The 72,089-nt window shown below is 38.0% G+C and overlaps 2 protein-coding genes and 1 long non-coding RNA gene across 4 annotated transcripts; 1 reads left to right on the top strand and 2 right to left on the bottom strand.

Annotated features, from left to right (window-relative positions):
• The first annotated feature begins 3,235 nt into the window (after positions 1 to 3,235).
• On the top strand, positions 3,236 to 6,211 carry LOC128235768 (putative uncharacterized protein DDB_G0291608). Its single transcript, XM_052950566.1, has one exon. It carries the CDS (start codon positions 3,236 to 3,238, stop codon positions 6,209 to 6,211), a length of 2,976 nt encoding a protein of 991 aa, XP_052806526.1.
• A 29,537-nt stretch (positions 6,212 to 35,748) lies between these two features.
• Positions 35,749 to 69,400, bottom strand: LOC128234537 (uncharacterized protein NKAPD1-like). Of its 2 annotated transcripts, XM_052948803.1 has the most exons (5): positions 69,262 to 69,372; positions 63,248 to 63,348; positions 62,779 to 62,886; positions 38,140 to 38,244; positions 35,749 to 36,571 (listed from the first exon to the last, which is right to left on the bottom strand). In XM_052948803.1, the coding sequence occupies exons 1-5, from the start codon at positions 69,340 to 69,342 to the stop codon at positions 36,490 to 36,492; spliced, it is 477 nt and encodes a 158-aa protein (XP_052804763.1). In that variant the 5' UTR covers positions 69,343 to 69,372; the 3' UTR covers positions 35,749 to 36,489. The 2 variants fall into 2 exon arrangements, with proteins under 2 accessions (XP_052804763.1, XP_052804762.1); XM_052948802.1 differs by lacking the exons at positions 35,749 to 36,571; positions 38,140 to 38,244 and adding an exon at positions 54,766 to 55,084 and having other exon boundaries at positions 69,262 to 69,400.
• Positions 49,402 to 51,435, bottom strand: LOC128234538 (uncharacterized). Its single transcript, XR_008260963.1, has 3 exons — positions 51,210 to 51,435; positions 51,021 to 51,062; positions 49,402 to 49,650 (listed from the first exon to the last, which is right to left on the bottom strand). It is a non-coding gene; the product is annotated as an uncharacterized LOC128234538 (long non-coding RNA).
• Positions 69,401 to 72,089: the final 2,689 nt, after the last annotated feature.

Here is a 72,089-nt window from a genome sequence, read left to right as displayed (position 1 = left end):
ACTCCTTTCCGGCTGATGATATAATTAATATGGAAACAGCTTGGATCCATATAAGATGACAAGCTACTCGGCGTCTGATATGATTCAAAGCTGTTTGACACTCCCGCCATATCAATCTTTCGAACAGATTTGTTTAGCATAAGACAGTCGCTTATAGTAATAAACTTTAAAATACTTCCAAAGTCATAGAAATGTGAAGACAAATAAAAAAAAATGTTTGCACAGAACGTAGTCTGCTGGGTGCTATTCTGTACATTGTATTTAGTCATTATGACGAACGATCCGAAAAGTGAAACAGACGAGCAAACGTCTGTTTCACTGACTTCTCAGGGTTAATACATTCAACACAATGTCGAATAAAACCAGAACATATTTTATTAAAATAACTGTTGTGTCCGATATTCCCCGCATGTATTTCAGCCGTCCGATATTCACTACAAAAATACGCATGTGTCCGATTGAACGGCGTTTTACTTCCTGCGTATAGCCGTAAAAACGGAGGATAGCCAAACGCTAACACATTCTACTGAATACGTCATCATAGATAAATTAATCGATAAGAGCGTTCCACAACGTCTCGGACCAATTATGTTTCATAAGAGTCCAATGTGGCCAAATAGATGTTCGATACAACCACGGTAAATCGAGATCTATTTTTTTGTGTGGAGCAAATCATAACCTTAAAAGCTATCTACAATGATTGAACGATATTAATAATTTATACATATACTTGGAAAATTTTAGGGGGGGGGGCGCCGGGTCCGCCCCCCCCCCCCCCTGGATCCGCCTATGAGACTGAGTAAGTAAATAATACGTCGTGTTAGGTTTGATCCTTTTACTCAAGTATCATATAAACAAAATAACGGAAGTGACGTCGACGTTAAGTCATAACGCCGTGACGTCACGTTACGTAAGTTCGCGCGTAATACTATATAAATACTATTCATGACAGTGTTCAAACTTCCAATGTGTTATGCAGTAAAAAGTGAAAGTATAAAAAGTAAAAGTATAAAGGCCATGCAAAACATGGAATATGATTATATATATATTTATAGTTTATTTGAATACAGGGTCAATAAATCATATGACCCGTGAGAAAAACAAAATACACGAACAAAAATATCAACCTTCAATACATACAAAGCAATGAATAAATTTTCCAAAACATAAAATGTAAATGTGTATGTGCACAACTTTCTCAGTTTAGAATTATTAGTTCTTTCGAAGAGTTGTTTCAGTTTATACATACTAGGATTGGACCAGTAGTACTTAGAAATGTATCTTTTACGGAGTTCAGTATATAAATTACATTCGTGTGACTATAATAATCTACAATGCAATCATATAATATATAAAATAAATTGTTATTGCATCCACTACATCCATAACTTTGAAGGGTTTTAATTTTTACGTTACGAGGGCGAAGTTTTAAATAATTTCACTCAAGGGATATTGACTCATATCATAAAACATGATTTCGTCTCCTACAGAGGGACAATGGGTATTGGGGACGTATCCCCATGGCGGACTACCTAGAACATACATTTAACATTTTAAAATCGATCAAATGGATGGTTATAAATACATGTCATGAACGAATTTTGAATAATAGATAAATGTTAAATGCATTATTGTCACAGTTGAGGGAGTATTTCAAACTATTAAGTTAAATAAAAAAAAACATGGAATTATTAATTTGTAAAGCCTACAGATTAAATATAAATTGCTTTATGTTGGTGAGAAGAATTCACGTTATCAGCAACCTATATAAAATTCACGTTAACAACAGCAATTCTTGAAATATGGATATCATTAAAGGAACTAAAAGACATTTCACAAACAATTCGTCTAATGAAAAAAATGAACAAAAATAACTTTGAACTTTGACTTCTTAAATATTACTAATCATTAAGAAATGCATACAAAACAAAGACCCACGGCGCACACAGCGTTGCATCGTTCTACAAAATTCCGTCAAATTGAAATTTTGGCCAAGGATTGCATCGTTAAAATACAAGCAAATCCAAAATATTTCGCACTTGTAAACAAGAAAGTGATATTAATTCCAACATAACGTTTTTGAGAGAAAAAAAAATGGAAATATTTCTTAGCCTAACAAATACTATAATATTTTCTGCTTCTACGTTTACATCGGTTATGACCCGTGATGACCCATGTGAGACCCCGTTGAAGTCACGTGATTCCTCAGCCTGAATAAGGTATGGCCTCCATGCAAAAGTGGCTTTGAAAGGCCAAAACACAAACTAGACAAACACAACAAACAAACAACACAACAGCTCATGAACATGTTTCAATCTTTAGCAAAGGAAAACTTACTATTTTATGTCTGAAATGGCGCATTTTGGTCTTTTATTATTTTTATTTCCAATATTGACATAGAAAAGTCCAACTGGGTCAAAAGTCGCCTTCTACAAGTAGTTAAGTTAAGATGGAGGTGTACCTTTGAATTAATAAAAGATGCACCTTTAAATTTCGAAGAGCACTTCCATTTCTGTTCTACTGTCGGCTTAAATCTACTTTTGATCAAACTGGTACGTCATAATTATAAGCTTATTTATGTATGCGGGAAGTCCGTTGAAGTGAGAATTAATCACCAATAGCCTCCATGGCGTACCTTTTTGCCGAGATAAATTGAATGCTATGACATCGTGCCGAAATTTGAGTTTAATAACGTGTTTTACTACCAGAAAAGTCATTACCAAAACTCGGTAGCGTTATAATCGTTCACGTGGTTCAAGGGTCATGCAATAGATAGAGTTGAATAGCCTTAACATCAATTTTTTATCACCGCCACCAACGATGAAGGTAACTTCGCCGGTTGTTAATAACGTTTATAATCATAACAATCACGCAATATGTTGGTTGTATTCTTCAGGTGGTGCAGTGATGGGTCCCCACGGAAGTGACGTCTTCACCCCAAAATATTCTGGTTTTAAACTTCGCGGTATGTAAACACATGGAGCTCACTACACGGCTGGTGATAAACAGCATAATCCACAATGTGAACACTTGTTTGTTCCCATTTCTCAGTAAGCCTACTTTAAGTTTGTAAACTCAATAAATATACCAAGTGCATTGTATCTGGATCGAAACTTACATGTTTTGTTTTATTTTTATTTTTTCAGTACATACAACTAAAATATAAGTTCAAAAGAAACACTTATGGTGTATACCATTTTACAGGATTAATCGGTGTATCTTGACGAGGTGTGAGATGGACGGGCAGGGCCAAGGGGACGGCGAGGGCGGCCCGAAAATTGACGTGGACGCGTCACTTGAGCTGCTGGAACGTCAAGAAGTGTCTAACGGAGAACTCACGTACGATAACAGGGTTATAAATGAGAACAGCCGAACTGTCCCTACCATGAAAACTTTCGAAAATATCTACGAAGAATTGGACGAAAACGACATAACTGAAATCCATCTAGGTAATGATGAGACTGAGAGCGCTGTGGCAGGCCTTGAAAAATGTACTGCGGAGGAAGACGCTGCCCGAGATAGGGTTCTGTCAGAAGAGGCAGAAGTGTGCGACAGTGTGCACGTAACCATGTTAGGTCAGGGTAAACAGCCGTGGGCAGAGGTATTGGTGACTAAGGCTGGTGTGACAGACAGTCGCTCCAGGAAGCGGAACGCCTCTCGAGAACTGGACGGAGCGAACGGAGCTCTCAATAAGAAATTAAAAATAGAACACACTAATGAAAACATATATCTGGGTACAGAAAGTGAAAAGGCAGCTCACGAACGTCGAGTGAATGACAATCTGGAAGAACAAAGACCTGCTAAAATTAATGTTATCGATATATGTCCACCGGTTGCCATTGTCACGCCTCTAAGTTTTAAAAATAATAGTTTTGCCGAAACTGATTCGTTAAAGGATGAGAGCGGTCATAAAGGCGATAATGAAATAAAAAGTGACATTAATTTAATCCTTGACTCATTAGAAAGAGTAGATGTAAAAGGCATAGGCGAGCTTCCTAAAAACAAAACCGATTTACCCTCGGATAGTCTGTATTTGAGTGATTCCGAGTTTGAAAAGTTTAAAAATGATATTCTATCAGAACAGTCATTCCAGACAGTAGATGGAAACAACTGGACTTTTAAAAGGACTGACTGGGTTTCATATCACAATGCAGACAATTCAGTGAACTTTACCAAAAAAACATTAACTATAAAAACAGAGATAGAAGATTTTGAAAATGTTTTGAAAAATTTCAAAGAGTCTGATTCTAGTTCGACGAAAAGTGAAATGAACGAACTTAATGCCATCACGATGAAAAGCAGCCCGGACGGTACCAGATCTGTCTCCAAATCAAACGAGGTAAACCCTAACGTTACAGTGTCAAAGGATGAAATACTGCGGAACTCGCAACTCCTTCGTGAATTGCTTGAGCATGATACAGACATTGGCAATAAACCTTTGCCAAAAACTCTAAAACGTTCTGCTAGTGTTGATTTGTCATTTTTAAATTCTGACACAATTGGTACAAACAAATATAACTCGCCTGCTTCCATGTTTTTAAAAACAAAAACTATCGAGCCAGTTCCGGTGTCAAACGATGTAAACGGTATCCGAACGGGAAGCGCTAATGCAGAGTCGGGGCCAGATGAAGTAAAATCTGAAGAGCACGGGCCCTTGCCTTTAGCGGAGCAGCGCCGGGCTAGCGTAACATTGCACCATAAAACACCCAGTCTCACTGATCTCGTCACAGCTTCCGCTTCACTAAATAATATGGACGGTGATGAAACTGAAGCAATTTTGAATGAAATTATTGGAGCAAATAACGGGATAGTATTCAATGCATACAACAACGATAAAATGTCACATCCTACCAATATGGTTAACGGGTTTGCGCAGAACGGATTGGAAAATCACAGCACTGCGCTGTACTCGATTTTTCAAGCCAATTCTCGGCGTTTTTCTGATGGAGATAGCACGCCAAACCCTGCTGGCGGATTATCACCTCTTGTCCGGACGCGGATGGATAACCCCGCGGGTGTGGCAGCAAGACAGGGGATGGCTGGCCGCGGTATCGCCTCCCTCACGCAACACGATTTGGATGCCATGCCGCTAGAGCGGCGTCAGCTGCTTGCATCGCGTTATGCGCACATGATGCGTTCTGGTAGAGGTTTCGCGCCGTTTCAGAATATGCGGTACCCCTCGCCAGCATCAAGCCCGGACATGAGTGACGTGTCGAGGTTGGGGGACAATGGAAACCAATTAGGTGCGGTACAGTATCCAGTCAAGGAACCAAGTTTGGGACATACGAAAGACCCAACTACTTATCAGATGACAGGAAATATGAAAGACAGAATGCGGCTTCTGATGATGCAGCAGCTCCATCGACGAAAGTTGGAAGAGCAGACGGGGTTACGGCAGGAAAGGAGCCAGTTTGGAAGTGGTGACGGACATGACCACAGTCACCCACATTTGTATCACCGCATGCATGACACATCACGCTGTAAGGCATACAGTCATGTTCCAGGACATTGTGATACATACTCGCAAGGAGTCGGTGACCATAATCGTGATTTCCATCAAGGGATCCCGAATCGGCATGGTCAGGTGAGTGCTAGCTACCCTGGCCAAGATCATATAGCTGTTAGAATGGCTCTGTCGCACAATCCGCGAGTTTTTCAACGACAACCATCTAACACAATGCCACAAAACCAGCCACAGACATATCGGTATAACCAATCTCAAATGCAGCAATATAGATTGCATGAACAGCACATGCAGCAGCAGCAGCAACAGCAGCAGCAACAACAACAATTACAACAAGTTCATCATCAGGTGCAGCTCCCAGAACATTTTCAACCATGCCTATCACAACCTTACAGCTTTTATCACGGACCAAATATCAACAGTACTGCCATGACTAACATTCAAAGTAACACTGCTTCTAGTAATCTAGGACAAACTCATACCAATGTATATAATGGTAATATGCCGGAGATGCAGGGTCCGTTCCACCAATCACAGAGCCGACACGCCCATATGCACCACTACCACTTAAATACTTCGCCCATTGCCAAGCAATTGAACGCAACCCAGGACACGGACGGGGGGTCGGGGAACCCGTCATTGCCGGCGCACATCGCTGGCGGTGTCAACGACCCTGCGGCGGAGAACGGACTGGGCAACACTGACTCACAGGGATTTGATCCACAATTCTCCGATTTGTTCTTTTGATTTCTGAAATGTATTTTAGGACTTTATGTCTATTGTCCGAATCTCATATTTTAAACAAGGATTTAGAATACCTAAAACAGCTTGAGTATCTACTGTTGTGTATAGATAAAAATATTTTAATGTGTCATTTGTATCGTATGGTGGCATGTTACTGCCATAAGATAACCTGATTGCGTTCGCGAATTGTTGTGTGTTAACCACTAAATTTTCGGGATAACTATCTAGCTATCTAGTTAGTACTCGCGATACCCGTTTTGTAAGATAAATATCATAAGACTAAAAACAGAATTAAAGACTGGTGTTACCAGTTACCTATAAATGCATTCAAGATTCAGGCGCTTACAGGGTATATATTTATTGCTTGCGAATTCCACTTTGTAAGTAACATACTGACTGGTTAACTAGACAAGATTCGTGCTACCACTTACTTAGTGAAATTCGCAAATCATTAGTAGATAACCAGTTGTATAAATATATTTATAAATAACTTGTAACACGAATTTTATCTAGTTAACCAGTTATGATGTTACTTATTAAGTGGAATTCGCAAACCATAACTAGATAACCAGTTACAGCTAGAAGCCAAAAGTGCATTTTTGATAAGTGGTAACACGAATCTTATCTAGTTAACCAGCTATTATGTCACTTATTAAGTGGAATTCGCAAACCATTACTGGTTAACATGTTAGTGTTGTACAGTTAAAAATGGTAACAGGTGGCAGTTCTGGGCACTTTCAAGCCAATTTTTAATTTATGATATTCATCTTACCGAAAAAGTTTCGCGAATAGCAACTAGATAGCTAGATAATTATCGCGAAAATTAAGTGGTAAACACGAAACAATTCGCGAACGTTAACAGGCTATATTACGGCAGTTATATGCCACCATAGTATCGCATTTTTAGCTCGACTATTCGAAGAATAGGTTGGCTATACTACTCGCCCCGGCGTCGGCGTCTGGTTAAAGTTTTAGGGCAAGTTGGGATTTTCACGTATAAGTCTAATACCATACAATCAATTGATTTAATACACACAGTTGTTCCGGGCCATCACATGATGAGGTTAGATAACTCCATATTATTCTTTACACAGATTATGGCCCCTGATTGACTATGGAACTTAGGTTAAAGTTTTAGGGCAAGTTGGAATTTTTATTTATAACTTCAATATCCTTTGTTCAATTGACTTAATACTTCACACAGTTGTTCAGGACCATCCCACAATGAGGTTACATAACTCCATATTATCCTAAACACAAGTTATGGCCTCTGATTGACTTAGGTTAAAGTTTTAGGGCAGGTTAAAGTTTTAGGGCAAGTTGGGATTTTCACTTAAAACTCCAATACCATTCATTCAATTGACTTAATACTTCGCATAGATGTTCAGAGCCATCACATAATGAGGTTAGATAACTCCATATTATCTGTTATACAAATTATGGCCCCTGATTGACTATGGAACTTAGGTTCAAGTTTTAGGGCAGGTTGGGATAATAACTTCTATACCCTTCATTCAAATGACTTAATACTTCACACAATTGTTCAGGACCATCACCCAATGAGGTTACATAACTCCATATCCTTAATACAAGTTATGGCCCCTGATTCACTTAGGTTAAAGTTTTAGGCAAGTAAAAGTTAAGGGCAAGTTGGGAGTTTAATAAAAAAAACTTCTATACCGTTCATTAAATGCACTTAATAAAATTCAAAATTATTTACGACCATCTTACAACAAGAAGCATAACTTCGTTTTAAGCCTAAATACAAATTATGGCCCTTGATTTTTTTTATTCTTTTTTAATTTCCTTTGACAGGCATATTTGTATATTCTTAACCACATTTTCATAATGGGAAATCAAGTTATTTGAATGACTTGCGTCATTGTTTGGGCGGGCTGGTGGGAGGGCAGCATCAAAGTCACCTTATGTATCGAATAATTTTAGTTAGGTTTGACATAAAGAGACCAAACTTGGTATTATTACATCGTTATTGTATTCTAAGTCAAAGCGGCGTAGTCGAGCGCGCTGTCTTACGACGGCTCTTGTTCTGTTTATTACTAATAGTGTAAGTATTACTTTTAGATGGTTAATATCGAAAGAAAGAAAAACAGTGAGAATCTTGGAAATATACGTTAAAATTAAGGGCATTCCAGAGTGCAAAAGCAAAAGCTTTATTTTAGCACAAATCTGATAAACTAGTTCATATAATTAGTTCAAATCATCTGTACACTTACGCTGTATGCATTATACTTGCTTAACATTTAACATTTAAACTGAATAAAACGTGTCATTTTGAATATGGAAGGCCCTTAATATTTCTTATTCTTTTTACATTCCTTCTGCCTTAGAATAGTCATATGTTTAACATTTGTATATACATATACTGTTATAATGTTATGCTCATTCTCAAACGGAAAATATGCAATAAAACACTAACGGTGATACTTGTATATAAGGTGGATTGTTTTAAAATTTGTATTTATTTTAATAAATTTAAATTGAGTTTACACGACTCCGTTTTTATTGCGACGCAAGATACGACTGCAACTCCTTCTCAGGACAGAATAGACATCCTGTCCGAGTTCCAGAAGATACGACTGCGACTCCAAGGACAGAAAAAGACATCCTGTCCGAGTTCCAGAAGATACGACTGCAACTCCTTCCCAGGACAGAAAAAAATCCTGTCTGAATTCCAGAAGATACGACTGCAACTCCTTCTCAGGTCGGAAAAGACATCCTGCCCGAGTTTCTGTCCGAGTTCCTGTCCGAGTTCCAGAAGATACGACTGCAACTCCTTCTCAGGACAGAAAAAACGTCCTGCCCGAGTTTCTGTCTGAGTTCCAGAAGATACGACTGCAACTCCTTCCCAGGACAGAAAAGACATCCTGTCCGAGTTCCTGTCCGAGTTCCAGAAGATACGACTGCAACTCCTTCTCAGGACAGAAAAAAATCCTGTCTGAATTCCAGAAGATACGACTGCAACTCCTTCTCAGGACAGAAAAGACATCCTGTCCGAGTTTCAGAAGATACGACTGCAACTCCTTCCCAGGACAGAAAAGACATCCTGTCCGAGTTCCTGTCCGAGTTCCAGAAGATACGACTGCAACTCCTTCTCAGGACAGAAAAAACATCCTGCCCGAGTTCTTGTCTGAGTTCCAGAAGATACGACTGCAACTCCTTCTCAGGACAGAAAAGACATCCTGTCCGAGTTCAAGAAGATTCGACTGCAACTCCTTCTCAGGACAGAAAAGACATCCTGTCTGAGTTCCAGAAGATACGACTGCAACTCCTTTTCAGGACAGAAAAGACATCCTGTCTGAATTCCAGAAGATACGACTGCAACTCCTTCTCAGGACAGAAAAGACATCATGTCTGAATTCCAGAAGATAAGACTGCAACTCCTTCTCAGGACAGAAAAGACATCCTGTCTGAATTCCAGAAGATACGACTGCAAGTCCTTCTCAGGACAGAAAAGACATCTTGCCCGAGTTCCAGAAGATACGACTGCAACTCCTTCTCAGGACAGAAAAGACATCCTGTCTGAATTTCAGAAGATACGACTGTGACTCCTTCTCAGGACAGAAAAGACATGCTGCCCGAGTTCCAGAAGATACGACTGCGACTCCTTCTCAGGACAAAACAGACATCCTGTCCGAATTCCAGAAGATACGACTGTGATTCCTTCTCAGGACAGAACAGTCATCCTGTCCGAGTTCCAGAAGATACGAGACATCCTGTCCGAATTCCAGAAGATTCGACGGCAACTCCTTCTCAGGACAGAAAAGACATCCCGTCTGATTTCCAGAAGATACGACTGCAACTCCTTCTCAGGACAGAAAAGACATCCTGCCCGAGTTCCAGAAGATACGACTGCAACTCCTTCTCAGGACAGAAAAGACATCCTGTCTGAATTCCAGAAGATACGACTGCAACTCCTTCTCAGGTCAGAAAAGACATCCTGTCCGAGTTCCAGCAGATACGACTGTGATTCCTTCTCAGGACAGAACAGACATCCTGTCCGAGTTCCAGAAGATACGAGACATCCTGTCCGAGTTCCAGAAGATTCGACTGCAACTCCTTCTCAGGACAGAAAAGACATCATGTCCGAGTTCCAGAAGATACGACTACAACTCCTTCTCAGGACAGAAAAGACACCCTGTCTGAATTCCGGAAGATACGACTGCAACTCCTTCTCAGGACAGAAAAGACATCCTGTCCGAGTTCGAGAATATACCACTGTGACTCCTTCTCAGGACAGAAAAGACATCCTGTCCGAGTTCCATAAAATTCGACTGCAACTCCTTCTCAGGACAGAAAAGACATCCCGTCTGAGTTCCAGAAGATACGACTGCAACTCCTTCTCAGGGCAGAAAAGACATCCTTCCCGAGTTCCAGAAGATACGACTGCAACTTCTTCTCAGGACAGAAAATATATCACGTCCGAGTTCCAGAAGATACGACTGCAACTCCTTCTCAGGACAGAAAAGACATCCTGTCAGAGTTCCAGAAGATACGACTGCAACTCCTTCTCAGGACAGAACAGACATCCTGTCCGAGTTCCAGGATGGTTTGAAGGGGTCGCAGAATTCTAATAAATTAAATTAGTAAGTTTGTTGATATACCGACATGACCAATATGGAATATTATGAGGGATTGTATCACTTTCGCACGAGACCGAAAGTCGCCTGAGACGTATCTTTACCCAATCAACGAGAAGTGAAACAGCCCTACAGATCAATCGACTAACATATTATTTTCACTTTTATTTCATACCTTTTAAGTAATTTCAAAATATGAATGGCAAAAGTTTTCTTCACATACGCATTTAAAATCGATTACAAACGTCCTATTGCGGAAGTATATTTGCGCATGCGCACTAAGCCACTATGTGATGCCACTATGTGATAAGAAAACATCCTGTGAAATACGGACATTTTTTCGAGTGTCCATGATTTAAGTGTAAATTATGCTATATATTTTAAACAAAAAATAACAGATATGAAACCAATATTGGTATGGGATTGGTATATTCAGGTTGATGAAGATTGGACATTTTAAGTGTTGACAGGTTTTTGTTTTACTATATTAATTTGATGATGAAAAAATATTTACAGCTTTAGCTGTGGCTGCTCTGGCTACATCGTTAGAGTTGTTTTTTGATATATATTTTAACCGCAGATGGTTGAGCGTACTTGTAGTGCCACCATTACATGATAACACTACACTAGACAGCGTACATTTACACGTCTTGTCGGCTGCCCGTTTTAAGACAACTATTGACTGTCATTGGTACACAATAGAATTATGCAGGAAATGTACCGCGATCAAAACTTCGTTAATTGACATCAGTGCATGAGTATTTTACACGTAACACTATAGACAGCAGTGTACAATTACCCAAAATTTCATAAAAATATACATTCTTTTATATGCTGATGATACTTCAAGTTATTCCTTTAAGGATAACTTTCGTTATTGGTATCTTTGTAATGCATTTAATTAATAATGCTCTATAACCATATTGCGAGCAATTGCATGACGTAACTTATTATACTGATTTGATTGGCCGCAGTGCGCGCCCTCTACAAAGCACATGGTTATACAGGCCTCTTTGCTCCGACCATCGTATGAGAAAGGTCAGCATTTTGCAGCTGTATTATTTTCTGGGTTTTTTTTGTTTGTTTTTTTAATTTCATTTTTAACAATCTGGCAAATACATTATGTAGTTTTATAGTGGCACTTTTATCTTATAGTCAGCGATAATAAATACTTTTTTTACGAGTCATCATGCAATTTCTGATTTTTAGTACAGAGAGTGTATTTTTTCGCGTACTGGCAGTAGCTCTTTTGCTTCAAATTCTAGACTTTAACAAAATGAACTTATTTATTCCTCCATTGTTTTAAGTGTATTAAATGTTTATCTTTGTTTCATTTTTAATGTGCCAATTATGCTACGTAGCGTTTAATGAAACCAAAATCATGTCCGTCAATCATTAAGATATCCCCTCAAGGGTCATGGACGGACGCTTTCTTTAATTAAGCGGCTATCTGTTTAGTTACCCATCCACATATAACGCAAGAAATACTTAAGTATGGCAGAGACATTCGGCTTGGGGCTAAAAATGGCTTCTCAAAAATCGATTATGAATCAGTCATCAGCAAATTTAGCGAGGACCTTGCCCAAGAAATGCAATTATTTTAATTTCAGACAGTGCACACGATATCATTGCAACTACGTGCTTGATTTGTAACTCAGTTTAACAGCTAGTGTCGAGTGACTCTTATGTAGACACACGAATGATTGTGTTATATTAGTTCAGCATATTCACTCGTTAATACAAGAATAAAACATGTAATTATGATACGATGAAACCATATTATTATGCCAGTGATCTGCGTACTAAAGCATATAGTGTTAACTCGTATTTTACAATAATAATGAAAATTTACCTTACTATATATAGTCCAGTTTGTTTTTATATATATGTATATCCGTCATTTATTGGTATACTTAAGATCAGAAGCAGAGCAGCAAAAAGGGGGAGCCCGTAGTGGATATTCTATTACCCATCATTACATTCAAGAAAAGCATAGCCCTTTCAATATTTATTTCATTTTTATTATCTTTATCTTATGTCCATTCATTAAGTATATATGCCTGTTTGTAGACGAAGTTTGGGGTTTGGGGAGGGTGGCAAATATTAACCAAAAAATAATAGAGCTGCAAAAGGCTGACCTTTCTCATACGATGGTCGGAGCAAAGAGGCCTGTATAACCATGTGCTTTGTAGAGGGCGCGCACTGCGGCCAATCAGATCAGTATAATAAGTTACGTCATGCAATTGCTCGCAATATGGTTATAGAGCACCATTAATTAAATTAATTAAATGCATTACAAAGATACCAATAACGAAAGTTATCCTTAAAGGAATAACTTGAATTATTGGTATACTTAAGATCAGAAGCAGAGCAGCAACAAGGGGGAGCCCGTAGTGGATATTCTATTGCCCATCATTACATTCAAGAAAAGCATAGCCCTTTCAATATTTATTTCATTTTTATTATCTTTATCTTATGTTTGGGAAATTATGGGCAAGGCTCGGACGAAATGTCGGTAAAATATCAACGGTTCTGTCACGGTATATCTATGATCAGATCCGACCAATCTATATAAATACCACAAATTGTCCATTAAATGTTATTTGAGAGTTGCCAATCGCCAATGAGAGGCTGAGGTAGTGGAAGCCGATCTGCCCAAAAAAACACGCAGAAAATAATAAACCAAAATGAGATGGTCAAATATTTTGGATTTTTTTTTTTTTGGCTTGGCAACACGAAATGTTGCAAAAAAAGAACTTGCAGTTATCAAATGCGCCAATCAATGTGTTATGCACATAATAAAATGACTTTATGACGGCTTTTCCAAGACGAGCATAGCAATTGGCAAACATTGCATATATGAATCTAATTTACGTTATGAAGCATTTTGTAAGATTTAAAGGCTGAATTTCGCATTTCTATTATGTGCCAATCGTTATCATACATTGCAATTCGTGAGCAAGGGCCGGACCAATGTAGCCTCAGGAAAGTTTTACTAAATGTTTCACCTACTATGGAACGCCGGGGCGCAATGCTTCTTGCGAAATGTGAAATACTTCATGCTTTTTGCATAATGCTTAATGTTTTTTGTAAAACGCTTAATGCTTTATGCGAAATGCTTTTTGCGAATTGCTTAATGCGAAATTCTTTTTGCGAAATGCGAAAAGCTTCGATTCAATATTTTTTACCGTTGTTAGCATAAATTGAGCAGAATCATTTTGTATGAAATGAAAAAAGGAACACATTAATTTGAAAAATACTTTTATCTGCATGTAATAGAGGTGAAAAATAATACGTTTGTTGTGTCTATTCATTGGAATAACATATATAAACACACCAATACAATATAATATTCAGAAACGGTAAAGTAAAGAGGTGTCCTAGAGAAAATATGCCAGAAAGTCAGTTAGATTGCGAATAGCAAGATGTGCAACTCTGTATATTGCTGTAAACGCGTTAGGTTAGAAAGAGTATCGTTTCTTCCACCGTATAATAATATTTCTGTAGCAGTATCAGTAGCCTATGTCTTACATCCCCTTCACTGCCGGGAGCAGTTCGGAACGTGCACAATATTTCGTCCGATTCAATTTGATTGTGTTATGCCATATGCGAAATGCTTTTTGGGAAATGATTTTTGTGCAAAATGCGAGATGCTAAATGCTTTTAAAATGCTTCATGCGAAATGCGAGATGCGAAGGAAATCCGTAATTCAGGAGGTGTTACTATATTTAGATTTCACATAGCACGAGCTTCCGTAATTCCGTACCCGGCCATTCGATTGGTCGAAAATGAAACTATTGTTCAATAATTATATAGCATTTGCATAACGCATTTCGCAAGAAGCATTGAGCCCCGGCGTTCCATAGTAAACACATGCAATAGTTTAAGAGCTTGAGGCCGTCGCGAAGGCCTCCGACCCCCTGAATTACCATGAAAACACATGGGGGCCTTACCGGCCAACAGAAGTCAATTTCAGAAGTTACGCCCCCCCTAACTAAGAAACCTGGATCCGCCACTGGTTATTGCTTGTATTGTCTCAGCAAGTCCCGTAAAATATGAATCAACATTTTAGAAATTGTTAATTTATGATATGTTAAATGAATTGTTGCCATAAGTGTTTTAATTTTACGTTTAAAAGTGATTTCAAGTAGTAGATACTTTCCCGCGTTATTGTGACGTCATTTGATAAAATGTTTCCGGTTACAGTTGGGTCGTTCTTTTTACAGAATGTGTAAGGAATGATAACTAAAACGTTTTCTTAAATGAGATGAAGTATTGTTTTAACAATTCTTGAATAAAAATAATGAACTATTGGTGTAAATATAAGTAATGAATTGCGGGGTTGGTGTCATTATCGGGAATATGAACGCAATTGGGCTGTTCAAAGAACGCGTGGAGTTCTTCGGACTCCACACACTTTAAATAGCCCAATTGCATTCATTCCCCGATAATGCCATCAACCCGCAATTCATTCCTTAAATGAACATAACCGAACAATGCCTTGCGTCATTAAAATCAGTGGTGACACCCGCTATACCATTCCCCAAGTCTCTCAGCACTTTAAGTGTTTCCTTTTTGATTATATGTTCGGCCATTCGGAACTCCTCGGCCATGTTTATCGAAAACATCATCGGATGTATATGGACGGTTTACATACTCATAAATCAGTGTGTTTAAGTCCACTGCAAGTAGATCGCGTAGTAATTTAGTTTAACTGTTAAACTTAATGACTTTTCTCTTCGATATCTTGATTATGTTTGCAATAATACACTTCGATGGCAATCCTTTTAAACTTAGATTAGTATATACAAGCTTAATTACTCTACATTACACTACATTTAATTAATGATATAATTAAAAAAAATACGGAATTCTTCTACGGAGTGTACCGAGCGGCTGTACACTATTTTATCAAACTGATGGCAGAACTCTTAAAAAAATGACAAAAGATGAAAATATATAATTATGTTCCTCAAGGTAATTTAACCTTTTGATTGTGTACAAATGATTTTGGTTGATCTTCAAATAAATAATCACATAGTAATTATAAAAATAGTTTTTTATTAGTATTTTTTTATTAAATTCCTATAGTCGACTTATTAAAGCAACTGTGCACCAGATGATCAATTTGCAAGAAAAAAAGCAAATTGTCGAAAACTGACATAAACTTGGTATTAATGTGTACAATGTTTTGAAACTTACTAACTGAAGTACCACATATACAAGTTTACAATTTATTTATGTTTAGCAGTTATTTCGTATTTTTCCATTAAATACTGGGTATGCTTACCTAGTAGAATTCATTCCTTATGCGTGTTTGGCTAGTTGATGTTATCACGTGATATTACCAAGTTAGGTATATAGATTAAATATACCACTAGTTTGAAGTAAGCTTTCGTAGCGCAGTGGATAACGCACTGGACTGCAATTTTGGCGACACGGGTTCGTACCCGGTCTCCAACCCACCTTTTTTTACATTTTGGTACTTCTTTTACAATAATGATATCAAAGCGTTACATATTCTATTAAATAATTGTCCTGAGGTTCGTTACAGAAAAAAAAAAACGTTTTTTGGCGCCAATCTGGTGTACAGTCCCTTTTACAATGAATTTCAAACTCATTAAATCTACTGCTTTGCCGATGATCTCGATGAATTACCAGAAAGCTGGGCTTTCTTCAATAAAACATTGAGTTGTAACTTGCAAAATTAAAATGCTTATCAATTATAAAATACCAGATAGCCGAGCTTTCTTGGTATAAACATAAAATATGTTCATTTTCTTTATTTGCGTCTGCAAGCTTTAAATACGCTCAAACTAGATCAAACAGAAAAGCAGATTGTTGAAATTTCAACTTACTATTGTAGGGAACTTTGGCCGAGCGATACGTCGTTAAACTGTTGTCTGCTACTTTTATAGTTTCACTTTCGTTTTGAATAGTTAGAAACCCGCTGGTTTTCGATTGTTAATTACAGTCGCAAGTAATCTTTAAGAGTTCAAGAGGAAATAGTAAGTATTCATTATCAACTAATATTTGGATGACTGTTTGGGTATCTTTCATATGGGCATCTGAAGCAGCAGCACAAATGTTATTCTATTGGATTCCATAGACCGCACTTGACATCACCGATATAACATTGCAATGGTCTCAACTGTGCATCCGTCAAGGCACCCCGATACTACCTCAACTATATGGACATTTCACACCATATATATGTATGTATTTCTTTAGACCTTGCGGTCAAGGACTTATTTTCCAACGGGGTCCTTTGTTTTTGCTGAAGGGACAGCATGCTGAAGATGCAGTGGTGGGATACAAGGAAGTCCGGGTGCGATACCCTAGCTCTTTTTCGAAGAGACCCCTAGGTTCTTTAACGTGCTCGGTGTAAAGCACCGATACACGGGGTACAACTTTCATGGATTAAACCAGTACTGAGGAGGTCGTGGGTATGCTGTAAACGACTCCTTTTAGTTAAGTGTAATACAAGGGAAGTAACTCTGCCTACTGATTGTTAGTTTCGGATCTTTATTAGGTTCATTATTTTCTTTAAGTTCATTGTCTTTGCTCATCGTACTTACTCGCCGGTCGTTTTTTTCTGGCGCCTTGTCAATTTTTTCAACTTGTTTCAGTCGTGTAGTCCCCCACGGTGTAAGATTATGTCTTTCCTTTGTTCATTTACTTCTAGGTATTCATTTCTCGTATTTTCATTGTGTGGAAACGGACACCGGATATAGCTCAAAAAGTGATCAATCGATAAGCGTTTGATTTTGACACATGGACAGTTTTCTATCATTTTTTGTATTTTATGGTGATATATTTAACAAAATCGAAGAGTTTTGAATTACTTGATACTGTGCAATATACGACTATGATGGAAATGTGTCTCTTCTTTTGTATAATAGCCCAATTCTCGCCGAAAGTTGCATGATCGCTCACAAATGTTCATGTATGTGGTACGATTTCAAACATAAATCAACAGATTGAAAATAAGAATAAAAACTGAATCGGACGATTTCATTGTCATAACATAATCTAGTAATGTGTAAAATATCAATATGATATTTTTTGTTGAGGAGATATTCATAATTTTTGATGCCCTGGCAGTGTACTGGGGATAGATGAAGCAAATAAATAACTGCACAGGGATAGCTATTAAGTGGACTGAGGATAGTAACGATGTATTTAGAAAAAATGAGATTGTGATAATGATTACGGCTATTTATATATACGCGAGCTCGAGGGAAATTGTTCGATGTTGTCCATATCGAGGATGAGAGCAAAAACATTTTGTTGTTCTTTGTATCTGTATGCACTTGAAACTGTTTCATTCATACATATTAGTCAACCATGATGTGTTTTCACAAGCATCAATATCTAAATATTTGAAATACGCCGGTAATCTGATTTATTGAGTAACACAAAACATATGGCCGTAGAATTTATGTGGTGTTTGCTATTCATATATATAATATTGCTTTGTAAATCATGTAGGTATGTTTTTGCAAACAGAAAGTCACCAGTAGGGAATGAGATATTGTGATCAAAATTTGGAACACGTAAAGCTTTTTTTCTAAGCTTGGGTCGATGTTGGTATTACTTAGAACATAAAAATGGTCTCTGCTCGTTCACTTCAGTGAGAAAGAATGTATTGTGACCAACCCTGATATTTTACGCAGCTTGCATATATACGTTCATTTAGGAGAGCACGGATCAAAATCATTGTTAACTAAAGTTTGCCCAATAATTTCTTATCAAATTGTCCTCTCACTTTTTGCAGATTATTTGAAAGTTCGAAATAGACATATACTAGTAAAGTGTATATTAACAATGTTACTATCAATTTTTGTCCCATTTTACATGTTATCACCAGGACACACATTTCTCAACTTTGAAACTATCCCCAGTACATAATACGGCTATCCCCAGTACAGTACTGTGAACATTTCTAAGGGCATATCTTTAACAGTTTAAAAATTACATTGACTTTTCTTACAATAAAAATAGTTGAGCTTATTCTTGTGAAATCCTTCGATTCAGATTTTTTTATTTATTCGATATATTTCGTAAAAATAACAATACTTGTCGAAATTCAGTAAGTTTTGAGGTGATCATCTCAGATTTGAAGAAACATTTTACGAGGTCTGCTAAATCGTAAGCACTTTAAAGTATACCATAGGCCAAATTTAGCATTCAGCTATTAGTTCAAACACTTGCTTCATTTGTGGATACGGTAGATATGCGTTAACACAGCAAGATCTTACCTCTGGTAAATTAAAACAACTGCATAATTGTCTGTTTACTTATCACTTTTTGAGCTATATCCGGTGTCCCTTCCCACACAGTGAGGTTACTGTATAAAAGTTAATCTTGCATTAAAAACTTCCTCGTCGATTTTTTTGGGGGCTAGTACCAATGTGTTTTTGCTCCAGGTAAATAACTTAGACACTCAAAATTTGTTTTTATTTCTATTTTTCAGCTTCTTACCGAACTTATGATGTTCATCAAGTAACATGAATAAACGGTTAAACTTTACTGGTGTTCAGATGGTTTGTTCGTTATCCTGCAACAACCAGTACAGTAAGAAGACAAGACATACGTCAACGCTACAGAACGGAGACTAGTTAAGACGTCGGAACTTTGTGATGTCCCGTGTTAAAAAGATTGATTTAAAGAGCCATGGAAGAATACAACAACAGAGTTGAAAAATATTACAATAAGCTGAAGCCTTTGTGGAATGATCTGTCGAACGTTACAAATACTGATATATCTGACAAAGACATAAAGTTTCTGAGAGCACTTAGAGAAGATTTCATTCGGAAATATGAACGCTTGCATAACATTCAGTCAAAATATTCAGAATATCTCACTAGGACATGCACAGAGGGTAGCAACATAGAAAATATATGTCTCAAACAGAAAATTGCGTCTATCAAGACCAGTGGTGAAAATTTAAAAAACAACAACATTGACTTGGCAATTCGTGAGATTACCTCAAAAAGTGACAATACAAGTGTGATATCGTCTTGCAGATGCAGCTGGCACATCACGGTCAGCTACTTCCCTGAGATACAGAATGTTAGCAGAGGCAGAAGCAGCTAAAGCGCGAGCTGCATTCGCAGAGAAGGAAGCATTGTTAATGCATCAAAAGGCAGCATTGGAAGAACAAGATGCAATAAGGAGAGCTGCTTCCGACAGGAGGAAAGCAGACTTGCAGACAGAATTAACACTGTTAAGAAAAAGAGAAAGAGCAGCAATGGCTATTGCAAATTCTGAGACATACAAAAACGGCTCGAAAACAAGAAATAAATATATAAAGGTGTCTAAATTCCTTAACACACAAATTCAGGATCAACCTGATCAGCAACTGTTTGACAATGTGGCGACTCAAAATATCCAGACGGTCGGAAAAATAGTGACAGATGATGAAGATCAAGTGACACGCCTGTCTCAAATAAAGGACACAACACCCTTCGTTATAAGTTCAGATTTTGGACAAACTGTGCTAGACAATGGAAAATCAGTAGTGAAACAACCTCTTGTTAGTAATACACATACTTACCTTTTACCTCCAGATTTTGCATTTCCACCACCTTAACCTTCAGATCTTGCACCTCCACCACATGCATAGTCGTACTATGACACATCGTATGGTGTTACACCAATCGTGAACAAGCTTCCGCTATATATGCAAGAAAGGTGGACCGTTAAAGCGTCTACTTTCAAGAACCAGCATAATGTGCCATATCCCCTGCTTGCGTTTTTTATAGACTTTAAACATGCAATGCAAAAAGAAAAATGACCCTAGTTTTGTGTACGATAAAGCCCAAGAACAAACTTCAAAAAGAGCACCTGGCGTGAAAGTACATAAATCGATCACAGAAGATAGTGGGCCATCCGGTCAAGTGAAACAGTGGACACCAAACCAAGGTCAGTCAGAAAGTGTGTACTGCATAAGTCGAACTCACATTACCTAACGGCATGCAGAGACTTTAAAAAGAAGCCATTCAACGAGCGTAGAATAATCCTGAAAGATAACTCACTATGTTTCAAATGCTTTAGCAAGGAACACATGTCTAGGAACTGTAAGAGACAAATAGTGTGTAATGAATGTGAAAAACCACACAATACCGTGATGCACATTTCACAACAGATCTCTGGCTCGAATTCCGCAGACAAAAGTGACGGCGGGGAGCCGCTCAGACGATATAGAGAAAAGTTGGGACCTTGTGTTACGGCTCGTTGCACAACACTTTGTGGAGACCAGTGTATTGGAAGATCTTGTAGCAAAACTGTGCTAGTTGACGTTTACAACGCAGACAATGAAAGTGATGTGTTTAGAGTTTACGCTATAATAGACGAACAGAGTGATAGGACTCTAGGAACAACAGCATTGTTTGACTGGTTGTGTGCCAATTCAGAATTTACAGGCTATACGTTGTCGTCGTGCTCGGGTCGTACGTCCAGAATGGGAAGAATATCTAAAAATCTTCGCTTACGTTCTGTGAAAGGAGAAACAGATATGGAACTCCCGTCTGTCATAGAGTGTGATGAAATTCCACACGAGTCGTCTGAGGTACCTACACCTGACGTGGCTAGATCTTACAGTCACTTACGACATTTAGCCAGTGAAATACCAGAGCTTGAAGACGACTGCAAAGTGCAACTCTTAATTGGTAGAGATGCTCCAGAGATCCACAACGTGATAAACCAAGCTACCGGAGACCGTGGTATGCCATTTGCTCAACAGTTATGCTTGGGTTGGGTTATTGTGGGTGAAGTTTTCTTGGGTAGGACGCACGTTCCTGACGTGTCTGTTCGTAAGACATATGTGTTACCGAATGGAAGGCCATCCCGTCTGCAACCTTGCCAGAACAACTTCAACGTAAAAGAAGAGAAACTTTTTAATTCCCATACCACCCTTCCACAACAAGATTACGAAGGTTGCAACATGTGTATACGCACCCATGAAGATGATAAACCTGGACTATCATGTGAGGACAGGAAATTTCTTGGTGTGATGGACCAGAAAATGACTGAAGATGAGGAAGGTTACTTCACTGCTCCCTTGCCCTTTAAGCGCGACAGAACAAATCTACCGTGCAAAGTGATGTACACCTGCATACATCCGAGGTTGTTTTCGATAAAATTGGCCGAGGTGTTCCGAAAGGTGTTCGGCAATTTATTTCATTGTCATAACATTAATATTAAATCAAAGTGCTGAAAGCACTGATGGACTAGGGCTTCATTCAGGGGAATGTTGACAACCATGTTCTAAGCATTGAAAATATCGGCTCACATCACAAGGGGTAACTGTTTAATAGGCTAGCTTAAACTTTAGACTAAAACTGCTTGCAAGCTGCGAAGGAAATTTGAAAAATCTAGTTACGTGTGTGTAGAGTGAGGGAGGGGGGTGGGGGGGGGGGGCTAAAGCGTTAAATCAGATAAAGTCATAGTTCTTTTGAATTTCTCAAAGTCGTTAAATCAGACTTGTATAAATTAATTTACGTGGTTGGCACACATACTTCCTTAATTTGATCAAATCCTTTTATATCAAATATATATTATTTGCAGTTTCAGAGAAGATTTTCAATGATGTAATTATATACTATATAGAAAACCTGTCACCTCTTTTTCAGGGGAGCTTTAAACCATAGGGCCATACTTTGAACAATCTTTGTAAAAGACATCTACACTGTACACCTATGTCAGACTGCATACACAGTGCTATTAGGAAGTAGTTTTTATTTAAAAAGTGAAAAATTATTTTGTCCCTCTTAATTTGTGCTTGGTATTCAATTCATAGAACATGTTACCATGATAACTTAGTGCTGATGATAAATATTAGGCACTGCCTTCTGTCTAATGCTATTCATATTACTGCTGCAGACTTTTGTGCAAAGCAAGTTGAGTAGACTAAGAGGAGATGAATATCGTTTTTAAAGTATGAAATATTGAAATGTCTTTTAAATACTTTGACCATCAAATTTCATAACATGGTGTCAGCAGTTCATCACACTGCTAGTGAGAATGGAATACCAAACATAATTTTATTCTTTATTTTATACCCATCATCAATCCACATGCAATACATATCACAAAATACTTTAACCCATATTCCGCTCCAGTGCAATACGGCCGTATACCACTCACGTCACGTCATAACAAGTATGTGGCGCAATGTTAAATTGACGTCATTAAACCAGTGAGTGCATCCTTAAAATGAAATTTATTATGCAAAGATGTGGCTTCTAAGTGATCTAATCAGTAATGTATATAATAAAAGGGTTATTAGTACTGTGTTTTGATCCGGATATGGCGGAATGTCATATTTGCTTCCGGTAGATTTTTGTAGATTTTGATTTTACTTGGTTTGTGCCTTGTGAAATCCGAATCTGCAAAAATCTACTTGAGTCGAATACAACCTCCTGGATCAAAACGCAGTACTTATAACCCTATAATGTACAAAACCTGTTACCCCGTGGACAGAGCATCCTTAACCCACAGGGCCATTGTAACTTTGAACAATCATTGTAAAAGACAACTACATGCATGTACAAGATGCTTAAGGAAGTAGTTTGGAAAAATTAAGAACTATTTTCTCCGTCTTAATTTGTATGCATTAGATAACTCAATAAATGCAGCAGTTGGCCATTCTTGTATTGTCCTCTGTCACTGCCCTGATAGCTCCCTATCTCAATAGATGCAAAAGGTTGTATGTTCATGATTCTCCTGGTCCAATATGTCATACAGTAAGAAGATGTTTAATGTAGAATCAAGAAGCTTTCTTTTCAGACACTCCAAATTGAAAAGAACCGTAACATTTGGAGTGACAAGCATTTGTTGGATTCCTAGGCAACAGGTATCAGGTGTTGCAGTACATTTGGCAAATACTTTTCACACGTCCTTGTAAATCTAAAAAAAGCTTTCATTTTGCAAAAGTAGTTCATATAACTATATTAAAGTTGCTAAATCAGAGTTTGAATAATTCTGAAAACTAGATGTGCCTTTAATTGCAGCAATTTAAACTCCAACTCATAATGTCAATTAAGCTGGTTATGCAATACTGCAGTTCCTTGGTGTGGGGATTGCTTTATTTACTTGAATAAACAAACAGTTCTTGCGTTGGAAATTACAATGTATTAACATGCATTTTTCTTGCCCTGACTCCATCCAAGCCTTAAATCTTAGATCAACATGTACTTGGGGCTATGTGTAATATCAATGAGAACGATAACTTATGTTCAATTTAGTGCCACTTATGATATTTCATTCCACATACAAAAACACTAACATGTTCTTTAAAACCAATACCCTTTGATAAAACCATTGCCGAATTGGTAATTGAAAAGACAAGAAATTATATCTGGTCAGGGTTTGACATAGTCTTTCTAGACAGCTGAACTTGTTTTGCAGTTACTTTGAAAATCTTCAAAAGCTAAACTGAACAAGACTGGAAAACTCACAATACCAACAGGGTTTAAAGACTTACGAGATCATCCTCACATCACCTATACCATTAGTTCTTATCTACAAACTTAAGTCAACATAATAATAAATGTTTTACATAAATATTGCAATGAATAAAACATATGCAATAAGTGCCAATAACATAGCAATCAAGTATGATCACTATAGGCCTAAACATGAGATTTCAACATTTTCCTGATAAACAATAAATAATTGTACTTAATAATTTTCTCATTTTTTATACAAGCTGAAAAAATGGTATCTTTTTCAATACTTCACATATTTCACGGGTTTCATCATTCAAACTAATATTTCGCTTGTTATTTCAATATTCAATGATTGTGTAAACATTCATAAATGATGGTTAAAATTAACATTCATGCTAATCATGCTTACCAAAAGCACCTGACTGACCAATCAGTATCCAATTTTGGCAGGGCTTATTGGTGGTTCATTGAACTCAACCATGATCTCCCACAATCTGCACTGATCAACAGGAGTTAATGAATTGTTTCAATTGTTCTTATTTTCATAAACTAAGAAAACAACTGCAGTGAATAAAATGTATTCCTCATCACTGAGAGAAAGTTCAGAAAAATGAACGAAGCCGAGTTACATCTAGTAGGATATTAAACCCTACAAATGTATTCATCATTTTATATAACCGTATTTAGTAAATGTTAAATTTTTGAAAGTCTAAAAAGTTTCATTTTTTTGTATATCAAAGAACATTTGTGTGTATAATTTTGATGAAATTTTGTGATTCATTTAATTTCATTCTTGTTTCATTTAGTGTTCCCCAAGCTTTCTTGTTCACATTTAAGTGCAAGAAAAGTCACTTAATTATGATCTGAATAAATTCATTATAATGTAAGGTCCCATAAAGGATATATTGTGCTTTTTAAAAATAACATTTTTTCATCTGTTAAAAATTAAGTCAAATGTAGTACATTGAAATTTTATTATGAGTTTAAAGCTGCACTCACATTTTGACAACTTTTTTTATTTTTTGTCTTGGAACGAGCCAATTTTTGCGAAAATCCATGAAAACCAGTTATAAAAGACTGCTGACCAAAATTTAGATGGCAGATTTTATATTAAAGTTAAAAAAATGATGTTTCAAGCATTATTCTTAAACTGTTAGTAACGGTTTAAGCCATTAAACATTAATTTTCGAACGGAAATATGACAAACTACGAGCTGATTGTTGTAAAAACGGTAAATCTTTGAGCTTTAAACTATGAGAGGAATAATTTAAGGGAATGAATTTTTGTGATTTCTAGCATTAAAATTGTCTGAATCGCATGGAAATTTATAAATTATGTAAGATATTCTGACATTGGTCACACTTTTTGAACTTTGTGCTGTCTTCTTTTTGTCTCAAATTAATACAGCATTGGCTTCACTTGTTGTTTATGAAAGGGACTCTACACCAGTTTGGCACCACAAAAGTTGTTGTTTTCCTGTAACGAATCTAAGGACACTTTTTTAATAAAATATTTTACTCTTTGATATCGTTATTGTAAATAAAATACCAAAATGAAATAAAAATTGCAGTGAAGTGTCGTATCCACTATGCTATGAAGACTTACTTTTACTGGGTGGAATTTTCCAGATGTATACATAACTAACGCAATCTGTTTTTAATGGAAAACACGAAATAACTGCTATTAATAAATCATTTGTAAACTATGGGGATCATCAGTAAGTTTCAATGCATTAATTGTACACATCGATACCAAGTTTATGTCAATTTTCTACAATTTTCTTTAAATTTTGGTTTTTCATCATTAACTGAGTACAGCCCCGTTAAACTGTACCTTATAATGTCTGTGACTTATCAAATATTTAATAGTAATGGTCTACAGCCAAGGTTTGTTTTAATTATCCAGGTTCCAAACTGCATTGTGTGTGCGATTGGAAAGGTAATCTTGAAAGCTCACTTAGTATAATTTTTACAAATAACATTCACCCTGCAAGGTACTCATATTTGGATGATACATAAAGATTTGCACAGTCATTTATGTATACTTGCATTTATTGATAAAGGATACCTTTTTCAAATCTTTGATAAAGATTGTAAAGTATAACTTATATAAATAAATATATATTCTTAACTTTATCTGAATACACAAGCTAATGCATCACTCAATTGTAACCATGCCCCCCGCCCCCCTCCCCCGGTCCCGGAATAGCGGGGACTTTTACTTTCGGTCCAGCCAACACCAGCTAAAATCCCCGCCCTGCGTAACCGCCCCCCCCCCCCACCGCCCCCGACTTTCCGTCCAGCCAATCCCCGGTAAAATCCCTGCCCTGCGAGAACGAAATGGTGGTAAAATCCCGTGAATAACCCCGCATCCCGCGGATCTAAGGTAGGAGCAATTCCCTGATATATTTTGAAGGAAGACAAAACCACCGCAATCACCTGACATTGCGAGGACACTAGTTCTGGCTTCCATAACTTTAATGTTGATATTTAGTTTTTTGATGTTTACAACACGTCCAACATGGTAATATATAATGTGTTCGCTGAAGTTCTTTAGCTACGAGGACACCTGAAAGGTAAAAACACAGCCCTATTCCCTGGTATATCTCCGAGGGAGGCGTGGTAACAATTGACAGGTGCATTATAAGAGAGGAAATCAAAATTGAGCATGCAAGATTGTTTTATCAATGGCGATGGTTTATTACAATGTCATGTACTGTACTTACACTGAGAGTGGCTCCAAGATTTTTCTATGCACATAGGTAAACAATCATCTTATTCACAGATGTTGTGCACATATTCATACATTTGGCTTTATTTAGAATGAAACTTCATAAATAAGTATGCACATATTTTTATCTCCATTTTGCAAAATTGAAATCACATGATTTTTTCAAACAAACTTGTACTTCTTGAAAATTTACGTGTCAATTTAAAAATGCTACCCACGGTAAGATGAAAGTGGAGTTGTTAAATTCTATGTGCTTTGACATAACATATTAAAAGTATACATTTTTGTTATAAGTATGGTTATATCTATTTGAAACAGTAAGGTTTAAGCTGGATTTGATTTTTTTTTAAAAATCACTGATTGTTGCTAATGAAAATAAGTTCATTTGATAGTGGTAATCATTCAATGGCGGCTTTCTTGATAAATTTCCTCAATAAAACACTATGAAATTCACATCAGCATCCGGAAGTAGTGACAACATACATGTCTGAATCATTCGGCCGCTCTGATCAGAGTAAATTTTGAGGTCAATAAGTAGACTGGTACCCTGATTTACTTTTCCTCAAGAATATCAAATTATACAGGTACGCGGCATATGGTTTTTAGTTAACATTGAATTTTTAAGTATTTGAACAATAAATACCAAAAATCATGTTGTATTTAAAAAAAGAGCTTAGTGCCATGCGATGACTAGTTAAAAAAAACTTTGTATCGAAAAGATATCACGGAAACATGCAAATTATGTCGAAAAAAAAGAACAGGGACCGACTTCGGAACACCAACATTGTATACAAAGGTTAACAATACCTTTTTAAACCAACTTTCCTGGTTGTTTTCTACTTAGACCGCACGCTTTATTCGCTTTACGTATGAATTCACAAGACATTTCGAATGCGCGACGGGCACCACGGTTAGCTGATACTGGTTTCTTTTCGGATAAAAGAGAAAGAGGGTACCAGTCTATCAATATCAAAAACGGACAGTGTTTGTCGCAAAGATACATATGTGTACATGCAAAATGAAACATTTGGCGATTAATTTTCCCATATGTGACATTTAAAACCATACATATAGACATAATCTGAATCCCCAACTACTGACTGGTTTGCAGTTGAACATTCGCGAATGATCGACTGGAAATGGTCGAATATCCGACTGGCGAATATACGAATAAAAGTGAATTAAAACAGTGTTTGTCGAATCCCCAACTGGCAACTAGCAGGTAGTTGAATATTCGAATCCCCGAATGGCAACTGGTAAGTAGTTGAATATTTGAATCCCCAACTACCAACTACCAACTACCTTCCAACTTTACCGTCATATACAAATGACTTAAATATGATGACAAATTGTAATGACCTTGTCATAATACAGGTTACTCTCCTTTACATTTATTTGACATCTTTCTGTGGAACTAATATACAGTACTAACTGTTTCATCATCTTCTTAATAAGATAAACAGTATTTATTCATAGTTGTCCTATAATAATCATCTATATATTGAGCCACTTCGTTATTGCTTGAGATTATGTCTTTAAGTTGTATTTTTAATTTTGAAAACAAACTGTCGTGGCTGCCGGACCACCTCCCACTGGAAGAACCGCCTTACCGGTCCTTCTATCTTGCCGGTGATTGGTTAGCGTTTCACTGGTCATCCGGTGATTAGTCGGACGTTTCACCGGACCGGTCGACATATTGGTCAGTTTCGATCACGTGGGCATCTCCTGTTCTCTATATAAATAGTATAGTGTACCTTTCGAGATCAGCAGCGTGAGAGATATAAAACCATAGCCAATAGTCAGAGCTGTGGGACCATTCTAGATGTCATCCATCGTAGGGCCCCTCGAAATTTGGGGTTCAAAATTACTCATTTGGCAAATATGCCACAATACGGTGGGAATAAACTCCCCCTATGTAATCAAAATATGTTTCAAACAAACTTTGGGACGTGACGGGGTCAAGCCATTATTCAGCCGCTATAGGGCGCGGGCAGACCTTAATAAACTCAAAAACAACAACGACGGATCAGCAGCGTGGCGAATACGTGTTTTAGTTGTAACACACTTGACTGTCAATGTAGGAGTCGGAGGTTCGATTCACCGCCGCACAAATAAAAATATAAATCGTCTTCCGGGAGTGACAGTGCTATACACTGGTGCACGATAAAGAACCAGGATAGCTCTAACCAGGGTCACATTCTGTCTGTGCACTATGCTCGAAAAAATTAAACGGCTAACAATCTCATCGGAGCACTCTCCGAATGGGCAAGGCCCGAGTGCGGGTATAAATAAACTTACATTTACTTCGGATTAGCAGCTTGACTTTTGATGTCGGATAGCTCGGTTGAGTTTGAGAGCACCAGTAAATCTGAAAGATCTAGTAGTTCGACCTAACATCGATTATCGAGGTTTCAGTAGTTTGACCTTACAAATATAACAAGTTGGTTTAACGATTGATAGTTAATTGTTACCAAATATAGAAAACGTGAAGGCCCATGTAACTTAAACTGTCTGATAAATATACATGTGTTTGATTTACACGATTCGACGATACAAGAATACCTAATCTGTTAATGTATATCTCATTGTTCGTTGTGTTTCCACATCTCCCTGGCTTTGGAAGTTTACATTCACTTCGTAGGTCGTTACAATAAAAATAAGTAAACAGTAATAGCATGCTCATGAAGTCTTTATTATTATTAATTTAATATACAAATCAGTCTTTTAGAACAGCATATCTGCAGTAATTTGAAGATTGCAAAAAAAACAAAAAAACAATACGTATCGTTAACCCCTTATGGTACACACTTGAGTGGACAAAAGCAGTCACGTGGTGTTAATTTGAAACCGATAAAGTTATGTTTAACAAGAGGCCCGTGAGGGTCTATGCTCTACTGGCATGGCTCTAGTCATCTTGTAGTCATTTTCAATCCAGAGCGTGTATGTATGGGTAATATGTAACAAACATATAGTTAATTCACGTTTTGGGTTTGGATTACCTGAAAACGTTGCACGTTCAACATCTGTGGACAGAAAGTGTTGTTAACAGATTAGTTGCATGAACTATTTTAACATGTGCCAAGTAAAGGTCATCTGACGAAAAAAATGTGCTTTCAAAACTGTACTCATGGTCAAAATTTTATTTCTGTAGCTTTCAAAATAAATAAGTTGGATCAAAAGGCCAAAGTCATTATAGGACAACATTGATGCTCGTTTGCAAAACGGTACACATGGTCAAAATTCCAAAACAACCAATTGTGTTTAGATGGATGCTCGAACGACAGACACTTTGCCCAATAGAGCTAAAAATGGTCTTTGGCCTTTCAACAAAAACAAGGGAGAAAATTTCACAAAATCAACACCAGAACCAAAAAGCAAGTTGTCTCCCTTTAATCCTAGACTTGACTTTACATCTAAACTTGGCTAAAATAGACTTCGCTCATGTACATGTTAACTTGGCTAAAAATGGACTTCGCTCATGTAGACTTGGCTAAAAAAAGACTTAGCATTTTTAAAAACTTTCAAGGCCCATATCTAGGCATTCATGGGTGAATACGGCTGGTTTTCGAAATGAACCAAGTTCTGATGGATATCTTATTACTGTACAAGTTGCATCGAGATACAATCCAAACTGAAAACTGTATCGTGTTCACAAGCAATTGTTTACAGACGCACGCACAGACGCACATACGACATACACATTACCATCGCATAAGCTCTTCTGGCCTTTGGCCAGTAGAGCTAAAAAATATATATTTACAATTTGTTTTCATTTATGAGGTCTCTAGTTGATGACCCCAATTGATTTTGAGATCAGTAGGTCAAAGATCAAGGTCGCGGTGACCTTGAGGTGAAAACTCCCACAATTGTGGGACGTAATACTTGATATACTACTTGTTTATGACGAGTTGATAACCGCTATTGATATGGGGATCGGTAGGTCAAAGGTCAAGGTCACCTTGAGGTGAAAAAACGTTTTCCCGCTGAATAACTAAAATCAGTAGTTCAAAAGGTCAAGGTGACCTTGAGGCGAAAAAACTTTTTCCCCTTCAATTACTAAAGAACGCTTGCCCAAAGGAATTTTAAACTTGGTATGCCACTTTGTTATGATGACCCCTATTTTTGGATCAGCAGGTCAAAGGTTTACGTCGCGGTGACATTGAGGTGAAGAACACGGTTTCCGCTGAATAACTAAAGAATGCTTGCACCTAGGAATTTCATACTAAGCATGCTAGTTGGTCATGACTATAGTTGATAACCCCTATTTATTTTTGAATCAGCAGGCCAAAGGTTAACATCGCGGTGACCTTGAGGTGAAGAACACGGTTTCCGCTGGATAACTAAAAGAATGCTTGCACCTAGGTTCATACTGAGTATGCTAGTTGGTCATGACTAGTTAATAACCCCTATTGATTTTTGGATCAGAGGTTCAAAGGTCAAGGTTGCGTTATAGCTCGCAGTGACTGTTATGTAAAATCTCGATTTCTGCTCAAAATAAAGCTTGGACCCAGTCAAGAAAGTCTTGAAAGTCATACTTGGTTTGGCAGTTAATCATGATAAGTCATGTTGACCTTGAGGGAGAATGACAGGTTTCCGCTGAATAACTAAAGCACGCTTGAGCACATGTACTTAATTAATACTTGGTTTACTAGTTGGCCTTGATAAGTAGATCACCCCTAATTACTTAAAGGTCAGTAGGTCTCAGTCACAGTGACCTACAGGTGAATACACTAGTATGCAGGTTGGCCATGACCAGTAGATGGCCCATATGCTTACACATTTCCAGTCCAAAAGTACAAGTTTCATGTCCATCATTGATTAATTCTCAACTACGACCACACAATGGGGGGTGACAAATGCTTTTTCAAAAATGCAATCTCTAGTTTCTATACGAAAATAATCCATGGCGCCCTTCGATCCCTTTGCGTCAATGGTCTTTCTTATACATGTACTATATTGCCTATGTTGAAACAAAATACTTTGTGGACAAAGATATTAATGATATTAATGTTTTTGATTTATTTGTAATTGCCATGAAAATCAGGGAATATACTTTAAGTAATATAGCAAAAAGTTTTTATTGTTTTTCTCGTTTAACATATATAATGCACATTCCTTTTAAGTTAAATTATTGTTATTTTTTTTATTACTTCCATGTTCACTTTGTTTCACGAGAATGCCGGGAAATGGAGAATTTTCTATAATAAGATATGCTAGGAGAATAAAATTTTGGTGTAAAACTATTTCTACCGACAACATTATCACAAAAGAATAATATAGTGACATTTAAGGAAACCTTGATTGTCGTAACAACTGGGTCAATAAGATAAAATCTTTGATAGATATGTATGGTTTCTCATATGTGTGGTTAAATCCAAACCGACAACATTATCACAAAAGAATAATATAGTGACATTTAAGGAAACCCTGATTGTCGTAACAACTGGGTCAATAAGATAAAATCTTTGATCGATATGTATGGTTTCTCATATGTGTGGTTTAATCCAAACTCAGTTAAATTGAAAAACGTTCATAGAATGTGGATGTGTTTAAGCAATCATGGTATGAAGGGATAAGCAATAGTAATATACCTGGAGTATTTACCAAAGAAACTAAGAATGTCTTTGTTTAAGCGAAGATTTTCATCTCATGAACTGCATATACAGTGTGTGTATACCACGTGATATATTACGTCATATATGCTACGTTGGAATGCAACTTTTTGCTTAAAATAAAGACTTAAATCAAAGATAACTTTTCTTATACTGCACCATTTTAAATAAAACTAGAAGCGCAGCAATGCGACGAAACCAGGTTTTTGTTATGGGCAATCAGAAATTATAGCCAATTAATTTGTTGTATGACTTTATCTTTACTTTTATCAAAAAGAGACGTAACTGAAAATTACTGTTGGCGGAAACCATTTTTCTATTTTTAGTAATAGTGACCTTGACCTTAGCCCCTCCCCACTCAAAAGCAATTCCAAGATTGCTCTTCACATAAGCTACCAACACTAAGTTTCATCAATATCTATCAATGCTAACATATGTTATTGGGCAGAAACCATTTTTCTATTTTTAGTAACAGGCGACCTTGACCTTAGCCCCACCCCCTCAAAAGCAATCCCAAGCTAGCTCTGTACATAAGCTACCTACACACCAAGTTTCATCAATATCGGTCAATGCCATTTTTCTATTTTAAGTAACAGTGACCTTGACCTTAGCCCCTCCCCCCTCAATAGCAATCCTAAGCTAGCCCTGTACATAAGCTACCTACACACCAAGTTTCATCAATATATAGTGTTCCGTGGTATACTTCTTTTACACATGACATACCTCCTTTCATCAGTTAAATGAACATTTACTGGCTTGTTGTCCATCGCCGATTTGTTTTCAGCAGAGAAAAACCGGTGCATGTGCAAAGAGGGTACCGTTTCAGTAGATTTCCCAAAGAGGGTACCGATATGGATATGCACCGTGGTATTGTGAAAAGGTTTTTCAAAGTGTGTTAAGAAACTAAACTCGCAATCAAACTCTGGTAAAAGACCAAATGCGGGGCTCCGTAAGCGGCGTAGACTGCGCTATGTTTCATTTAAAATGGTGAAAAAATAGTGAAGTTATCTTTGTTTAATGTTTACTTCGAAGCAAAATATTGCCTTCGGACGTAGCATTTATGACGCAATTATCATGTGGTATGAACACACCGGCGCCGATATGGCCGAAAACAGATAGAGCCCAACGTTAGAGTACTGTTTGTAACTCTAATGATTTAGAAGATGAATATCATTTTATCACAATATGTCCTGTATATAATGACCTAAAAAAATGATTAAAAGATACATTATATTATAGAAACCCAAGTACGTACAAATTTAGCGAACTAATTTTATCAAATAACGTAAGCATAATAAGCAGCTTAGATAAATATATAAATCAAGCATTTATGTTAAGCCAATTCTATGTGGAACTACATTCTCCATTTTTTGATCTACTCGTATAAAAATGGAAAATAGGAAACCAAACTCACTGTTTACATCCATATTCCACTCATTGGCACTATAGCTAAAGACGCGTTGGAGCATTTTCAACACATAACAAAATGTTATGGCTCCAATGATTGCCCGCGGTGTTAAACTTCATATGAATTTGCTGGTCCTCAATGGCAACAACTATAACTCCTGCTATTGAGATAAACATCCTCTGTATCCCCAATGGTAACAACCATTACTCCTACTATTGAGTAAAGCATCCACTGTATCCTCCCCTAGTTGTTGCCATTGAGGACACAGACGATGTTTAACTCAATAGCAGGAGTTGCTGTTGGTACCATTGAGGATACTGAGGATTTTTATCTCAATAGCAGGAGTTATAGTTGTTGCCATTGGTGATACAGACGATGTTAAACTCAATAGCAGGAGTTGCTGCTGGTACCATTGGGGATATAGAGGATGTTTAACTCAATAGCAGGGTTGCTGCTAGTACCATTGGGGATATAGAGGATGTTTAACTCAATAGCAGGGTTTCTGCTAGTACCATTGGGGATATAGAGGATGTTTAACTCAATAGCAGGAGTTGTTGCTGGTACCATTATGGAAAGGGCAATAACTCTAAAAATATGGAAGCAAGAGTACCAGTTCTTGTGCACTGCATTTGTCCTCAATAAGATCCATCTACCTATTAAGTTTCAGGTTGATACCACTTATAGTTGATGAAATATGCCCCTGACCAAATTAAAGCTTGGAAATTTACAAAGGGCAATAACTCTAAACATATAGGTGCAAGAGATACGGTTCTTGTGCACTGCACTTGCACTTAATGATATCTATCTAGCTATGAAGTTTCAAGTTGATATCTCTTATATTCTTTAAGATATGCCCCAGACAAAACTTTAAGCATGAAAATTAACAAAGGGCAATTACTCTAAAACTAAGAAAGCAAGAGTTACTGTTATTGTGCACTGCACTTGCCCTCCATGAGCTCTATCTACATATGGAGTATCAAGTTGATAACTCTCATATTCAACAAGATACGACCCGGACAAAACTTTAAGCATGAAAATTAACAAAGGGCAATAACTCTAAAAATATGGAAGCAAAAGTAACATTTCTGTTGCAATGCATTTGCCCTCAATGAGATCTATATATGAAATTTCAAGTTGATTCCACTAATAGTTTACGAGATATGCCCCGGACAAGTGAAAACTGGATGCGGACACCGCCTGCTCAATAGCATGAGTTGTGGCTGGTATCTTTGAGGATACTGAGGATATTGTTGCTTGTGCAATTAAGGATAGTGAGGATGGTTTACTCAATTGTAGGAATAGTTGCTGACATATAATTAATGCATGATAATGGTTTGAATGCAAATCTTTAACAATACTGCCTATTGAATATTAAATAACTTTATAAGTTTACACAACGAGACAATGAATCTCTTGGCTGAAAAGAAATGTTAAAAGCAATGTATGTGTACATGTTTTCAAATCAATTCCCTTATTTTTTTCTGCATTGCAAAGATCACAATCTCAATTCAACCAGTACCAAATCACAGTAGTCACACATGTTGTTTGTCTGTGGTTGTTTGTCTAAGGATATTTGTCTGAGGTTGTTTGTCTGAGGTTATCTACCTGAGGTTGTTTGTCTAAGTTTGTTTGTCTAAGGATGTTTGTCTAAGGATGTTTGTCTGAGGTTATTTACCTGAGGTTGTTTGTCTAAGGTTGTTTGTCTTAGGCTGTTTGTCTGAGGTTGTTTGTCTAGGTTGTTTGTCTTAGCCGAGGTTGTTTGTCTGAGGTTATTTACCTGAGGTTGTTTGTCTAAGGTTGTTTGTTGTAGGTTGTTGTCTTAAGTTGTTTACCTGAGGTTGTTTGTCTAGGTCTGTGTATCAGAGGATGTTTGTCCGAGGATGTTTATCTGAGGTTTTTTGTCTGGGTCTATGTGTCTTAGGATGTTTATTTGAGGTTGTTTGTCTTAAGTTGTTTGTCTGAGGTTGTTTGTCTTAAGTTATCTGTCTAAGGTTGTTTGTCTTAAGTAATGTGTCTGAGGGTGTTTGTCTACAGTTGTATGTCTATGGTTAAAACATGGATAGATTGGATTATCCAACCAAGTGTCATTATGAAATTATCAAATATCATATATATATATATATCAACTGAAAAAAAGATTGGCAACAGAGCCTACTTGTTTTAGCTATCATGCCTTAATCGCAATCAACTATCTGAATCATTGCTTCTATACACTTTTGTTCTTTTATGTTTCTTTTTTCGGGACCCCTTTCTTTTCAATGTGAAATCTAAGTTACTTTTTGTCTGTTTATTGTCTGAATCTGATACTTTGTTTATTTTTTTCTTCCTTTTTTTCCCCTTGAATTTCGCTGTTGATTGAGCAAGAGTCTAAACAATGATCACCCCTGTCTCAGAGTCGCTGTCACTTTTACACTTTATGTGTTTTTTTTTCTTCTGTTTCCTTATCCTTTCTGTGTCACCGCATTCGCTATAACTGTCTTCAGTATGAGATCTGTCCAACACTTTTTGCTACTTTTATGCTTTCTCTTTTTCTATGCTTCTGTGATTTTGTCTTTTTGTGCCTGAAAGATGCATTGGGAAGAGCAAGGTATTTTATAGTTGATATTTTAAACTAAAACATTTCTTACATGAATACTTTTTGCAATCTTCCCCCAACGGAACAGAAACAATGGACATTTTATGGAAAACCTGTGGTGATAAGAGTAAAACCACACATTGCCAAATATCCATTTAGTAATTTCAAATAGCATTTTCAATACTGTCAGAAATATTTTATAACATTTTTGTTACTATCTCCATACAAAACTTGAGACATATCAGTGTGATGTGTGGCTGTTAGTGATGAAAGGTGTAAAGTCTATCAGTGTGATGTGTGGCCTGTCAGTGATGAGAAGGTGTGAGGCCTATCAGTGTGATGTGTGGCTCTCAGTGATAAGAAGTGTGAGGCCTATCAGTGTGATGTGTGGCTGTCAGTGATGAGAAGGTGTAAAGCCTATCAGTGTGATGTGTGGCTGTCAGTGATGAGGAGGGGTGAGGCCTATCAGTGTGATGTGTGGCTGTCAGTGATGAGAAGGTGTGAGGCCTATCAGTGTGATGTGTGGCTGTTAGTGAGAAGGTGTGAGGCCTATCAGTGTGATGTGAGGCTGTTAGTGATGAGAAGGTGTAAAGTCTATCAGTGTGATGTGTGGCTCTCAGTGATGAGGAGGTGTAAAGTCTATCAGTGTGATGTGTGGCTATCAGTGATGAGGAGGGGTGAGGCCTATCAGTGTGATGTGTGGCTGTCAGTGATGAGAAGGTGTAAAGCCTATCAGTGTGACATGTGGCTGTCAGTGATGAGGAGGGGTGAGGCCTATCAGTGTGATGTGTGGCTGTCAGTGATGAGAAGGTGTGAGGCCTATCAGTGTGATGTGGCTTGTTAGTGATGGAGAAGGTGTGAGGCCTTATCAGTGTGATGTGTGGCTGTTAGTGATGAGAAGGTGTAAAGTCTATCAGTGTGATGTGTGGCTCTCAGTGATGAGGAGGTGTGAGGCCAATCAGTGTGATGTGTGGCTGTCAGTGATGAGAAGGTGCGAGGCCTATTAGTGTGGTGTGTGGCTGTCAGTGATGAGGAGGTGTAAAGGCCTATCAGTGTGACATGTGGCTGTCAGTGATGAGAAGGTGTGAGGCCTATCAGTGTGATGTGTGGCTGTCAGTGATGAGAAGGTGTAAAGCCTATCAGTGTGATGTGTGGCTGTCAGTGATGAGGAGGTGTGAGGCCTATCAGTGTGATGTGTGGCTGTCTGTGATGAGAAGGTGTAAAGCCTATCAGTGTGATGTGTGGCCATTGGTGATGCGGAGGTGAGGCCTATCAGTGTGATGTGTGGCTGTTGGTGATGAGGAGGTGTGAGATCTATCAGTGTGATGTGTGGCTGTTGGTTATAAGTAAGTGTGAGATCTATCAGTGTGATGTTTGGCTGTTGTTAAGTGGTGGTGAGACCTTTCAGCGAGGTGTGTGGCTGTTGGTTATGAGTAGGTGTGAGATCTATCATTTGGTGTGTGGCTGTCAGTGAAAAGGAGGTGTGAGACCTATTACGTGTTGTGTGCGGCCATGGGTGATGAGAAGGGGCAAGTAGACTATAGAATAAGTTACCTTTCAGTGTGATGTGTGGCACGCAGTGTTGAGGAGGTGTGAGTGAGACTCCTGGAAGATCCAAACTGCTCCGGGTAAAGCTCCTTATACCCATTGTGTCCCCACCTGCATAAAAAGACTCTAACCTATAGAATATAGTTTACTGTGTCTGTCATATAAAACTAATTAACATTTAGTAACATATATCTACATCCCCATCGTAAATCGACATAGTAAGAACTGCGAGGGCCATTCAAAACATATCTTTCTTTATTAAGTAACAGTGACCTTGACCTTGGCCCTAGTGGCCCAAAATTCAATCCCATGGAAGTCCTCAAAAAATACTTTTTACACACCAATGAAAATGGTAACAATATGTCCATTTTAACTAAAGTTATTCAGAAACCAAACAATTATCTATTTTTAGTTTCAGTGCTTTTGACCTAGACCCTTAGGGCTAAAGGTGTGACCCCAGGAAAGGTCTCCATAAACTCTTCCTATATAAATCAAGTTTGGCCGATATATTTCATATTTGTTTTCAAAGCTGTACATTTGATCCAAATTTTAAAACTGTAGCTTCAAAAATAAGATGTCAAAAAGGTACAATAAAGGTAATCCACAGCATTGATATTTGTTTTCAAAACTGTACACATTGTCAAAATGTTATAGCTGCACCTTAAAAAAATTGAAGTAGGTCAAAAAGTCACAGTCAAGGTCATACGAAGATAATATTGATATTTGTTGCCAAAACTCTAGACATGATTCAAATTTCATTGCTGTAGCTTCATAAATAAGAAAGTAGGCAGCCTCAGTCAAGGTCATTCAACCACAACATTGGGCGTTTTTATTGATACCAAACCAGTTTAAGTTTGGTTTCAATGGTTTCAGCAGATTCGAAACCAGTTTTGATAATTTTGCTTGAAGTAACAAATACTTGCATTTGTGAACAGTTTTAACAAAATGGCGGAGCATACAAACTGATATATAAACACACGCTTATTAATAGTACCTTTTTCATTTAGCTCATTTGCCAATTGTAAGGCATTATTATCAAAAAACATTGAGTTTCAACAAACGTGGTTGATCAATTACCGCCATGTTGTTTTCAAAGTAAACTAGTTTTCGGATGGAATGAACTGATGAACCCGATGAAACAACAAACACAAAAAAGCCCAGAATTGTTAACATGGTCAAAATTTCTTCGCTGTAGTTTCAAAAATAAGACAGTAGGTCAAAAAGGGTGGGACCAAATTTTACCCAATGGGCGTAATTTGCTCAATCTTGGTAGAGGACCACTATATGATGCTCATAACATATTATTAAAGGTCTGGGCTCTGAGGTGTCAGATGCGAAGATTTTCGATAAGTCCACAGAAAATCTCATGCCATAGCCAGTTTTGACCCCAGAGGCATAATTTGATTTTCACAAGCAAATGTGTAAGACACAGGAACGACGGACAGTGCACCATCCATTAAAATATATAACTACTATAAATTATGAGGATTTGATAAAAATACTTATGATAAGCCTACAATAACATTGTCTCAATTCTAATCCAACACACCATGGCTTCCCATCTATGAGTGTGAGTTAGTCTTGTTTATATATGGTATATTCAATAACCACGAAAAAGATAAGATTCTACAATTACAATGGTCTACATGACTTGTAAGTTCAATGGAAAAGTTTGATCATTTAATTCATCATTGAGTAAAAATGAAATTCTTACAGAAAATAAAGAGATATAATATTTCCTAACACATTTAACCTATGAAAAAAACAATTATTACCTTAAAAGTGACTAATTTGAAGAATTAAACAAGAGCTGTCACAGAGACAGCGCGCTCGACTATTCCGCCGTTTTTCAGTGTAAGGATTGAAAAGTTTTGGCGAAACATGCATGGATCACTGTTAGATTAGATTTCAATGCAATACATAATGTGCTGAGATATTAACATAAATGGGTGTACATGGGTGAAAGTTGAAATTTTGAAAAACCTGAAAGATTTTGCTGGGGGCCCTGCGGCCCCCGGTGGGTCCAGGGCAAAGCCCTGGCAGGGGGTCCAGGGGGCCGGAGGCTCCCGGAAGCTCCTGATATTTAAGAATTTTAAGGGAATAAAATGCCATTCCAGAATATAAATTGACTATGAAATAAAAATGAAGCCTGACTTAAATTACTTTAATGTATGGCTAAATAATATTTTCTACACTATTAAAAAGAAAAAATATTAATATAAGAAAATGATACCATTAATGAATTTTATTCCTAAACTGATTAGTTTGGTAGGAAATGTATCAACAAGCATAAATTGTACATAATTTATAACTGTCATACATAGACACAATCATTACAATAAGAGTGAACCTATTATATACTAAATTTAAGCAACTTGTGAATCCTTTAAATTTTGATATGATAACATAACACACGAGTCACAAATAAATATAAAGTAGAATTTCTTCATTTATTTATAATAATTAAGACTTGGACCAAACAAACTTATATATTTCAAACTGATGCTTTTGTCAACACTCTTTTAACAACTATTAATCAACCAGTTTGAAGCTTTTCCACTTATTCTGACTGTTGGTACCACTTTCATTTTTCATTTTCATTTTAAGCACGGTCTGTTTGGCCAGTCTGTGTAATTTTGCAACCCTTTTTGCTTTTTTTCAGTTTTGAGAAGCTGCAGGGAAGCATTCAGTTTTTCCTACATATTCTTCTGCTTAAGCAGCTTCATTTTTCCCTAAAAATGCTCTGTATCCACTGTAAGCATTTATAGATGCACATTTCATCCATGCATCAACTTTCATAGTGGTGCTTTTTTTCATTTTTCTTCATAAGTGTTGTCTTTATGGTGGCAATAGCCTCATAATTTTCAACTGTAAGGCATGCTATGTCCTTCTCGACAATGTCATCTATGATGTTGAACCTAGATTCAACCAATGGCCAGCTATAAATATTGTAAAAAATGACAAAGCCAGTCTTTTCAATACTGGATATCTTGTTGTTGAAGCTCTCAAGTTTAAAAACCTTCCCCAGGACCCTTCATCCACGTTTTTTCTGACGCCTCCATGTCTTTAATCAGAGTTTTGGCAAGGTTCAATGATAAACAGTATTCACTAATGAATGCTGTTGTGATTGACCTGATATTTGCAACCCGATCTTGGATAGACTCAGTCCGCTTTGATGCTTTGGAGGACCCAGGAAGAACCTGAAATTATTTGATTATTTTTGTTTACCAGATTTAATACATGTATGTTTACATGATAAGTGTCATGTCAGTCATTTGAGACCTTTACTTTCACCACTCAGAGCAATTGTCAGGAAATGGCTTTTAAAATGATTGCTGTAAGTGAAATGCAATGATTCAAAAATATAAAAAAATAGGAAAATTTTATTCACCACAACAAACTATAACTAATAAATTTTATTTACCTGATTGGTTTTTACACATGATTTCTTCACCAAATGATAACGATCCGCAGAGAGATATCCCCATCCATCACCGTTTTTGTCAACCTCAGACAAACATTCCCACCTCCATTTTTTTTAATTCCTTTTCTAAGTCCTTTGTATTATATCCCGCTAGCAAAAACTTAATTTTCAGAACTATTTTGTTTTATCAACAATCGTCTGCATTGAATGACAGTTGCTAATAATAACTATGTCGGCCATATTTATGTGCGGTCCTCAAGTAGTAAAAGACACGCTATTTCATTGGAGGGCTTAATTGAGTAAGCCAATCAAAAGTATCCTTTCACACGAATGACGTATCTATAGGGTTTTCTTGACCTCGTTTGTCTGAATTACGGCGAATCCCAATGAATGTGGATCGCATTCGGAGTCTGTTTGGCTGTAATCGAACAAAAAGATCGGTTATCTCCATAAATGAAACAAGAGGCCCAAAAGGGCCTATGCTCTACTGGCATGGCTTTTGTGGTCATATCAATCCAGAGCATGTATATATGGGTAAAAGGCAACAGACATATACTTTATGTTTTGTGTTTGGGTTACCTGAAAACGTAGCACGTTCAACATCTGAGCCCAGAAAGTATTGTAAGCAGATTAGTTGCATGAACTATTTTAATATGTGCCAAGTAAAAGTCATCTGACAAAAAAAAAAATGCTTTCAAAACTGTACTCATAGTAAAAATTTCTGTAGTTTTAAAAGTTAAAAAAGTTGGTCAAAGGTCAAAGTCAAGGCATCCTAGGACAACAAAGTCAAGGGCATCCTAGGACAACATTGATCAATTTGAACAAATATTCACAATCAATTGTGCTTAGATGGATGCACGAACACACAAAAAGATTTTCAAACCTTTCCAGATTTATGTTTACCAAACCTGTGAACCCTGGGTGTGGCCAGTAATGACACCAGGTGCATAACTTAAACATTCACAACCAATTTTGTTAAGATGAATGCGCAAACTACAGAACTTAAAGCTAAAAAATGGCCTTTGGGCTTTCAACAAGAACAAGGCAAAGTAATTCACAAAATCAACTGCAGAAGCAAAAAGCAAATTGTCTCTCAAAATCCTAGACTTGCAAATTGTCTCCCTTAACTCTAGACTTGAATTTACATGTACCGGTACATGTAAACTTGGCTAAAATAGAATTCGCTCATGCAGACCTGGCTAAAAATAGAAAGCATTTCTTTAAAACTTTCATGGCCCATAATCTAGGCATGCATGGGCGGATCTGGCTGGTTTTCGAAAGGAACCGAGCTCTAATGGATATGAACTGTATTGTGTTCACAAGCAATTGTTTACAGACGCACGAACGCATGACCACACGGATGCACATACTACGTACACATTACCATCGCATAAGCTCTTCTGGCCTTTGGCGAGTAGAGCTAATAAAAACAAGCACTTGCTCAAGCGGTCACCTGCTGGATCGCAAAAATGGAGGTTGTGAAATCGGACTTATTGTTGACCTCTGCAAAATATGATCGAAATTCGACGGTGGAGTTGGGTCATACCCCCTAACCCCCTCTGAAAATCTCAACAGTTTTACACAATTTGGACAAACGACCCCTCTGGATCAGGAAAATCCGGCAATTGCCGGAAAACTTTCACCTATGCATGTATGCAAAATTTTAACCAGAATTTTTAAGTCTAATAATAAAGGGCCTTTATTTGCAAAATTCAGTTATCTAACTTGGTTATTCAATTAGGTTGGGTGGTCGAATACCATTGTATAAAGTCTCAATGCAATACATCAAGTAGTTGCTGGGATATTATCCTCTGTGTGCTAACATGCAAGACCTCAACCAGAATTTCTAAGTCGCATTATAAAGGGGCAAAAAGTATATAAAATAAAAGATAGTTACCTAACTTGATTAAATAAGAAGGTAAATGGTTGGGAGCCTGTGTGTAAAGTTTCAATGCAATACATGATGTATTCGCCGAGGTATTGACTTAAAAGTAGTTACACGCAAAACCTTTACCAGAATTTCTATATCGAATATAAAATGGGGCCATTATTTGAATTTAATGCAAACTAGAGTTTTCTTACTTGGTTATTTCAGTAGATTAGATGGTTAAGTACCATTGTATAAAGTCTCAATGCAATACATCAAGTAGTTGCTGAGATATTAACCTATGTGTGCTTACATGCAAAACCTTAACCAGAATTTCTAAGTCACATAACAAAGGCCCATAATTTGCATTAGATTAAAAAAAGTGTTATCTTACTTCATTAATTTAGGAGGTAAGATAGTTGGGAATACATATTTAGAGTTTCAATGCAATAGATGATATCTTTGTGAGATATTGACTTAAATGTGGTTACATGCAAAACCTTAACGAGAATTTCTAAGTTGAATAATAAAGGGCAATTATTTTGCATTAAATGCAAACTAGAGTTATCTAACTTGGTTAATAAAGTAGATTGGATGGTTGAGTACCATTGTATAAAGTCTCAATGCAATACCTCAAGTAGTTGCTGAGATATTAACCTATGTGTGCTTGAACGCAAAACCTTAACCAAGGTGTGACGCCAACGCCAACACTTGGGTGAGTAGTATAGCTCTCCATATTCTTCGAATAGTCGAGCTAAAAATATAACTTATAATCCCTTATTACTAAAAATAGAACAAGAGCTGTCACAGAGCCAGCGGGCTCCACTATTCTGCCGCTTTTCAGTGTAAGGATTGAAAAGTTTTGGGGAAAGATGCATGGTTTCAATGCAATACATGATGTGCTGAGATATTAACATATATGTGGTAACATGCAAAATTTTAACCAGAATTTTTAAGTCCAATAATAAAGGGCCGTTATTTGCAATATACAGTTATCTAACTTGGTTATTCAATTAGGTTGGGTGGTTGAATACCATTGTCTAAAGACTCAATGCAATACATCAATGGACTTTGAAATTATCTGAGATGGTACGCAAACTTTAACGTAAATTCTAAGTCGAAAAAGGGGCATAATTCTGACAAAAGGCTTGATAGAGTTACCTCCTCCTGTGTACAGGCTGGGGGCATGATGGTGAACAAGAGTGCGAAGTTTCAAAGCCAGATTACAATTGAATTGGAAAATATTTGAGGTGGTACGCAAACTTTAACGTAAAATTTAAGTAAAACTAGAAATGTGTCCATAGGACACGGATGCCCCCACTTCGATTTTTTGTCACAGAAAATAAGCCATAATGATTATTCAGGATAATCTGCACATATAGGATAAGTTGAGTTGAGTTGGGTTTTACGGCATCGCAAGACTGTATAGGTTATATGGCGCCATTCAGGCAGGAAAAAACTTGTTGGATCCACATTGGACACATACTTTTCAAGAATTAGATTGGAAACATATATTTTTGAAGTATTTTTGGCAAAAAAGGGCCGTAACTCCTAAATGACTAAAGCGATTTCCATGACTATCGAACTTGATCAAGATATTATGGTCACAAACATGTGTTTAAAGTTTGGTGAGGATTGGACAAACAGTTTTCAAGAATTAGATTGGAAACATATATTTTTGAAGTATTTTTGGCAAAAAAGGGCCGTAACTCCTAAATGACTAAAGCGATTTCCATGACTATCGAACTTGATCAAGATATTATGGTCACAAACATGTGTTTAAAGTTTGGTGAGGATTGGACAAACGGTTTTCAAGAATTAGATCGGAAACAATCTTCGGGACGTACGTACGTACGTACAGACAGACAGACAGACGTACGTACGGACAAGGGCAACCCTATATGCCGCCACTTTGTGGGGGCATAAAAAGGAGCATAATTCTGTCAAAAGGCTTGATAGAGTTACCTCCTCCTGTGTACAGGCTGGGGGCATGATGGTGAACAAGAGTGCGAAGTTTCAAAGCCAGATTACAATTGAATTGGAAAATATTTGAGGTGGTACGCAAACTTTAACATAAATTCTAAGTCTAAAAAAGGGGCAAAATTCTGTCAAAATGCTTGATACAGTGACCTCCTCCTGTGTACAGATTGGTGGCCTGATGGTGAACAAGTGTGCGAAGTTTCAAAGCCAGATGTCAATGGACTTTGAAAATATTTGAGGTGGTACGCAAACTTTAACGTAAAATTTAAGTCAAAAAAGGAGCATAATTCTGTCAAAAGGCTTGATAGAGTTACCTCCTCCTGTGTACAGGCTGGGGGCATGATGGTGAACAAGAGTGCAAAGTTTCAAAGCCAGATTACAATTGAATTGGAAAATATTTGAGGTGGTACGCAAACTTTAACGTAAATTCTAAGTCTAAAAAAGGGGCAAAATTCTGTCAAAATGCTTGATACAGTGACCTCCTCCTGTGTACAGGTTGGTGGCCTGATGTTGAATAAGCGTGAAAAGTTTCAAAGCCAGATGTCAATGGACTTTGAAAATATTTGAGGTGGTACGCAAACTTTAACATAAAATTTAAGTAAAAAAAGGAGCATAATTCTGTCAAAAGGTTTGATAGAGTTACCTCCTCCTGTAAACAGGTTGGGGGCATGTTGGTGAACAAGCGTGCAAAGTTTCAAAGCCAGATCACAATTGAATTGGAGAATATTTGAGGTGGTACGCAAATTTTAACATACGGTAAATTCTAAGTAAAAAAGGGGCATAATTCTGTCAAAAGGCTTGATACAGTGACCTCCTCCTGTGTACAGGTTGGGGGCATGATGGTGAATAAGCGTGAAAAGTTTCAAAGCCAGGTGTCAATGGACTTTGAAAATATTTGAGGTGGTACGCAAACTTTAACATAAATTTTAAGTAAAAAAAGCCAGGTGTCAATGGACTTTGAAAATATTTGAGGTGGTACGCAAACTTTAACATAAATTTTAAGTCAAAAAAGGGGCATAATTCTGTCAAAAGGCTTGATACAGTGACTTCCTCCTGTGTACAGGTTTGGGGCATGATGGTGAATAAGCGTGAAAAGTTTCAAAGCCAGGTGTCAATGAACTTTGAAAATATTTGAGGTGGTACGCAATTTTAACGTAAATTTTAAGTCGAAAAAGGAGCATAATTTTGTCAAAATGCTTGATAGAGTTACCTCCTCCTGTGTTCAGGTTGGGGGCATAATGGTGAACAAGTGAGAAATTTTCAAAGCCATATGTCAATGGACTTTGAAAATATGTGAGGTGGTACGCAAACTTTAACATAAGTGGTTACGCCGACGCCGATGCTCAGGTGACTAGGTGGCCATTTTGTAGTTGTTGTTGGTGTTGTGGTTGTTGATCAATCATGACCCCTTGTTGTATTTTTGTAGATCACCCAAGGAAGCTTCCTGTAAAGTTTCATTGAATTTGGAGTGGTAGTTTCAGAGGAGATGTTTCTTAAAGCAAAACAGGAAGTAAGCCATTTTGTTGTTGTTGCTGTTGTTGTTGATCAATCATGACCCCTTTTGTATTTTTGTTGAGGGTCACCCAAGGAAGCTTCCTGTAAAGTTTCATTGAATTTGAACTGTTAGTTTCAGAGGAGATGTTTCTTAAAGCAAAACAGGAAGTTGGCCATTTTGTTGTTGTTGTTAATCAATCATGACCACTTGTTGTATTTTTGTAGAGCGTCACCCAAGAAAGCTTCCTGTAAAGTTTCATTGAATTTGGAATGGTAGTTTCAGAGGAGATGTTTCTTAAAGCAAAACAGAAAGTAAGCCATTGTGTTGTTGTTGCTGTTATTGTTGTTGTTGATCAATCGTGACCCCTTGTCGTATTTTGGTAGAGGGTCACCCAAGGAAGCTTCCTGTAAAGTTTCATTGAATTTGGCCCGGTAGTTTCAGAGGAGATTTTTTTAAGCAATTGTTGACGGATTGACGGACTGACAGACGGACGCCGGACAAAGACCGATCACCATAGCTCACCTTGAGCACTTCGTGCTCTGGTGAGCTAATAACACTAATCATTTTTCCATTTTTAGTAACATTGACCATGACTCTCGGTGCCCCAAACAAAATCCCATGAAAATTCTCTCCATTTCTATTTTTTTTCTGTAACAATGACCTTGAGCTTGACCCCAGGGGCCTTAAATGCAATCCCACAAAAGGTCTCCATAAAATCATCCTATATGTCAAACCTTACTAAAATGATTTAATGCCATATCCTTTCCGCTACCATAGCCGCCTAATGCAGACCCTAAATACAGGTGTCTCCATTACCTCTATCATACACCGGCGAACTACCGCAGCAGTGTAAACCGTACTCAAATTTTCGGCTTCTAATTACCGCTATCGTACAGCGTGGGAATACCGCTTATTTTTATAATCTTGTACATAATTTGCTAAAAGCAGAGACTTAAATCTCCCAATTAAAATGCGTTAGCAAATAGGTGAAATGTTTATCAATTTTGAAACAGTACTAATTTCTAACACAATTAAAGAAATTAATAAGAAACATTATATAGTACATAAAATTATATAATATAACAGCCTTATTAATCAAGTTTGCATTTCACGAATTATTGACATATACATTATCCCTAACTAGGTAATGTTCTAATGAAAATGTACATTTTTCCTTTTACTTAAACCCTTTTATAGACTAATTAATACAATAAAATGCATTTTATTGGTTTTATTATGTAATGGCATTTAAAATATTCACTTATAAATAAAAATGACATATCGGCATCACTACGCTCTGGTTGACTTCGGAAAAATACAAAACTCTCATTAATACACTACGGATATGATGAATTTTGAACAAATGTAGGAATAACCGTAGACGTGTGTTGTAGTAATTTAATTGAAGTCCATCATCAGTTGGTAAACGCACATACAAAACAGCGCAATGGTTATCCTGTGATGTGTACATTGTGGTAATTTTCATCTTCGGTATTGGCTACCAATTAATGTTTATAAAACTGCTTCTTTTAACAATTTGTTAAGTACATAAAGGATAATATTATGCATTAATACACTCTGGTAGTTCTAGTACAAACATTTCATGTCTATGTATTTCAAAATTGCCGGAGACGTTTAATGTTATTATCAATCTTGAAATATATCATGTGTGTGTGCATAGATACACTATGGCAGTTTTAACTTTTGTAGTAACTCGATATTAGTGTCTGTTGTTTTCCTCATAAATACGCTACGGCTAGTATTTGATATTTCTAAAACAGCAGTTTTGTACTACAGTACTAGAAAAAGGTTTTCCAAAATATTTCAAAAGTACAATGCTTCAAAAGATGTTTGTAAGGCAACGTTGCGAATTTTTTTTTTATTTCAATCAATTTATGCATGTGTGTGCTTGAATCTGGGTAAATTGAAGAAATCCACATAAACACTCTCTGCAATGCCATGTGTGACTAAACCATGTATGTGTAAATACACTATTTCAGTGGTGCTTAATTTTAATGCAGACATCACATTATCAGTTTTCCAGGCATGTGTCATTCCATGTAAAATTCAGTAAAAAAAACAAAAAGATGATTTAAGAAGTGGTGTAAATATGTTTGTATCTCTAGTTCGTTGTTTTTGTTTGGGTCCTTGACGTGTACTCCTAAACAGGGCCTATTTTTTACTGTTCAACGATGGGCTTGTCCTGTAGTTTTCATTATATGATACATATTTTTGTTTTAGTAATTACACATGCATAGAGCGATTACAAAACAATATGGGTTTTTTATCAAATAAATCAGAAAGGAATTAGGATAACAATTCTCTATCATGATATTTTAAACACCTGCTCATTCATTTCCCATATAAATGTATACTTATAGGACTAAAATCCAAATATGGATTCACAATTCATTCATACATCAAGGTTATAAAATGTATAGATCATGGATTGAATTTCATTAATTTATATAAATCATAGGAACTTGGGGAATACATACGGATTCAATTAAACATGAGGATAATCAACAATGATAATAATATTTTCTATATCAACAAAGAACACATGTACATAATTATATAAAGGTAAAACATAGACCAAACATAAATTAAAGTATTTGACTGTAACAATTATATTGGTAAAAATATCGCAAGATATGTCACGGGAAACAACACCAGTATAATCACAGCATGCGATTAACGAGACGGCAACAGAGTCTAGTGAAGTTTCTGATGCAATGCAATATCATCGGTCTGTAAAAAGAAATCACATATTGATGTATATTTGTTATAAAGACACGTGTTAACAAGAGTGACACTCACAAAATACGCCCATCAATAATTTCTTGGATTCTAAGACAACTTACTGTCACATTGGCCCTTTGAGAAGCAAGCTTTTCAAGAAGCAAATGATTTGGCAATCCCAAATCATGCCCAAAGACGATCAACGTGTTCGGGATTTGAAAAACAACATTCATGTAAAAATCGTCTCCAAGAGATGATTCATCCTTAATCGTACCCAAGAGACAATCAGTGTGTACTTGGCAAAGCATTTATACCGGCAAACATTCTTGGTAAAGATTTTATAGCTACAAACATTTTCAGCAAGTTTGGTGAAGGTCAGATGAGAATTGTTCAAGTTAGAGAGTAGACAAAGCTTAAATGGCAAGGGCAGTAATCCTGAAGTGCTTCGGGGCATTTGGCTGATTATCATACTTGACCGATTTATTTTACCAACAAATATTTTCAGCAAGTTTGGTGAAGATCAGATGATAACTGTTCAAATTAGACAGTGGACAAAGCAAAAATGGCAAATTTTGACCAATTCAAGGGCCATAATCCTGAAGAGCCTGGCTGGTTATAGAACTTTGCCAAGAATATATACCAACAAACATTTATAGTAGCAAGTTTGGTGAAATTCGGATAAAAACTGTTCAAGTTTGAGAGTAGACAAAGCTAAAATGGCCAATTTTGATAAATTCAGGGGGCCATAACTCTGGAGTGCCTAAAGCGATTAGGCTGGTTATCGAACTTGACCTAGATATTTCACCAACAAACACTTTCATGAAGTTTGGTGGAAATTGGATGAGAAATGTTCAAGTTAGAGAGCGGACAAAGCTAAAATGGACAATTTTGACAAATTTAGGGGGCCATAACTCTGGAGTGCCTAAAGCGATTTGGCTGGTTATTGAACTTGACCGAGATATTTCACCAACAAACACTTTCATGACGTTTGGTGGAAATTGGATGAGAAATGATCAAGTTAGAGAGCGGACAAAGCTAAAATGGCCAATTTTGACAAATTCAGGGGGCCATAACTCTGGAGTGCCTAAAGCGATTTGGCTGGTTATCGAACTTGACCTAGATATTTCACCAACAAACACTTTCATGAAGTTTGGTGGAAATTGGATGAGAAATGTTCAAGTTAGAGAGCGGACAACATTGTGGATTCGCCCACCCGCCCGCCCGCCATGGGTGTTCCCATAATACCGCCATCGTAAGATGGGCGTATAAAAACATTAAAACAAACATTATTTGTCCCTTCAGGAACAAAAGGTTGACACCTGAACAACATTTTTTTATGATCATTTCATCAATACTATATTGAAAATTTATTTTAATACCTGATTGATCTACATGTAAACGGCGCTTTCTCGTACTAGACTCTGAAATTCAAGATGTGCCATTAAACAATAGAAATAATTTAATGTATGCATTTTTATGAACTTCAGAGGCCGTTCATTGTTTCGATCTAAGGGTCGTTTCAAAATGCAATAATATAAAAACATACATTATTGAAATGTTTTACATACTTGAGTTGTTGTTTTCCGTTCCTCAGTGTTTCTGGAGCCATAGTCTTGTTGGACTTGACCTCCATTCGGCCTTTCCTAGAGGTAATGCCATGATACGAAATAAAACATTCACTTAAGTAATAACATTTCATTTGAGTTTTATTTTATATACATTAGAATTATACTTGTGCAAGCTGACTCTGCACTGCACATTGCCAAAGAGGTCAAGTTCAGAAATGGCGCTTGTTTGTTTGGATTTCCTTATACGTGTGCTATAAGTTGTTCTGCAACCTAAAAACCGAAACATTAAACAGTTGATTGATTTTAAAAGATGTTGTTCATGAGTCATTTTGGTGGTACAATTGCAACGATCAATATGTTATTAAACGTGATTATGGTTACGATTTAATATTCTACAGCATGTTTGTAATTTACTGTAAAAATAGTATTACCATTCTCTCAAACAGTTTATGGGTAGCCGGAAGGTTGACGCTTTATACATGATAAAACACAAGCGAGATGTCCACGGCAAACCACACAAATTAGGTCCACAAACGAGCGCTTTGTGTTTGTACACTGCAAATGTTAAAATGGTCATGTCCCAAACGCCAGGGGAACTGATGTTTTAAACTTGTCGGTAAATACAATATGATCTCGTCACGTTTCCTCTTCAGTTCTCTAAAACTGTTTCGAGTCAACCATTAGTAACTTCTATCTTTCAACTTAAGTACACCTGGTAATTCCTGAGATACCCCATGACACACAGAAATTTTGAATCCTTTTTGTGGGCTTGTACGGAGCACCAACAATTCTTGAATGGTGACCGTGACATTTGATCGTTGCTTCATCGACAGATATAGATTAATGCATGTTGTATTAAGTCATGCTGCTTTCCCATACAACTTCCATAACAGGGGTCACTGTGGTTCCAATGTAACCTTGATCCGACCTTGTGATATTTGTCTGGTTGGTCTATTGTCTATTGCAATGGTTTTCATGGCAACTGTGACAGCTATTTGGTAATGGACGTTCTGTTGATATATTTGCAGTCACTATGGTTTCCATGATAACTTTATAGCGATCAGGTAATAGATGTCCGGGCAGGTTCATAAGAAAGTTGTAGCTAATATTTAAACAGTTAAAGGGAGCGAAACTAGCGTTAAATGACCTTCAAAGGCAATGTCGCCTTTAAAATGGGTTTGTGTATAAATGATGATTACGTATTATGTTTATACACAAAATACTGCTGCGTAGTTTTGCATACTTCAAGAACGCTACCAAAGTGCACTTAAGTGACTGATTTTAGTTTTATTCAATCATGAAATGTCTACCTTATCGAAGTTAACACACAGTCCGTAAAACAAATCTCACATAATACCACTGCGCAGTTTTGCTCATTTTTTAAATTTAACAGTGATACCACAGCGAACTCTTGATAAAATAAAAAAACATAAACATGCTGTTTTATTAAAGCAAATTTAGTCATAAGCCAGAGCACAATAATGTTTAAGGACAATTTTTAAAGAAATACCGTTGCTTATTTTTGCATGGTTATCATATTTGAAAGAAATTCCTTAGTGTAGTAACTGTTTCTAAGACAAAGTACCATAGTGTAGACTGTAGTAATGCTGTTTTTAAAATTCACAATCCTTCTTATTTTAATGAAAAACGTACCACCAAATTGTGTTAAATGTGCATTTTGCGGCTGTGGAACTGGACGTACCTACTATTCTGGTACGTTTCAGTTGTCTACAGTATTCCTACAGTAAAATAGAAGCGGTAATCAGCACCCTTGAAAAATTGGTCTGCATTATAGGCTGTTACGGTAGCGCATCGAAGTATGGTAGCGGTATTCGAAAGGATAAGTGAGTTTGGCGCACATCATTCGAATAGTCAAGCTAAAAATATCACTTATACGAGGGCTGTATGATAAGATCACGGACTACGTTTATTGAAGGTAGAAACAACCGAATATGGTTATGAAATTTATATGGGCATGATTATCAACATCAATAAAATAAAATACAGAAAACAAATTAAAGTTACATTAAATGGTTTACAAATAACACTGAAATTAATACAGTACATAAACGACACCCGGAGCACGACATCGGAAAAAAAACATCTTGACGTCAAAAAGTAAACAAACGTGTTTTACTTTTTTACATACCGTAAATGACTGGGTATTAGACACACTTTTTTCCCTCAGATTTTGATGCAAAAAAATGCCTGCGTATAATACCCAGTAACAATTTTTTGAACTTTTTTTCAGAGGTCAATTTCAAGCCGAGAATTTGTTTAGATTTATGTAGAAAGGGATGTTACTCGCGTCATATTGATCGAGTATATACGGGTTAAAACGGCAGTTGAAGATCGGGATACGGTATATCGTAAGACGTTTATAATTTCAACAAAAATATTTTTCGATTAAAGTAACCGTAATTCACCTAAGAGTTCGGACACTAAATATTTGGACACCCATAATTATTTCCCAAAATAATTTATTTTGCGTACCTAATTTTCGGACACCCAAAGGACATCAATCATAACTTTCATAGTTACCAAGTTTCACAGACGAAGATTATTGATTTTTATCTTTTCAATGCCTGGCTAGATTACCTAACCGTATACACCACTGTGACAATTTAATTAGTTACTACCCATCCTAAACGATTTATTGCCTGTTTAAAAGGAAGTGTGATATATTTATTTGAGGATTAAACAAACAACAAGGGCAATCAAGGGATTAAGAAAACATCGACATGACATGTTTGTAAAACGATCTGCCAATAAACTTTCAAACTTGTACCACACTCATAGACTATATGAAGCAATAATCGTACAGTTATACATTAATCCTGCATAGCAATGTCCATGCTCTCCACAAGATCCTCGTGTGTATAACTGTCAGTTATGTGACGTCACACAGTGTGACTCTTTGATAATTTTCTATGTATTCGGAGAGCGAAAAAAATAATTAATTTATGGTGTCTGAACTCTTGTGAATAACGGTATTCAATATTATTTTGAATAATAAATTGAATTAAACAATAATCAAACTTACATATAAAAAAGCAAAGTTGGGCACTGTCAAAATATTTTTTGCATAACATTACTTTTCATTCTCGACAGTATGGTTCATTCGGAGCTCCTCGGCCATTTTATCGAAAACAACCTCGGATGTATTTGGATGGTTTACACATTCAAAAAGTGGTACGTTTAAGTCCGCTGCAAGTAGATCGCGTAGTAATTTTATTTAGCAGTTAAACTTTGTGACTTAACTCTTGGGATTCTTCATTATGTTTGCTATAATACAATTCAATGACAATAAATTTAAACTTAGATCAATAAATACCGCTCTAAAACACTACATTTAACTAATGATATAATTCAATATTTTACGAACTACTTCAACAGATGTACCGGCATACATCCGAGGTTGTTTTCGATAAAATGGCCGAGGAGTTCCGAATGAGTATGGTTGTATGGTTTTAAAGATAACCATCACCATTTTCACGAAAAAAAAATTTTTGTCACTGTCAACAAACATGGTGGCTGAAAATGCCGGACGATTTTGACATTTTTTCTTTGTGTCTTTTAACCAAAAACATAGATTAAAAGTTTTTTTCTCGGACTTTTCACAGATTTTTTCCCCTGCGTCTAATACCCCCTATCGTCTTATACCCAGTCATTTACGGTAGTCACCATTTAGTTGCAAGGATTTTCTGTGGCGTGAGATCCATTTGTCATATGTTTCCATGTACCAGTCTTCTGGAAATGACCCAACAATTCTCTGCGCTTCAATTTTAAGTTTGTTGACATCCTCAAAGCGCTGTCCCCTCAGTTGCCGTTTAACTTCTGGAAATACCCAGAAATCCATCGGGGCAAGGTCAGGACTGTAAGGGGGGAATATTATGATTATACCTACATGATCATAAATATTAACAAGAGATGTTTGTCAAACATTATGCCCCCCTGAGCGCCATGTTGTCAGGATTATATGGACAATTGAATAAAATATGCATGGACCGAAATGACAGCTTATTTGTTGCCATTATGGCAGTTTTCAGATTATGACCATTAAAGTGTGAGGATAGAGTGTGTTATGACCATGACCTTTGACTCTATGAACTCAAAATCCAGAGTCATCAGCTGGTCACCAGAAACCTAAATGTCAAGTTCGAGGGCCATGGGTGCAGGCATTGTCAAGTTATCACACAGACAAGTTTTTTTCGTTCAAGGTCACTGTGACCTTGACCTTTGACCCCTTAAATCATAAGGGGTTATCTACAAGTCAGATGCAACTCCAAGTCAAGTTTGAAGGCCATGGGTTCAGGCATTGTTGAGTTATCACTCTGACAACCTTTTACCATTCAAGATCACTGTGACCTTGACCTTTGGCTCTATGAATCCTAAAATCAATAAGGGTGATCTAATGGTCAGGCTTAACATCCATGTCAAGTTTAATGATCATAGGTTCAGGCATTGTTGAGATATCAGTGGGAGAAGATTTGTTAATTTTTTTGCGTTAAAGGTTACTGTGACATTGACCTTACCCTGATGACCCCCAAAGTCGATAGGGGTCATCTACTGGGCAGGCCCAACCTTCATGTCAAGTTTGATGACCATAGGTCCAGGAATTGTGAGGTCGCTTTCAAGGTCACTGTGACCTTGACCTTTAACCCTAAAATCAATAGGGGTCATCTACTGGTCAGGCCCAACCTCAATGTCAAGTTTGAGGGCCATGGGTGCAGGCATTGTTGAGTTATCCCTCGGACAACCTTTTATCATTCAAGGTCACTGTGACCTTGACCTTTGGCCCAATGACCCCTAAAATCAATAGGGACCATCTTCTGGCCAGGCCCAACCTCCAAATCAACCTTGAGGGCCATGGGTGCAGGCATTGTCGAGTTATCACTCGGATAACCTTTTACCATTCCAGGTCACTGTGACCTTGACCTTTAGCCCAATGACCCCTAAAATCAATAGGGACCATCTTCTGGCCAGGCCCAACCTCCAAGTCAAGTTTGAGGGCCATGGGTGCAGGCATTGTCGAGTTATCACTCGGACAACCTTTTACCATTCCAGGTCACTGTGAACTTGACCTTTGGCCAGATGACCCCCAAAAACCATAGGGGTCATCTCCTGGTCAGGCCAATTTTCCAAGTCAAGTTTGAGGGCCATGGGTGCAGACATTGTCGAGTTATCACTCGGACAACCTTTTAACATTCAAGGTGACTGTGACCTTGACCTTTGGCCAGATGACCCCCAAAAACAAAAGGGGTCATGTACTGGTCAGGCCCAATTCCAAGTCAAGTTTGAGGGCCATGGGTGCAGGCATTGTCAAGTTATCACAAGGAAAACCTTTTACCATTCAAGGTCACTGTGACCTTGACCTTTGGCCCGATGACCCCATAAAACAATAGGGGTCATCTCCTGGTCAGGCCCAACCTCCAATTCAATTATGAGGGCCATGGGTGCCGGCATTGTTGAGTTATCACTCGGACAACCTTTTACCATTCAAGGTCACTGTGAACTTGACCTTTGACCCGATGAGTCCCAAAAACAATAGGGGTCAGCTACTGGTCAGGCCCAACCTCCAAGTCAAGTTTGAGGGCCATGGGTGCAGGCATTGTCAAGTTATCACTCGGACGACCTTTTACCATTCAAGGTCACTGTGACCTTGACCTTTGGCCTGATGACCCCCCAAAACAATAGGGGTCATCTACTGGTCAGGCCCAACCTCCATGTCAAGTTTGAGGGCCATTGGTGCAGGCATTCTTGAGTTATCACTCGGACAAGCTTTAAAATTATTTTACCATTAAAGGTCACTGTGACCTTGACCTTTGACCCGATGACCCCCAAAATCAATAGGGGTCATCTACTGGTCAGGCCCAACCTTCATGTGAAGTTTGATGACCATACGTCCAGGAATTGTTGAGTTATCACTCGGACAAGCTTTGGTCTACCGACGGACCGACATACTGACCGACATACCGACATGCCTGTGCAAAGCAATATACCCCTCTTCTTCGAAGGGTGCATAATTATCATCATCATCATCATTATTATTTACGGTCTGCCTGTCTGTTATTTGATGTTGTCGTATCATGCAGTGCTGGTCCATGAAAAACACAAACATGTGCTTCCCTCCAGATCGTGAGACACGTGCCTTCGTGGGTTGAGGTTCATCTGTAGTTTTCCAGTAAAAGACAGGAGCTTTGATTCTGGATCGTAGTGCCATAGCCAGGTTTCATCTGTCGTAACAATCCTGGCCAGGAATTCCTCTCCTCCTCTACGATAGCTTAGGAGTTATTCCCGTGATGCTTCCATTCATCTCCTCTTGTCATCATTAGACAGCAGACGGGGGACCCATCGCGCACTAACTTTACTCATACCAAGATATTCCCTTATTATTCTGTGTACAATATTTAATGATGCCCCTACCTCATTCGAAATTTCTCGTACAGTAACACGACGGTCACAATCCTGCATTTTAACGATTCTTTCCTTAGCGCCATCGTAGACAATGTGTGGTTGTCCCATTTGTTCATCGTCCTCTAATGTTTCGCGTCCATTCCTTAACCTTTCGTGCCACTTGAACACTAATGTACGGCAACATTTTTGTTTCTGTAGCTTTATAAATGTTTGCGTTGGTGTTAATCCCAGGTTGACACAAAACTTGGTTTGCTCGCACTTCCACGTCGGCTGTTGACGTCATTACTTTTTTGCAGCTTACGACACTGTTTATGCTATAACTTATGTTATAAAAAACGTACAACGTTAAAACTCGACGGAAATGACGTCGTACATGAGCGTGATATTTTGGTGCAATTCTATATACTTATACAGGATATATATAACATTTAATACTGGTATACTTTTTAAAAATCAACGTGCTCCGGGTGTTGTTTCCATGGCTGCAATAGAAGCCATGTGTATGCTTATAAACGACGCTTTATCCTAAGTTTTTTCATAATATTACTTGGGACATTTATATTTGTAATGTGTAGCATTTTCATAACTATACGATTGAAATTAAGACTACGCCGCTTTGTCTTAGAAGTGAAAACAGTGATGTAATATGTGCCTGTCAAAAGCAATAAAACTAGAACTCCGCGAGTCTGATGTGATGCCTGACAAATTATTTACTGTTGACATTATAGCTGTTCGATTGGAATTTTTTCATTTATATTACGGTTCTTGTGCACTGCACTTGCACTCAATGAGATCTATCTACCTTTTAAGTTTCAGGTTGATAACTCTTATAGTTTACGATATATGCCCCTGACAAAATTTAACCTTGAAAATTAAAAAAGGGCAATAACTCTAAACATATAGATGCGAGAGTAACGGTTCTTGTGCACTGCACTGGCCCTCAATGGGATCTATCGAGCTATGAAGTTTCAAGTTGATGCATCTTATATTCTTCAAGATATGCCCTGGACAAAACTTTAAGCATTTAAATTAACAAAGTGCAATTACCCTAAAACTAAGAAAGAAAGAGTTACTGTTATTGTGCATTGCACTTGCCCTCCATGAGATCTATCTACATATGAAGTTTCAAGTTGATAACTCTAATATTCTACAAGATATGCCTGGATAAAAACTTTAATCATGAAAATTAACAAAGGGCAATTACTCTGAAAATATGGAAGCAAGAGTAACAGTTCTTGTGCACTGCACTTGCCCTCAATGAGATCTATCTACATATGAAATTTCAAGATGATACCACTAATAGTTTACAAGATATGCCCCGGACAAGTGAAAACATGACACGACCACCGCCGCCGAGGACTAAAGTAACCCCTATATGTCGCCTAGTCAGGCAACACAAAAATTATTCAAGGGCCATAATTTATATTTAGGTTTAAAATGGAGTTATGTGACCTTGTTGTAAGATGGCCATCAATAATTCTGCAAAGTATTAAGTAGATTGAATGAAGGGTATACATAGAAGCATTTTTATTAAAATCCCAACTTGCCCTAAAACTTTAACCTGCCCTTAAACCTAAGTTCCTTAGTCAATCAAGGGCCATAACTTATATTAAGGATAATATGGAGTTATGAAACCATATTGTGTGATGGTCCCGAACAACTGTGTGAATTATTAAGTCAATTGAATGAAGGGTAAAGAAGTAATTAACAAGAGATGTTTGTCAAACATTATGGCCCCCCTGAGCGCCATGTTGTCAGGATTATATGGACAATTGAATGAAATATGCATGGACCAAAATGACAGCTGATTTGTCACTGACATTGGATGCCGTTGAGGCAGTTTTAAGATTATGACCATTCAAAGTTTGAGGATAGAGTGTGTTATGACCATGACTTTTGACTCTATGACCTCAAAATCCGGAGTCTTCAGCTGGTCACCAAAAATCTAAATGTTAAGTTTGAGGGCCATGGGTGCAGGCATTGACAAGTTATCACACAGACAAGCTTTTTTCGTTCAAGGTCACTGTAACCTTGACCTTTGACCCGATGACCCCTATAATCATAAGGGGTCATCAACAGGTCAGACACAACTCCAAGTCAAGTTTGAGGGCCATGGATGCAGGCATTGTCCAATTATCGTTTGAAACATTTTCGCATTCAAGGTCACTGTGAACCTGACCTTTGACCCAATGACTCTTAAAATCAATAAGGGTCATCTCCTGGTCAGGCCCAACTTACATGTCAAGTTTGATGATCATAGATTCAGGCATTGTTGAGATATCACTGGGAGAGGATTTGTTAACTTTTTTTGTTAAAGGTTACTGTGACCTTGACCTTGGCCTGATGACCCCCAAAGTCAAGAGGGGTCATATACTGGTCAGGCCCAACCTCCATGTCAAGTTTGATGACCATAGGTCCAGGAATTGCCAAATTTGCTTTCAAGGTCACTGTGACCTTGACCCTTAAAATAATAGGGGTCATCTACTGCTCAGGCCCAACCTCCAAGTCAAGTTTGAGGGCCATGGGCACAGGCATTGTTGAGTTATCATTCGGGCAACCTTTTATCATTCAAAGTCACTGTTACCTTGACCTTTGGCCCAATGACCCCTAAAATCAATAAGGGCCATCTACTGGTCGGGCTCAACCTCCAAGTCAAGTTTGATGGCCATGGGTGCAGGCATTGTTGAGATATCACTCGGACAACCTTTTACCATTCAAGGGCACTGTGACCTTGACCTTTGGCCCAATGAGCCTCAAAAACAATAGGGGTCATCTACTGGTCAGGCCCAACCTCCAAGTCAAGTTTGAGGGCCATAGGTGCAGGCATTGTCGAGTAATCACACGGACAACCTTTTACCATTCAAGGTCACTGTGACCTTGACCTTTGGCCCAATGACCCCTAAAATCAATAGGGGTCATCTACTCGTCAGACCCAACCTCCAAGTCTAGTTTAAGGGCCATGGGTTCAGGCATTGACGAGTTTTCACTTGGACAACCTTTTATCATTCAAGGTCACTGTGACCTTGACCTTTGGCCCAATGACCCCCAAAAACAATAGGGGTCATCTACTCGTCAGGCCCAACCTGAAAGTCAAGTTTGAGGGCCATGGGTGCAGGCATTGTTGAGTTATCACTCAGACAACCTTTTATCGTTCAAAGTCACTGTTACCTTGACCTTTTGCCCAATGACCCCTAAAATCATTAGGGGCCATCTACTGGTCAGGCCCAACCTCCAAGTCAAGTTTGATGGCCATGGGTGCAGGCATTGTTGCGTTATCACTTGGACAACCTTTTACCATTCAAGGTCACTGTGACCTTCACCTTTGGCCAGATGAACCCCAAAATCAAAAGGGGTCATCTACTGGTCAGGCCCAACCTCCTAGTCAAGTTTGAGGGCCATAGGTGCAGGCATTGTCGAGTAATCACACAGACAACCTTTTACCATTCCAGGTCACTATGACCTTGACCTTTGACCCGATGACCCCCAAAAACAATAGGGGTCATCTACTGGTCAGGCCCAACCTGAAAGTCAAGTTTGAGGGCTATAGATGCAGGCATTGTCGAGTAATCACATGGACAACCTTTAACCATTAAGGTCACTGTGACCTTGACCTATGGCCCAATGACCCCTAAAACAATAGGGGTCATCTACTGGTCAGGCCCAACCTCCAAGTCAAGTTTGAGGGCCATGGGTGCAGGCATTGTCGAGTTATCACTCGGACAACCTTTTACCATTCAAGGTCACTGTGACCTTGACCTTTGGCCCAATGACACCCAAAAACAATAGGGGTCATCTTCTGGTCAGGCCCAGTGCAGGCATTGTCCAGTTATCACTCGGGCAACCTTTTATCATTCAAGGTCACTGTGATCTTGACCTTTGGCCCGATGACCCCCAGAATCAATAGGGGTCATCTACTGCTCAGGCCCAACCTCCAATTCAAGTTTGAGGGCCATGGGTGTAGGCATTGTCGAGTTATCACATGGACATCCTTTCACCATTCAAGGTCACTGTGACCTTGACCTTTGGCCCGATGACCCCCAAAAACAATAGGGGTCATCTACTGGTCAGGCCCAACCTCCAAGTCAATTATGAGGGCCATGGGTGCAGGCATTGTTGAGTTATCACTCGGACAACCTTTTACCATTCAAGGTCACTGTGACCTTGATCTTTGACCCAATGAGCCTCAAAAACAATAGTGGTCAGCTACTGGTCAGGCCCAAGCTCTAATTCAAGTTTGAGGGCCATGGGTGCAGGCATTGTCCAGTAATCACTCGGACAACCTTTTACCATTCAAGGTCACTGTGACCTTGACCTTTGGCCAGATGACCCCCAAAAACAATAGGGGTCAGCTACTGGTCAGGCCCGATGTCCATATCAAGTTTGATGACCATAGGTCTAGGCATTGTTGAGTTATCACTCGGACAAGCTTCAAAATTATTTTACCATTAAAGGTCACTGTGACCTTGATCTTTGACCCGATGAGCCCTAAAATCAATAGGGGTCATCTACTGGTCAGGCCCAACCTTCATGTCAAGTTTGATGATAATACGTCCAGGAATTGTTGAGTTATCACTTGGACAAGCTTTGGTCTACCGACGGACCGACCGACTGACCGACATGCCAATGCAAAGCAATATACCCCTCTTCTTTGAAGGGGGGCATAATAAATATCCCAACCTGCCCTAAAACCTTAATCTAAGTTCCATAGTCAATCAGGGGCCATACTTTTTATAAAGGATAAAATGGAGTTATTTAACCTCATTGTGAAATGGTCCCAACCAACTGTGTGAAGGATCAAGTCATTTAAATGAAGGATATAGAAGTTATTAATGAACATCCCAACCTGCACTAAAACTTCAACCTAAGTTCCACAGTCAATCAGGGGCCATAATATGTATAAATGATAATATGGAGTTATCTAACTTCATTATGTGATGGCCCTGAACAACTGTGCAAAGTATTCAGTGAATTGAATGAAGGGTATTGGAGTTATAAGTGAAAATCCCAACTTGCACTAAAACTTTAACCAGACGCCCACACAGACGCTGGGGCGAGTAGTAAAGCCCTCCTTATTCTTCGAATAGTCGAGCTTAAAATAGCATGAAAGTTATTTGCATATGATTTTGACACTAGAGCAAACTCTAGAAAATACCTATTTTCATCCGCTTCTTCAGTCTTATACAGTTCCTTCATCCAGAATGTGCTCTGTGGCTCTTCATCCATGTAGGCTCGTTTGTTTCTTCTCTTTGGAAACTCGTACCTTAAATGATCAACAGTTGTTCATTACCTTGCATATGCATGCAACAAAATTATCAATCCAACATCTTATTAATCTAATTATTTAATGATGTCCCGTAATAGATTTTTTGTTATGGATGCTATAACAGATACACAACTTCCTCTCATGTCCATTGTCTTCCCAAATAGACATACAGTAACTTTATAGTCTGCATTTTTTGCTCAAATAATCTTAAAGTAAAGTTATTAATAAACCTCAAGATTATTTCAACAGTTGTAGAGCTAAAATGACACAATACAATATTGAAGTTTGTGACCAAAAATATCAAAATCACCCTTAATAGGATGTTACAATCTTCACTGAGATGTGACTTTGGGCTTACCTCATGTCGCTGCATTGGCCCTTGAGGAAGGAAGGGTTGTTTTCTTCCGGTCCCTGCTGCTCTGTCTTCCACTGGCGCCACATCTCGTTCTCCTCAATAATCTGCCATAACACAAACCATGATGATATATAACATTTACAAATCGTCTAATCCAACTATCCCTAGTCTATCGAAAGGACACAAATTGGTTCCATCCATGCCATTAAGTGATGAACAGTGGAGAGGATATCAATCAAAATCTTGTTTGACACCTTCCATCAGAGAATACAATGCCTCATATGACTGTCAACACCAAGGTAACACAACTTTTGATGATTTTTTTTTTAGGGGGGGGGGGGGGCATATCTTACTTTAACTCCTATTGATTTGTCACACAGACACTTCATTTTGTAAATTGAAGAATGAGAAATATTTAGTTCTGTTGTCAACGTAGGTGGTGTGTCACCATAACTATAAAGACCCAGCCTGAGCAGGTTCATTGTAAAAAAATCGCCTTATGCTTTGCATGGGAAAATTATTTTAAAGGGCATTTTTTTAAGTTTAGATATTTCTGGCTTCCATTACTTAAATGCATATAAAAAAATATTTACAACACATCCTACAATGTAATATATGAGCCAATATCAAATTAGGTCAGAAGCTAAAGAAGAAACCTCTTGAAAAATAACAGTTGTATTTCTCTTTGATTTTTCATTTCAACTGTTAGTTGTAACAATAAAGAAGCCACATTTATTTAAGGCCGCCCTTAATTCAACCAATATTTATGAAGACTGTTTCATGCAAAGTTACCAATGCCCAATGCATGTCCTTGCAGAAACAGGTGTTAAAGTGGCAATCAATTTAATTCAATTTCATCAACCTTGCTAATCATCATATATTTGCATAGTAATACATCCACTGTTTGTCTTGAAAATGATTCTTAATTGTTACTGATCACATTAAATTGTCTTGAATTGTTTTATAACTTAATATTTACATTCGCCTAGTCCATTGTACAGATAAAACTTGACGTTTGTTTTTTTGTCAGCAATCTTATATCATTTGTTTGCAGATATTAATGCAAAAATTTGCTCTTTCCAAGACAAAAAATAAAAAAGTTGTAAAAATGGTAAATCTGTGGGAGTGCAGCTTTAAGTGAAGTATTTTATGATTGAAATAGATAGTAAAGGTTTATATTCATATTTTACCATGGAAGTGCAAAGCTATTTTGCACAAAACAAGCATTTAATGCAGTGTTTTCCTTTCCAATAAAACAAAAGTTGACTGACACAAACAACAATTATGCAAAGCGGAACAACTCGATCCAATCGAAATAACTCAGCCACCTCGGACAAGCTTCGAGATAGACCTCATAAATACAATCGTAACAACTCGGCCATGCCCGAAGTGCTCCGATTGTTGTAAAACTGCGATCGAAACAACTACCAACTTTTGGTACAAAACAATTTGTACGTGAAGGATTTGCCATATATGAAAAATCGTAAAAAAAAATCCAACATATAATTATTTGGACTAGGAACAAAAATAAATTTCCAAATGTTAAAAAAGTTCCCTAAACGTGCATTATTGTGGCTAGACAATGCTTTTTTTTAACGATGGTTATGCACCAGTCAATTGTAACGGATGTCGGAGACTTCGTACCACTTCAATATATCGTACCACTACTATATCATACCACTCTCGGAGACATCGTACCACATATGCACTATATAAGGGTTTTCTAAGGCCATTAGTAGGTGTTAATTAGGTGCTAACATGGTCATTAAAGGAAACAATTGGGATACTTGAGGTTAAGAATGGTGTGAAAAACAGGTATGACAAGTGTTATTTGATCATGTAGATTTATTAAAGTTCATGGAAATTTTTCAAATTATAGCACAAATAATCATACAAACCAAACATTAAAACAGCACATTACATATACAATAATGAAATGCAAATACAAAACTTACATAGATACATAGATAGATGGCAGATTTATCATCTTATTTACATAAGCACACAAACGGCAAATGATCATGAATACAAACAGACATTACATACAGCACATTACAATAACGAATAGAAATAAGAACATAAACTAATGGATTTTAAATCATTAAACAATGAATATCACTACATTGATTTAGCACATTAAAACACGATACTCAGTAGCACAGTCACTTATGGTTTCATTCACATGTTATTCGTCCTCGCTGTAATTCTCAGCTGATGTTGCTATGGGTCCTAGTCCGATGATGTGGCTGGCTTTCCTTAGGAGTTGGTTCGTTGTCATGTTGTCCTCTTCATACTTCTCCCAGGCTTGATGTAGTTTCTTGTGAGTTGACCTGTATTTCTTCCTGTGCAGGCGTTGTAAGATGTTGGCTGAGACCAGCCGTGCCTGGATGTCCACGTACTGGGCCTCTCCATACAGGAGAGGTACAAGAACGTAGAAGGGGAGCTGCGCTCCTCTGGCTCTACTGTTAAGGCGGTGGTGCCATCCTCCCACATCATTGTTTGTTTTAACTGTCTCCATGTAGACAGACCAATTTTTTGGGCGCCATAGCGTGCCTGCTACCCATGTTCTTCCAATGTAGTCTACCAGGTCCAATATATGACTCCACAACCTGCTCCTTAGTGTAAGGAAGGCAGGCCTCACATGCTCAGCGGGTAGGTAGGGAAGAGCTAGCAGCTTCCTGACAAAGTGATATACTCCTCCCTTATGAGTATAGGCTGGTGCCAGTCCCAGACGTGTCACCTTCCGGTATACCTGCTGAGACCAGTGGAAGCTGCAGCCCTTCATAACGGTGTTGGGAAATACTTCCCGGACTGCTTGCCATGCCGCAGCTTCAAAATCTAGCATGAACCACTCAACAATTGGATCACCAAGCCGTTCCCTAACCGCACATAAGACAGCTATGTAGTCCTGTTTTGTCCTCCGTGTCATGAGGACAAACAGGAAGGGGACCTGCTTGACGTTCTCCGCGCTTCAAACAAAGGAGTGGATTGACATCAACTGGTAAAATGGACGACGCACAACTTTAAATGTGCCATCCATTAACCAGCGACGCGCCACACAGAGATGCTGGAGCTGTGTCTTTGTGGCGAAGAGTAGATGACACGGACATCATCTACTAGGAATTCATCGGCGTTGATGAATTCCTTATTTAACGCAAATGAGAGCTCATCATCCTTCGGTTCTGTCGGTCGTAGTTTCTGGCGATGGAAGTTGGCTGCCCGGGCGACGTTCTCAGGATTGGGAGGGTTTGGTCCATCCGTTTGCATGAACTTGACCATGGCGTCCTCGACAATCTTGGGGCGGGTAGGTGGAGACGTTCACCTTCACCTTCGTTCCCACTCCTGGATCTGCAGCGTGCAGATGACCTTGACCCCCTTCAACGAAGGCCGTCTCGTACTGCTTGACCCACGCTGGACACTGTATCTTTTTGTTTCGGACACCACACACCCAGTATGTGAAGGTATCCTTGGAGCGTCTCACTGTGAAATTGTAGCCACGGCTGCTGATAAGCATTCGCCCCCCTTTTGATGTTCCACCTTCGATTACCTCGTACTTTGGTTCATCATCATTTGCATGTGTGTCATCCATGTAGATGTGCGTCTCAGAGAGCGATTGGTCCCTGATTTGAGGTGGGTGTTCAAAGTCCCTGTTTGGGATGTCCAACGTTCTCTCTGGCAGGAGCTGATTGACCAGGGCGTCGATGGTGACTGTTGAGTCATCAATGGAGAAGGACGTGGCTGCCTCTACAATGTACGTAGAGTTTGCCATGTCTGTTTCTTCTTCAGTCCGTGTCTCGTCTTCAGCCATCTCATCTATGAGATTGTTGTCAATGCTAGTCTCGTCGACATATCCATGGTCGTGGAGTTGGCTTGCACATTTATATTAGTGCATGGGTCACACGACCACGAGAGCTGTTCTAGGCCTTTTGTCACCCTCCTGTATGTGTCTTGGCTAATGCCTTTTCCACAAACTCTGTGCTGCCAACCCAAGCAAGACTCGCATTCAAGAGCCTGCTGACGTTAACGCACTTCTTTATTACACATAATACATTTATTGTTGTCCATGTTTGACTGAATGATCAAGTCAAGTCAGTGAAAATATATATGCAGCATGGCTTGTGTTTACTACATTCTGCGAACCTGTGAGCAGCTTATGCCACATTCCAAATAATTAATCACAGTAATTACGTCCCTTAATTGAACAATTAAAATTGATTAACAAATATGTAAATAACCGTCGGCAATTATTTGATTTGCTAATAGTGTGAAGATAATTTCATATTTGGTTTTACTTTTAAATGCAAACATTGGTTTTATATGTTTTCTTTAAATTTATTTCAAACAAGAAATTTAAATTTAAAGTTTTTTTGTTTTCAATAAATGAACCATTAATACAATTACCAAAATACAAACATTGTTCATAACTTGAACCAGCATACTATATTTCGTATTTAATATATATTTAATATATATATATCTATTCTCTTAATTGTCTATACATTTCTAAACACAAAAATTATCAAAAACTTATATAACTATACAATATATATATATCCGGTAAGATCTCTCCAGCCGAATGGTACGAAGTCTCCTGGTACGATATTGTAGTGGTACGAAGTCTCCGTAATTCATTGTAACCACGCCCTTCCCCAGGTCCGGGGGTATACCGGGGATAGCCGGGGAAATGGGCGGTGTTATTACCTTTCAGGTGGCCCCGCAGTGCCAGGTGAATGCGGTGGTTTTGTCTTCGCTTTAAATATAGCGGGGAATGGGCCTTACCTAGGGTCCCTGGGGTGCGGGGGCATTTGGCCGGGATTTTACCATCTGTTGTCCCCGCAGGGCGGATATTCTAGCCAGGGTTGGCTGGGCCGAAAGTTAAAGTCCCCGATATTCCCCGGACCTGGGGGGGCCGTGGATACAATTGACTGGTGCATTAGCCTGGTCCAGGCTTACCATCATTAAAAATAAAAGCTTTAGAATGACTAGACTTGGTAGTGTTACAGTTCGCTACAATAATGAGCGATCAGGAATATTTTTTATTATTTTGACATTTCTTATGTTTCCCTGTCACGAGTCTGCCATAGTAAGAAAAATCGTCAAAAGACTCGATGACGGCCATTTAGGTGGACTACTGGGCAGTTGCCTAATTCCGGATTTGCCTAAATATTCGGAAATCCTTTAAAAACGCATTTCGGCGACCGTGATCAAAATAGAATGATCACAGTCTACGCAACTGACCTCCATAGCAACAGAAACAACACAAAAAGTGCAGCTATTCGAGTATAACCCCAAAATAAATACCTCTAAACTTTTGCTTTCCTAAATGTCAATATTAAGTCACGTGGGGGATGACGTCACACAGCGCGAGCTTTTATATTGAGGTTCGACAGGGTTTTCTTTAAACACTAGACTTACTATACGATGTTTATGACTTATCGTCAATCACGAAATACAATGCCCATTACATGAAAAGTAAATAAATTGACGATGCCATTGATTTGTGTTGTGCAGCATTTGATATGAAAATGAAGCAAAAATGAAGCAGATTCGTACTTTCAAAATTATGCAAATTTGGACAAATAAGTAGTTCGGATACGCCGAAAATACACATACTATACAAATACTTTAGAGAAGTATAAAATTTATATACAGGTTAAACATTTAATACTTGATGTTCATTTAAGTAGCATTTAAATATTTTGTATTGACTTAATAATGTTTACTTTGTTCTTTGAAAATATACGAATATTTAGGCACTGAATGCAGGTTTTTTGGACGTCGTTTATGCCCTTATTTCGTACTGAATATTATATTATAATTAATTGTTTTTTTCTTTTATTCTTTTTCCATTTTGGTTGATATAGTATCCAACATTTCTCTATTAAAATTTCATGCACTTATGTTCAGTAATTATGACAATATTTTAAGAAAACTTCAAAATTGATCCGGAATTAGGCAACTGCCCAGTAGTCTAGTGTAGTGTTGCTGTTACTGTTAGAATCATATCGATATATTACCTTATTGTGCGAATCTGTATGTCGAATAACATTTTTTAGCAAAGTTTTTGAACTGTTTGACACCAAGCTTTTGTTTGACATTCTTGTACTGACAACAAGCTAGCAGGCAATAACAGCAGCCAATAAGTACAGCAGCCAATAAGGGACTTAGCAGCCAATAAGTACTTTTACCACGAAACACGAAATGTGAAAGGAATTTACTATTTTCTAGAAGCCAATAAGAACACCTGCCACAACAACACAATGTTTCAATGAAAATATCATTAACGCTAATGGTTTATAAATAAAACACGATGAAACATAATAAAAAAGAACCAGTACAAACAAAAGTAAACCATAAAATGAACCTGTATTACAGTACTCAGTAGAGGCTACCCGCGGCTAAATAGTATCCGGGATAACCAGCTAATATTGATAACACATGGGAGAAGAATTCAAATTGGATTTATTTCCGGCCCCAGATAACATAAACATTTAAAATATTACATCAGCTTTTTAAAATATTATTACTGGCACAGTTAACCCTCTTCCCCCAGTAATTACTTTACTTTATAATATTTTGTATTTGGTTTTTAATCCGAAACACCCGCAATATTAAGTAAAAATATGTATAATATGAATAGCGTTCTCGTAAAATTTGGTATCAAAATATTTTAGCAACGTTCTTCAATCGTTTTACCATGAGTTGCGGTCTGGTTTTGTATTCAGTATTTATATAAGAGCCATGCGATTGTTTGCCTTCGCAATCAAGTGAAATCCTGTCCGCGAGCACGGTTTAATCTACTTGTAAAATATTCTATTTGTACCACACATATCTGAACATCGCGGTTTAGCCGAATCATGGCGTATGCCGCGCGCATGTATACGGAATTAGTTCGTAGCAGTAACAGCAGATGATTGCGGTGATGACGCGCACCACTGCGTTGGCTGCCGTGGAAATATCGCCGCGATATTCCGTAGTGACGCATTTCTCCCGCGGTGGCAACGCGTTTTTTGAAAGAAAAAATCCCGCTTGGTTGATAGTGTAATTAATCTTAGATTCATGCTGATCAAATAAAGACTCCAGAAGACAGGGTAAGCATACGCCGCAGACCCTTTTAAAAGACTATTCCCTGTACTCATTTAATAAGCGTAGTACAGGGGTTAGGAAGACCATATGTATCCTCCAAGACGGGGTCAGTGCACGGCAAAGGGTACTGGCAATGGCTATAAACTGGCACCTACAAATGACTTCCATCTTAGGGTCAGCTTGAATAAATTAACCCCATTCTCTTGGGCCCTTTTGATTAAGTTAAACAAACATATTAAACTACTTTGGATTGATGGTACGACCCAAAGGAGGCAATGTGACGAACTAAGAAGGTAACTGGCATAAAATGGATATATGGGCTATCACCTAGCACTGCCGCATGACTTCGATCTTGGATTGTTTAAACACAATTGACTTAAACGTATTGGAAACTCATACAAGTATTTGGTTAAAACAACACACTGACCTACTTTGGGTTGCTGGTACGACCAGAAGGAGGCGATGTGACACCCCAAGACCGGGTACTGACATGAAGGGAACATCCACCCCATTCCAGGGCTGTCACCTAGCACCGCCCAATAACTTCCATCTTGGGATGAGCTTGACCAAAATCGACCCCAACGTCAAGGACCCCCTATTTGGGTAAAAAAACACACTGACCTACTTTGGTTTGCTGGAACGACCAGAAGGAGGCAATGTGAAGCCCCAAGACCGAGTACTGGCATGAAGGGGACATCCAGGGCGATCACCTAGCACCGCCCAATAACTTCCATCTTGGGGTGAGCTTGACCAAAATCGACCCCCAACGTCCAGGATCCCATATTTGGGTAAAACAAGCACACTGACCTACTTTGGGTTGATATAACGACCAGAAGGAGGCGATGTGACGCCCCAAGACCGGGTACTGACATGAAGGTGACATCCACGGCTATCACCTAGCACCGCCCAATAACTTCCATCTTGGGGTGAGCTTGACCAAAATCGACCCCAACGTCAAGGACCCCCTATTTGGGTAAAAAACCACTGACCTACTTTGGTTTGCTGGAACGACCAGAAGGAGGCAATGTGACGCCCCAAGACCGAGTACTGGCATGAAGGGGACATCCAGGGCGATCACCTAACACCGCCCAATAACTTCCATCTTGGGGAGAGATTGACCAAAATCGACCCCTAACGTCCAGGATCCCATATTTGGGTAAAACAAGCACACTGACCTACTTTGGGTTGATATAACGACCAGAAGGAGGCGATGTGACGCCCCAAGACCGGGTACTGACATGAAGGGGACATCCAGGGCTATCCCCTAGCACCGTTCAATAACTATCATCTTGGGTGAGCTTGACCAAAATCGACCCCCAACGTCCAGGACACCCTATTTGGGTAAAACAAGCACACTGACCTACTTTGGGTTGCTGGAACAACGAGGAGGAGGCGATGTGACGCCTAAAGACTGAGTACTGGCATGAAGGGGACATCCAGGGCTATCACCTTGCACTGCTCAATAACTTATATCTTGTGGTGAGCTTGACCAAAATCGACACGCAAAGTCCAGGACCCCCCTTTTTGGGTAAAACAAGCACACTGGCCTACTTTGGGTGGCTGTTACGACCAGAAGGAGGCGATGTGACGCACCAAGAACGGATCCTGGCATGTAGGGACATCCAGGGCTATCACCTAGAACGCCCAATAACTTCCATCTTGGGGTGAGCTTGACCAAAATCGACCCCCATCGTCCAGGACCCCCTTTGTGTGTAAAACAAGCACACTGACCTACTTTGGGTTGATGGAACGACCAGAA

This window comes from Mya arenaria, chromosome 5, assembly GCF_026914265.1.
Source record: "Mya arenaria isolate MELC-2E11 chromosome 5, ASM2691426v1".
NCBI lineage: Eukaryota > Metazoa > Mollusca > Bivalvia > Myida > Myidae > Mya > Mya arenaria.
This window is presented reverse-complemented; position numbering and strand designations above follow the sequence as displayed.

What these genes read in the sequence shown, in the direction of transcription:
- LOC128235768 (XM_052950566.1), top strand. Translation starts at nt 3,236, where the DNA reads ATGGACGGGCAGGGCCAAGGGGACGGCGAGGGCGGCCCGAAAATTGAC.
- LOC128234537 (XM_052948802.1), bottom strand. Translation starts at nt 69,342, where the DNA reads ATGTCAAACAAAAGCTTGGTGTCAAACAGTTCAAAAACTTTGCTAAAA. An exon ending in ATACAGATTCGCACAATAAG is followed by an intron (nt 63,349 to 69,261) that starts GTAATATATCGA and finishes GTGTTATGGCAG; the next exon opens with ATTATTGAGGAGAACGAGAT. An exon ending in GAAGAAGCGGATGAAAATAG is followed by an intron (nt 55,085 to 62,778) that starts GTATTTTCTAGA and finishes CCCCCCTTACAG; the next exon opens with TCCTGACCTTGCCCCGATGG.